Genomic DNA, 71,322 nt, shown 5'->3' with positions numbered 1-71,322 from the left:
AAAATGTAACCGTAGTATCGTAAATGACAAATGAAACATTACTCATACCTTCACAAATATTCGATAAGTTCATATATAATGCACGGACTCTTTCATTATCAAGAGCTTCTACAAAATGATTGATGGCGAAATCCTATACCTTTTTTGTTTCAATACTCTTATACAGTTAGGTAAAAGAAAATTAACCACCTGCAAAAGACAAACGTAAATAGTCCCTATTGGAGAAATGAAATGAAGTATGCTCATATGGGGTGCATTGGATTTTCAGATTTAACGAGACATACCCAAAAAAAAAAAGAGTAAAGACACCTAATTAACTTAGGTGGCCATCGGCACAGATGACCAGTTGCACCATCATCCGCAATTTCATGGCGCAATTGGGTTCGCCAAGCAACCAGTCAAGGTAATATTTCTTTTCTGTAGTTCTAATTTGCAAGGCTTAAATTTTGAATGATGTATATGTTATTTTTCACTTATTATATTATAATAACTTTTAGAAATCTATCTATATATACATAAACTTGACAATAATCTAATAAATAAGGTCAAATCGGTAAACTCGTAAATGTAAAGAACGGTTTAAGGTAATTAAGTAAACAATTAATTCATATAAACATCATTTTATTAAATAATATATAAGTTCCTCTATAATTACAATCTTTATATATAATTGAATATAATGTAATAAATAGTGGCATAATTATAAATTTATATACGATTATGACTAAATATGATTAAATTAGTAAATGCATATAAATTAAGAGTTTTGTAAATAAAATAAATTAATAATTTATATAAATATATTTGTACATGAAACATATTATTTATAATATATTCACAAAAATTATAAAATCTATATATATACCCATATAAACTTGACTACAACCAAATAAATAGGTTTGCAATTGGTAAATTTGTACATGTAAATAGGGATTTAGTGGTAATTAAATATCCAATTAATTCATATAAACATCATTTTCTATATTATTTAAAATAATAAATAAGTTCATCTATTAAGAGTTTATAAACAAAAATACTTAAATTTTAATGTATATGCATAAATATATTTAGACGTAAAATATATTATTTTTAATTATTATATAGTTATCTTTAAAACTTATGCATACTAATTTTTGACTGAATTGGAGAAACGATAATTTTGAAAAAGTTAGATCACTACTGCTTCTCTAATATAATAGTAATATATGATTAATGATAATGGTTTGAGATACTTAAATATAATTGTTAGATGTTATATATAGTATAAAAATAAATAATTCTTTGTGAAATTTTTAAAATTCAACTAAGAAAAATTAAAATTTGAATCAAATAATTACAATTATATTTGTAATAAAGTGTCGGGCAATGCACAGGGTCAAAAAACCTAATAAATATATATTTTTATATGTTTGGGTTTTTTTTGTTCTAAATATGTTTGGATTTTTTTTTTGTTCAAAAAAAAAAAAGGAGACCCTTGCCTTGGCATAACCACAATTGCACAGAGAGCAACTTGAACTAAGCACACGAAGGCAACTGACCATGCCTAACTAAATCTTCATGAAACTGGGGTGTTCGGTCTGGATGCCCTATTTTCTTTACGATATCCGGACCCTTCCTTGTAAAGAATAGGTTTTAAGATTAACCGGATCCTATCCTATTAAGTCCTGAACTGGAACATACGCAGAACTTGTATTATACCACAGGTCCGGATATTATATTGGAATGTATAAATTTTTTTGTCTCGCTAAATAAATAAAAAATGTCACATCCATAATCAATAATTAATCAAAACAGAATGTTGATATAGATTTAGATTAATGCACAATACATTTACAATAAAGAGTAATATGTCTCATCAATTAATAAATTAGTTTGCTCAGTCCACTCATTCCTAAAAAAAATCAAGGAAGAATTAATTGAATCAACTTCAGTTTATCGAGCACGTCTTCCCAGCTCACGGCAAGTCATTTCATTTTCTGATGCAAACTCATACTCGTTCACTTATTACGGGTTCGAGTACCGGTTCTGGGTACCCTATATGCAAGAATAAGAATCGAAATTGATTTTTACCGGGTCCTTATTTTAATACCTGAAACTTATCTTTTTTTCAGTATTAGCTACCCGGACATTACTTTAACGGATAGATTTGATTTTAGATATACCCGGTATCCATCCACACCCCTAAATGAGATAACACTCGGGAACGGCGATGTACATTCATCATGATTTCATTTTATTCCATTTGACCAGTTCATTTCATTTATTTCTTTTCCATCACTGTCCGTCAAATTTGACCTTAGCTTGTAATTTTATGCTGGTTTGAAGTGAAAATATCTAAGACTCATCTTAATCAGAAACTTTTTTTTTAATTATAATAAAATGGATCCATGTCATTCTCATTGCGACGTGCGGCTATTTTTTCTGATTAAAGAATTTTTATAATTTTGAGACTTTTCTATAAACTTCTATGATTGCTTCATTTGCATATTTTTTTTAAAAAAAATTCAAATTGAGTTATTTTTCAATTTTGTCCTAATTCACATTATGTCTTTCAATCTTGTTCGCAGCATTACATATTTTTCTCTTTTCAGTCTTATCTTTCATTTGCAGTAAAAAAATAATGCTAAGATTAAATCTTTTGAAGTAATTTCTTCTGTAAATTAAAATATTTAAAAAATAAAAAAAGAAGAAAAGGGGGCAGAATGGGAGAGGGAGCAATTGGGACCAAGGTTGTCAGAATCACGATTCTATCTAGAATCGGTCGAGGGTCGTAGAATCATTAATCATGATTCGAATTGTGAATTATAAAATTTTATCTATAATTAAAAAAAACAGCATATATATATATGTAGCATACTTTCCTAAGAAAAAAAATCAATCATTGCTCATTCAAAAAAAGACCACAAACCAATAAACTAACAATAAGTCATAAAAATACAAGACATCTTTACAAATTATCAAAATTCAAGGTTCAAATCATAAATCAAACTCTCAAAATAAACATGTAACAACATAAAATGTCAAATCTCATCCAAATCTTCATCTTTACCAACAACATCATCGTACAAAATATCAAACTCATTTGAAAAAGAAAAATAAGATCCACCTTCAACCTCTCCGCTAGAGCTGGAGAGAAAGAAAAATACAGAAAAAGTTCATTTAAGAAAAAGAAAAAATAAAAAGACTTATGGCCTCCGTCTCTCTCTATGTATAAAAAAACTTGTTGTACTTGGCCAGTGATTGCCACCACCCCGGAGAGGTTGAGGACAAACACTGGGAGGCCAATGAACCCGATGGGGGTGTGATTATTGATGAGGCTTACAGCCCTGTGATTGAGAACTGAAATATGTCGATTTTAGAATATTGATCTTGAAGCATGGGGGTATCATCGACAACTGCCATTACTCTTTGTTATATAGCTAATGGCCTCGGCAAGGCAACTGTCAACGACCTTAGGTAGGCTCCTCGTAGTCGTGTTTTCTTTTTTTCTTTTCTTTTTTCATTTAATTTTTGAAGATGACTTGCCATTTGTAGAAATGTAGCACATTATTAGATTTCATATAAAGTCAAATGGTAAGACCAAAGTAGACTAGTGAGGATAATTCCATCGAACATAAAAATAAGAATTACGAGGAAAAGTATTAAAAAAAATTCTAAAGATTGAGGACCACGGCCGGGCCGGACTGTTATTTTTGGTAAAAATGAGGCCAGCTGTCGTCTTTTGATATTTCTGGGGAGGATAGTGCAATTCATCAAAGAGGAATGATTAGCATTGACGGAAACGCAAGAATATTTATAGGATAGAAACAACCTAGTGGACGGAAATTTGTGAGACACAGTGACGCATACTTCTATTGATTTAGAAGTTACAAGTTTAATATTTAGTGGGATTATTCGTATATCTTTATTAGTCATTTAAGATTTTTCTTTCATTGTATTAAGTTTTCGGCTTCCTCTGTAATCGATTAAAAAAATAAATTAGTGGATCATATACATATATTTTTCCCTAAACTAAATAGTGAGCTAAGTTTCATTTAGAGAAAGGTTTATGACCCAGAACTGAAGACTATAAATTTTGATTTTTTTTTAATTCCACCAAGAATTTTTTCTTGATAAAGAAATTTAAGAAATAATTAATAAAAGATTTTTGATCGGGGAAGGAGGTGGGGGCGTTACCACCGCCTACCATCCCTGAAGGAGATCGCCAGGGGACTCAGACCCCTCGTCCAATGAAGATTGGTTTTTTTCCATCTTTTAAAAAAAAAATTGATAGCGTTTTTTCTTATTTGTCATTTTACATTATTTTGTTGATATGGCGTGTCATCACCTGCTGCGTAAGTGTCGTTAGTCTGCTACATCAACAATTCTGACGGACAAGGTGACATATGACAAGCATGAAAAGAAAATAAAAATTTATGATTTTTTTTATTAAAAAAAAATTCCCGACATAAACCTTAATATAAATTTGTGATTTTTTTACTTATTAAAAAAAGGCCAAAAAAACATGAATTTTTTAATGATTAATTATTTAAATAATATTGAGGGCATCCTTACATGATCATGTTACAATAAATAAAAGTGGGAACGTATATAAGAAAACTCAATTTTAAAACATATATGAATATCAAAATTCGAGGCAAACTCTAGATTCCACTTGATGGGAACAAAATCACGTTAGGTTACATATGAAAATCAACCCCGAAGTCAATGCCTTCGTACAAATCTTAATCCTAAATAATGTTCATCAACTTTAATTCAAATACACGTAACTCATGATTTGATTAGAAAAACGAAGCTGTTGGATCGCAATCACCACCCAGTCGACGAAAACCCAAATGTGCAGTTGAATGACAGAATTAGCCCTATGTTTCCAACTAATTTTCAAACTTCTCCATCCTCTGGTCTTGTCTCCACATAAAACCGCCTCCCATTGTCGCTTTTGTCATTGATAAAACAAAATATCACACTCAGCCGAATGAGTGTTTCCTTGCTATTAGAACCAGCGTAGCCCCAAACACGAAAAATATGGCTCACATTCAGTAAATTGAGTTTCCAATTTGGATGATCCTTGTGCGTGGCATAGAAAATCCTTGATTATTAAAACTTTATTCATTAATGAATCGATCCTGCTCGATTGGGGATTAGTCGGGATTTATTATGCACGGAAAAAAATTATAAAGTATCTCGTGAGTAGAATAAAATTAATAGTCAGACATGATTTTTTTTAATTAATAAATTAGAAAATATTGATAATTTCCTTTCAAAGAAGAAAAAGATCTCCATAACCCAACATATTATGGCTTCCAAGATCATTTTCTTTTCAACGTGAACTTTTGTATTCAGAAGTTTAATTGAATTCTAACTAATTCAGTCGAGTCGCGTCAGCCCATTAAGAGATAAAGTTCTCTCAGTGTGGATATTCTGCATTCACAATGACTCGAATCCGAAACTTTACTTAAATAAAATAAACACCTCACCGCTTGAACCAACTCACATTGGTTGACTTTCTATATCATCGACCATTCGAAGTGGGAATTCAATACGCTAGCAGCTCGTTCCTGAATTGAAATCAAGGATTTCGAATTTAGATTAACATGAGTGAAACTTTCTCGTATATAATTTTAATTTCTCTTATGTCGTCCGAGCACTTCCCCGTAACCGAAAAAAGGGGAATCATTAATCATTAGCACTGATCACAGACGTATTACAAAATATCATGCGTCATGAAGCAATATGAAAGCAGCCTGGATAGTCAATTAAATTTCCATGATATGGGACCATATATTTACAAACGTGTCTAACTAACATAGCGCAGTATTCTATGCCCATTCACTTCCATGTCGCAAAGAGCTAAAGTTGCGGACCCATCAACATCGCAATCTCATACCCGATTGGACCTGAAACTGACCCATCGACCGTTCTTACTGAAATTCGTGTGGATTGGCCAACACATTTGTACGAATAGATAAGATTTACTTGCACAATATAAATAGTTATGAATAATCACCGAATTCTTTTTAATTACAAAAAAAAATTCATAAAAATATTACGAGATAATAATAAAATATATAATAAAGATGCACGACCATAAAAATAGAATATAAAGTTTCTATATTACAAGGGAGAACATGTGAAATTAATACTATGAATTAAAAATTAGAATAATTAATAAAAAAATACATATAATCTCACTAAATATGAAACTTAAAATCTTTTTATTATCAAGCATGATGATATATGATGACGTGCTACACCTCATTGATTACATTTACATACCCTTTATACAGTCCTCCAATATTTTCGTGTAATCCTTGATGACACAAATTACGGATCGTGAATCAACATAAATTACTTCAAGTGATTTGATATTTATTCTGTTTAAATAAATTTTAGAGTTTCAATTCTTATAAATATAAAAAATTCACGCTTAGAGTTTTATTCCATAATAAACAGATTGAGCTCAACTAATCTAATTGAATCCAATAATATTACCGATACTAGAATTCACACTAAAAAATTACAGGCACTAGAAAGGAAACAAATCGAACCGGGAAAAATATGCAATGCATTTCTTTCTGTCTTTTTTTTTTTGCTAGAAAAGGTAATGACAAATATGCAATGCAGGGCGACTAATTCTGGCCAAAATTGATAATGTAAAATCTCCATTACTTATCTAATTCTATACATGCAATAGACCGAATTTACTCCCAGTAATTTTTTTTTCCCGACTGATTTCCCTTTGCCAAATCGCAAGCCCAAATACATGTAGAATTAGCCTAATTAATTAGCATTAGCAGAACCTCTGCTAAGCATCTCCTTATACCGCATGATGGAATCGAGTCTCTGAAGCTTCAGCTGCTGTTTGAACCTGTTGATGAAATCATCCGCCTTTGCGTCAATCTCCTCTGCCTCCTCGACCGCCGCCACAGCCGGGCCTTTCTTTGTTTCGGGCCGTTGGAACTCCGCAACGTCCTCCTCCTCCTCTTCCTCATCCTCTGATTTGAAGTGACTGAACGAGCTCTTGTCGCTGGCCGACTTCTTCATCTTCCTCGAGAGCCTCGTCGGGGCCTCGCCACCCGTAGGCTTCGTGTCGGAGTTCACCCTCTTCACGTGGTGGTCGACGAGACCTGCCAGGTCTGGCTCCTCCTGCCCGTAGAGGGAGAAGTTGATAGACTTGACCCGCTCGAGAAAGGAAGGGACTGGAGCCACTGGGGGCGGCTCGTTGCGGATCTGACGTGTTCGGGCCGGCTCCGAGTAAGCCTGAGCCGGAGCTGCATCTTGTTCTCGGATCGGGTCCGGGTGGTTGTACAGATACGGCGAGAAGTTGATGGATTTGAGCCGGTCGAGCAGGGACGGGGCGCGTGCAAGCGGGGCCGGGTCAGCCGGGGGAGCGTATTTGGGTTCCGGGATCATGGCCGGTGTCGGGTGGTCGAATATATAAGGGGTGAAGTTGATGGATTTCAGGCGTTCAAGGAGAGACGGGGCACGTGCAATCGGGGGCGGGGGCGGGTCGACGTGGGCGGCGAAGTGATCAGCCGGTTGTTCGGAGTAGTGGTAGTCGGGAACCGGATGGTGGTCGAACTTGTAGAGGGAGAAGTTGATGGAGCGGACGCGGTCGATGAGGGACGGGGTGCGGGCGAGCGGCGGGGCCGAGTCGGGGTGGCCGTATTGGTAGTGGTAGGTCGTCGGGGTCTTTTTGGAGGCCGGAGAGGAGTGGAACCGGGAGGAGATGAAGATGGTGCCGATCATGAGGTTGAGGAGGAGGAAGAGGGAGGTCGGGGTGAACCAGCTGGCCATGAAAGCCCACATGGTGGTCGAGGAAGCGGCCAAAGCCGACGGATCCGCCATTGTTGCTTCAGTTCTCGACAGTGGTTTCACTTTTTGGGGATTGAATGAATGGGAAATGGAGGAGAAGAGTAAGGTGAGATTGGGATTATATGGAGAGTTGGATGGATGGATGGATAGTATAATGGGGATATTATAATGTACTTAGGAATGAGGAAAGAGGGAGGCATTAGCGCATGAGTTGTCGTTTTGTGTGGAAATCTCTTTGCCAGTAATAGAAAAATATGGTGTGAAGTGAGATGTGATAATAAAGAAATATATCGCATGGGAATGGCACACGTGGGGCTATTAAACTCGATGTTCCTCTTTGACCCCTATTACAAGTATGACTATGTACGCGACATCTAAGAAGGGGAAAGGAGGGTGCAACAAATGTGAGATTGATACAAATAATTTGATGCCTTTTTGTAAGGTAAGATTTGAGGTATAAGTTTTATAGATGGAAAAAAAATTATGATTGGGAACTCTTTACGTTTTAATGAGCTAATTTGATTTTAAGTGTATGAATTAATCGAAATTTCATCCCATATTATATACCAAAAAGAAGAAGAAGAAGAAGAAGAAGAAGAAGAAGAAGAAGAAGAAGAAGGAGGAGGAGGGTGCAAAGCAGTCACAAAATTTCTTGCAAATACAAGTCCATTCTCGAGAATAGTGAAACACCAGAATTTCGAGTTCATCCACCAGCTACATTGGTGGCTCACGATGGCATGCTATCACCACCGAGGTCGGGTTAGATGGTTATGGAAGGGTAGTAGAGGAAGGGTGACCGGTTCCTGACCCTCGATCATTATTCTATTTTTACTTCAGTAAAAATAATTTTATATTATCGATGTTCTCACGTCTTACGAGTCACATGCACTATGCATACGTTTTCGTTATTTTGGCAGAGATATTAACGGGAGGATAGATGTGGTTTTCCCCACACCACAGTTGGGTAGTTGTCGTCATTAACAAAAGATTGTTAATGAAGTAAATGCGATCCTCCTTCATATGGGTGGCAATCGTCAGGATATAGATCCTCCTTTCTGCTGCAGCTCACTCACGCACATGCGATAGAATCTGTATATGAAAGTACGGATCCCAGCCACATCGATCCAAATTGCCATTGTCTTCCCCAGAGACGCTCGTTTTTGCAAAGTCTACGATGCACATGTAGTTTTTCATCTACAGTTAGCATTGGTCTTTCCCAAATATTAATGTTTGGACAAGGGGAGAGAAAAATATTATGAATCAACTTTTTTTATTTTCAAACCATCACATGGTCTCCACTCTCCTGAGTTTAGAAGTAGGTGAATACCTTTTCGGATCCTTTCAAGCAGGTCATCTACGTCGAATCTAAGTCCATTCATGAAAATTACTTTGTACTTTACCAATCAAAATTTAAAAATGAGACTTCGATAAGATAAGCAAATTCCTCTTATTATCTAAACCAATTCCTTACTAATTTTTTATAATCGACGCAATTTTGTGACGAGCTAAATAGAGCGCGAACCGATCGGAATTGATGACAGATACGGACTTTCCATATCAGTGTGCTACATTATTACCCTATGGGCTCCTTCCGAGCATCACAACTTTGTTGGAAAGGTCAATGACCTAAAAGTACGGGCAAGTCAAGGGTGAATTCAATTCTCCATGTGCAACGTGCGTAGACAATGGTATGTTCCAAAAGCTTTTGCCTTTTTGAATAAAAGTATATTTCGTGGATAATTTATTGCATCGAGTTCCTTCACTGACAGGGAACATGTTTGAATAACCGGTTAGATATGGAATTTGATTGGTTCAGAATACACTAATATATTGATTCTTGAGATTCCGATTTCCCAACTTATTAAGCTGGATTCAGCTAAATTGCAATATAGAAATGATTCACAAAATTTTGGAATCAAAATTTGGCCTATTTGATTTGTACCATTCAAATTTCGTGGTTCAATCATATTAGATACCGGAAAAAAAATCCCATTTAATAATAGTTATTTTTAGTATTTTACCTCGCTTCATTTTTTAGATTAAACTCTTTGGTAGTCCTGCAATACTATGTGCCATAACTCCAAAGGGTTTTGCCTAGTGGTTAAAGTACGCCTAAGTTTGCATTCGATCTCGGGTTCAAATCTCCTTGGGGCCACCGGAGCGCCTTTAGCGTGATTACCCGTTCCGTGCGCCGCCAAGGGTTCACAGAGCCCCGGGAATTAGTCGGGCGAAGCTTGAACACCCCGAATTAGCAAAAAAAAAATATTATGTGCCATGAAGAAGTATTAATTAGATGCGACAAACTGGTAATTGAGTACGAAATCATACGGATAATGTATCATAATGTTCACTAATCATAATAATTACTTAAAAATTTCACCTGCATTTGAATTTTCTCCTAGAAAAAAGTTCAATTTAAGGCTATCCGCAATTAAATATATGATAATTTCGAGAAATTTTTCAATAAACTTATCTCGCCATGTAGTAAAAGGAAAAACCAACTAGAACTCACTAAACTCACAAATGGGGTACTAGTCACATGAGCAATTGTCAAATGTCGAATCACTAGATAGAGGGAGATTGAGTGGGTGCACTCTACTCCACTCCATCAATTAGAGAAAAAATAATTGGGAATATTTATTATTAAAAAATTGATTGTAATAATAATTAAGAAAAAATACGTGAGAGAATTTATTATAAATCGGAAAAAAGTAATAATTAGTTAAGAGAATTTAATATTAAAATAGTTGTAATAATGATTAAGAAAAAGTATATGAGAAAAGTTACTATTAAATTGGAAAAAAAATTAATGATTGTGTTGGTGAATTAAAGGAAGAATATAGTAGAACGGAGTTGAGTAAAATTTGAGTAAATAGGCAATTTGATCCATGGCTTCCGAAAGTTACATCAATTGCGTCCCTGACTTTTTTTTACATCAATATGGTCTCTTACTTTTCCGGTTTGCATCAAATATGTTGGTGTACATCAACTACAACAGCCACTGAAGGAAATTACATCAATTACATCCTCCACTGAAAGAGATTACATCAATTAAATTACCACTCCATCAGTTGGATCCTTGATAGATGGAAAGGTCTTTCCATCTAACGTTTGTTAAGTTAAAGAAAGCTAAATTGATGTTCAGTAAGGACCTAATTGATTTTTTTTTTGCTCAAATGATATTTTCATATATATTAAAATAATATATTAAATAAAAAATTTAAAAAAGAAAAAACTATTCTTCTTCATTTGAAGAAGATGAACAGTATAGGCTCCCCTATGGCGCATGAGCAACCCAGGGCTCGCGAGACCTACGGCTAGGCGCATGCTGAGCTCGAGAACCCAGCCTGGGCGACCGCGAGCCCTTGAATCAACAAACCCAAGCTCGGGAGGCCTAGGTTCATAGAGAAAGTCCCAAGCTTGGGTGTACTCTTTCTCTTCCTCTCTACAAACCCAGGCCTCTCGAGTCTATGTTCGTCAATCGAGGAACCCATGACTCCCAGGCTGGGTTCTCGAGCCTGGTGCGAGATCACCTGTGGGTCTCTCGAGCCCAGTGCGAGACCACCTGTGGGTCTCGCAAGCCTTAAGTGGCTCAGTAAGTCTGTAGCCACCATATACAGTTCATCTTCTTTGTTCGAAGAAGATTAACAATGTCTTTTTCTTTTTTTTTTAGGGGTTCAGGTGTCCCGATCTGGGGCTCACGAGCCATGGGTTCATGAACTGTGGGTACGTCGCCGAACCAATTTTTCCCCGATCCTGGTCTCTGAGGTCGAATCTGGCTTTGTGGCATTGAGATCAGCCAGGAATGGCGAGGGGCCCCACCCGAGCTTCCTTTCATTCCCTGAAACCTATAGTGCAGGAGCTTGCCAACGAGGGAGGTCGCTGACTGAATTAGGGATGGGGTCTTCGCCTTGGGGTAGTTTGCCGATGGAAAGCCCCACCGAAACTCCCCAATTGTTTTTTTGTTTTGGTGTTGGGGTGGAGTGAAGAAAAAAAGATGTAAATTAGAAAAGTAAGGAATCAAATTGATATAAAAAAAGTTAGGGATCCAATTGATGGAACCTCCAAAGGTCATGGACCAAATTACCTATTTACTCGTAAAATTTTAATTTGAAAATCAAACAAAGCCCAAAGCCGAGACTTTAAATGGGTAGAAAGTAGATGATGAGCAATCATTCTATGAATTGCACCGCAGTTAATGGAATTAATTAAAATTTTCTGAATGAACAGAATTCTTTTGTTTGAAATGACTAGAGTATTTCGTTTAGTCAATTATGAGAGGTAGTGGAATTAAACTATTTAGTTGTGGAAATAGCCTGTCTCAAAATAATTTAATTATAAAAAGAGGAAGAGCAAATCTTAACTTAATCTACTGTACTTCTTTGTTGACCGTTCAATTTGGTTCATCCATCATTATAGTAAACTTATCCTAATCACTTCAAAAGTGGGAGAAATTTCCCCATGCTCGGGACCTTCGTTCAGGACAATTTCCATCATATATACAATTGGGTTGTGCACGAGCTCAGGAAGAAAGGGGACAATTAATCACAAATTCTATACCTGAACATTGGCATAGTCCATATAGGCAGGTAATCTGCTCTGGTATTCTATCTTAAAATCAACTAGATCCATAAAGACCAATAAAGAGTGGTCTGGTCAGTGTACAATTAAAAGTTTAAGTTGATAAATAAAAATGGTAGTCAATAATTATAATTTAAACAGAGATTGTTTTCCATATATTCAATGCGGTTTTGGAATACTTTTAACCACTCAACAACGTTGATGTTGGAATAGCAAATTACTGTTTTGGCATGCATTTCCACAAAATTATTTGACCATAGAAGTTGCATGATTTTCTTATGTAGACCAGTAATTTTCCACCCTTATTTATCTGGTGTAGGCAACCTTTTCCAACATTACGTAACTATGATTAATTATTTTGAACCGCAAGTATGGCATAATTGCCATGTTGAATCTAGCTATATCTGATAGAAAATGACGACGACCTTATGGAAGTTCCTGGATCGTGTGAAAAAAGAATAGTAGCAAAGACATCCTCCCCCTATGATTTCGTTTTCATTAGAATATAAAATCTCTTATACAATAAATAACTGAAAAATGGAAAAGAAATATTAGCATTGCAATTCCAATCTCTAAACCCTCAGTTCTCTATTGCGTGACTTTTTCTTTGCCCTATGAACATATAACTTAACCCACAAGGATTAAAAAATAAAAAAATAAATTCGCTCACAAAGAATTCAACCACAACTCCTCGTATCCTTCGAATAGGTCAAGATTCAAATTACAAATATTAACTCTGAACCTCAGTGACCAAATTTCACAATTTTCATAAAATGTAGCCTTAAATTCCAACATATATCTAATTTTACATACTTAATTGTGATGTAAGTAATGTAAAGTCACAATTTAAATATAGGCATAATAAATACGATTACAGTTCAAAATGAACATCCAAGGATCAAATCTAATTATTATTCAAAACAATTAAACAAATTTTAAAAGTTAATCCTAGAGACGTAAACTAATATATATTTTCAAAATTAAGTTAACAAATTTTAAAAGAAAAATGTGCACATATATACATATTTAAAAATTTAATAAATTTATGGAATATAATTACTATTCGAAGGTTGGATGTTGGATGTACTAAGTTATTCTATAAATAATAACCCCGCTCAAAGAGCGGGTAAAATGGCTAGATTAAATAATGAAAATTACTATGTACTTGTCGGCATCGCCTAGCCATCGAATAAGGACCATGAAATTCTTATCTTTTTTTTTTTGAATAATTGATGATATGACGAAAGAAAATAACTAGTGGGAAAGTCTAAAGCTTATGCGCAAATCGAGAAATCCAAGAAATTATTTTTCTCACATTTATCACTACAAGAAAAACCCTCATTAGAGACAAATAATGAGAGGCAATTATAATATTAGCCTCTTGAATTCTCATTTTGTGACAAATACAATATATATCTCTTATGTGCATTTTATTTATCTCTAAAAGTACCTAAAATTAATACTTTACTCAGTAACAAATCCATACCACAATTATTAGCAACAAATAAGTATTTTGCCTCAAAAGAATAACTTTTAGAAACATATTAGTTGAGACATATAGAAAATTTGTCACTAAATACTTTTTAGAATGCAAAAGACTTAATTGTTTCTAAATCCAATTTTATTTGCCCCTAATATATTATTTTGGAGGTAAAATACAATTTTCTCTAAATTTAATTCTCATTTGCATCAAACTACGAAAATTTACCTACAAAGTAAGTAGATAAAATGTTGAAAGTTTGATGGATTATTTTTACCTAAAATAAATAATTTATTCAACATGAATTAAAGTATATTCAAATTACTCTCAACATAAGTTGAAAATATATATTTATTTATAAATGTGAATTATATTATGCGGATTTTGAATTAAAAATATTTTGTTAGAGGTCAAGGGGGTTCATGTCGGGTTCAAGTAATAATATAAAGATACGAGACAAATAATAGTCAAATATAATTACCATCATTTACTTTGAAAAAATTTTATAGAGGCAATTACAATTGTCCTAAATAATAAATTTAATAACAAAATTTATTGTATATCTCCTTTTGGAGGCAATTTTAATTAACACTAAAAATACGAATTAGCAATTTTTATTAATTGTTACTAATTTACTTATATAGATCTAAAATGACACAGGTAAATGAGATAGTTTACTATTTTGTCTCTAATACTTTGGCAAATAAATAGCTTTTAGAAGCAAACATCATTGCTTCTAAAAGGAGTTTTTCTTGCAATGTATATTTTCTCCGTGGACAAACTTGAATTAGACAAAGCTGCAATAATTCTTTTGGTTAGTATTAGTATAATTTTAATATTCCCTGGGACTCATGTTATATATACATTAGAAATATATCTATATCTATATAAATTAATAAAAGTCAGGACGAAGTTTTAGGAGATGCCATGTAAAGACAAAGCTAATCTCCGGTTGAGTGACCTCTCGATTCCGGCCAATAAAAACACAATAAATGCCTAAAATATATGGTACCACATCATTAGAGAAGTTGAAAAGCGAGGTCTTCAATTGATTATATTGTGGAAATCCAAAGGTTTTTCATTAATTTTATAGTCATTAATAATTTGTTAGTATAATCATAAATAGGAATATGAAATGACATTTTATAAAATTATATAAGTGTACTGTATCCGTTTTCACATCGTTTATGTACAATTTCCTATTTTAGAATCAAGTTAGAGGAGATGTTAATAAGTGAAGATGTCATAGTGGGATTTGGCAATGGCCTTTTGTTGGTTTCTTGCAATGGATCATCACAGGTAACAACAATATGGCAAGGGCATTCGAAAACAGTAAAAGCATATTTCCAATTGCGTTATTACCTCCAATAGCACAGACCGTTGCAGTGATGCCGTTGCTTTTGATCTCTGCTCTTGCGAGAAATGGCATTTGAGGAAAAGGCGAGAAATCTTATTAGAACTGTCCACATACAGTTCATGCCTCTGAATTGAGGGGGTTGACAACTGCAGCTTCAAAAATAAGGTATTTTGTTATCTTAATTCTCTAGCATATTATACGAAGCCCATCATTTTAATTGTGTTTTATTCTTGAAGAGAATTCTTCACCTTTGTATAGTAATTTGTGAATATTGAGGGAATTGACAATTTTAGTTACGTATTGACTTAAAAAATAAGACATTTTGTTAATATAATTCACTAGCATTTTATTCGAAACCCACCATTTTAATTGTATTTCATTCTTTAAGTGAATTCTCCTCCTTTGTACAGTAATTTATGAGTATGTGTAGGAATGTTTCTCGTATAAGCCAACATGTATTCGTAATATGTGTAAGAATGTTTCTCAAATAATTTAACTCTTTTGATCATTAATCAAAATAGTATAATTTTAATATTCCCTGGGACTCAATTATATATACATTAGAAATATATATGTATATATAAGTTATATATTATATTATATTATATTAGGAAAAAGAAAATTTTCGATTACGAGGGAAGGAAACCCCAATTTAATTTACTTTTTAAATTTGATTCATTATGAAAAATTTTCATTGGACTTATAAATAATTGAATATATTTTCAACTCAAAAACTCGAGCTAACAGATTATGATACACAATCTCTTACAAACTCATGGATTTCTATCGAGTTAAACTAGACAAACGGGCCACAGAGTTTCACACTGGGGCTTGAACTAAAATGAGGCGTACTTTGGCTGCTTATGATACTGGACATGGCGTTAAACCCACACGTACATTTAAAAATGCAATCCGCTCTAATATGATGTAAAATTTTCACTGGACTTATAGCAATTCCATCTCCACCTAAAAGCTTAATTTGATAGGTATCCAATCTCTTATAAATTCTTGAACTCTTAATCAATATTTCGATATGGGACAACACTCTTAACACATTCATATATCTTTTTATTGACGAAAAATATTAGATGGCCTTCTTCTCAAAACGACGATTGCAAAATAAAACTGAGTAAATAAGATGTTATTGAGTTGAGAGAAAAAGGACATGACGAGATTTTTAGGAGATCCTATTTCAACATATAACATGAGAAAGTACCAATCAAATTGAATGAGTCAAGCACTCGAGTAATTGCGTATTGCTTTATTTATTTTCAATTGATACAATGTTATTGATTTTTCTTTACTACGTCATTGTGAAGTAGATCAATCTAAGATTTTTCGAACATGACATAATTAATTATTTTCCATGTTTTTGTCATCCACTCGTGTATATATATATATATATATATAGGTATTTAAAGTAGACTCCTAAACCACATGCCACGAGAGGCCTCCATTCGTTAAACGAGAGCTCTCCACCTAGGATTTTTAAACATTTATCTAGCTCCTCGTTGATTTTCCTTTTGAATTCCCAATATCAATGACTAACCCATGTTTATTTTTCAATGAACAACCCATATTTATTTCAGCTGAGTGTTATTACATTTCCTCATTTCAATTTCTCGTCTTCTTCTATTCTTCTTGCTCTATTTTTTGTGTGTGTACCCTGATATTCAAAAGCCCATCAGACCATGACTAATTTAGTTCAAGTTGGGTCGGTCCACTAAGGGGGTAAAGCTCTCATAGCATGAATTTTTTCAATTCACAAGACTCGAACACGATCTTCTTCTTGTTCTTTGACGTTTAGATTTTCTGACTTGATTCATGACTATCAGTTCAAGATCGAGGCTGAGCTCTCCAACATCTGCCCTTGAAATATATATACATATATATATATATATGGAAAAATGACACCGTGCATTATAGTTTGAAAACAAGTATCACAGTGCATCATATTTCGAAAAATTAACATGGTGCATCACGAAAATTTTGAAAATTTTCACCATGTATTATTTCCGTCAACTGATGGACGGAAAACTGACGTGGCACGTTATTTGGACAAATGGTGCCAATGTAACCATGCTTACTCAGCATCTGTCCCACCTGGCCATGAAAATATGATGCACTGTAAAAATTATTTTCTTACTGTGATGCACGGTGTCATTTTCTCATTTTAATATTTATTTGTTAACTTATTTCCTAAAACAGAAAGGCACTAATAACCATATACAAACTGCCATGTCCTGAACAACCTTATTCTTATCTCTCTTCCATTTTTTTGTAATATTTGGCACGAGTTTGCTGATCGATCGAGGGACATGGCCTCCATCATCGGCTGAGCCACAAAACCTCATGCGGTGTATTTCCTTGCCCGGGTCAGGACCACATTAACGTAACCACATCGCTTTCGTCAACACAGAGTTCAACCACAAACGAATGGTCAACTCTAGAGAAGGGCTTGGTTTCCTCGACGGCGAGTTTGAGAGTTGCGTTAATGTGGCCCTGACCCGAGCAAGGGAAACACACCGCATGAGGTTTTGTGGCTCAGCCGACGATGGAGGCCATGTCTACTGATCGATCAGCAAACTTGTGCCAAATATTAAAAAAATTAGAAGAGGATAGGAACAAGATTTTTCAGGATATGACAGTTTGTATATGGTTGTTAGTGCCTTTCCGCTTTAGGAAATAAGTTAACAAACAAATATTAAAATGGGAAAATGACACCGTGCATTACAGTCTGAAAATAATTTTCACAATGCATCATATTTTCATGGCCAGGTGGGACCCAGATGCTGAGTAAGCACGGCCACATTTGTATTGTTAGTCTAAATAACGTGCCACGTCAGTTTTCCGTCCATCAATTGACGGAAATGATGCACGATGAAAATTTTCAAAATTTTCGTGATGCACCATGTTAATTTTTCGAAATATGATGCACTGTAATATTTGTTTTCAAACTGTGATATGTCTAGAAATTTCCCTATATATATATGTATGTATGTATGTATGTATGTATGTATGTGAATTACTTCGAAATAATCTGAAATTCCGTGTTATTTCATCTCCTCTATCATTATCCACTATTTTACTAATGGAATTTGTAAATTTAATTTACAAAATACCAACAAAAAATAAAAGTATGGAAAGACCTGTCGGGAATTTGTGTATGCCCTAGAGGCAATCTATAATCAGTTCTGTAATATGATATCTCTTTCATTATAAAACGAAGCATTTCTGTTATTGTGTAGATTGCGCTAAATATGATTTTACACAATAATGTCCTTGGAATAGTATGTTCAATAGGCATCAAGTGTGACTTGATTGTGAGATCTTATAATTACCGAACATTATTCCTAAATGTCCATAGTCAAAGTATTATCATTAATTAGGACAACGATAATACGGTTAGACTAGTGTGGGTGTTGATTGATGACCAAGTCTCACAGGTCATGGATATGGAGATATCAAATCACACCACATGTATACATTAAGAGTAATGTGTATTGGACTGATCCGCCGTGAGATTGCTACATGGGTTGTTATGTAACTGTCATTAGCATATCTCAAAGTGACTATAGTGTAATGGTCCTTTAACTTGAGGTCACCATGGATTCCTACATGTAATGTCATATACTTTGATACTGTCAACGCCACCGTAACAGGCTGGTTAGAAAGACAGTTATTGGGTATATCATAGAGCATGGAGAGGAATGTAAGTGATCGAGATAGGATTTGTCCCTCCTACGAAACGGGAGCGATATCTCACGGCCACTTGGTGGTTAAGTCTAAAAGTGTATGCATACCCAAATGAGTCGATATAGCGATATCGAGTTCATTCGTTCTGATAGACTTACCCGGTAAACCAAGAAAAAGAGATATTGAGCCATACAAGGATGTCATCGACCATGCCTTGGGCTCAATAGAGATATAGAGGATAAATGGATTATATTACATGGTAATATAGGTCACGAGGTTCGTCGAGAAATTGACTTTTCGATTACTTGAGTAACAGTGATGCATTGCTAGATGTCGCTCACTGTTTGTAATATTGAAATAGAGATTTCGATATTACTATCAACGTAATTGGGAACCTGTAAGGTCACACACTACGACTAAATTGACGAGATATTTTGAAATAATAAAATCGTCTAATAGAAATTAGATGATTTATGGTGCGACTAATTAATCGGATATTTAATGAGATTAAATTTGTCGATTAATTAGATTCGATTTATTAGATTAAATGGACCAAATTGATGCACGATTAATACGGTGATACATGGCAATTTGGGATCCTTAAATCCCCTTGTCCCACATCGGTCAAGAGACTTGAAAGTCTCCCCCCCTGATGCTTATATATATGTGTGCATGTACATGTACATGGATATATACGTGTGCTATATATATACATATATATGTATGCATAAGCATATACATTACATATGGGTGTACGTGCATTAATGTGGGGAAATTCAAGTTGAATTGTTCAATTTGAATTAATCCCATTAGTCTTAAAATTTCAGGTGTTACATTGGTGTTTCTTTCGAGTATTGGCCGCTAGTACCGCCGATCTCAAAAACTCGTCGACAAAGTCGGTGTGGATACCAGTAGAGGCGTCACGCGTGGGACGCTCGGTCAACAATTTTAAATATTCAATGTACGCTTTTATTTACTCTTATTCTTCTAGTAAGTCTTAGGATTAGTTTCACGAGTAGGAAATTTTGAATTTCTGTTCCTTTTTCGCTTCCGTTGCGCCCCGTGAAACTAGCAATTGGTATCAGAGCCTAGCTAGTTAGAATCTGAGTAGATAATAGCATAAAATATGATTTTATGCTTGGTACTGGTGTGATTATGTTTGATATTTGCGGTGCATGACTGTTAGACATGCAATGTTCTAGTTGTATTAGTATAATAGTTATACGTGTGAACTATTATGTAATGGTTACATAATAGTGTATGGTGAGATCGATTAAATATTAATAAAATCCCTCAAAATATTAAGTCCATATCCTTCCACCGTGTAACGATCGTCAATACCAAGATCGATGAGTGTGTAGACATTGCCCTCGCAGAATGCCATCATCTATCCTAGTAAGACGTGGTATTTACCAGTGGGTCGGACTTAACTGAGCAAGTCTAATAGGATTAGGAGTTCAGAGGCATGTAGTTGGGCATCGATCTACAAGATAGATTTGAATAAAGAGTTATTCACCCAACTAATCAAGAGTTGCATGTGATGCAATTGGGAAAGTGAGTTCCCTACCTAAATAGCCAGTTCTGGGTGAATCAGCCCTCGCTGACTCAGAGCTTCGTGAGATATGAATCTTGAACTACTATGAGAATGATATTCTCTGAATCAATGTTGAGGGTCATTGATTTGATATAAATAGTTGGAGCAATATTTAATAAAGTCCTCATTAAATATTGTTGTGTTATAATACTTATTTTGCATATTTCTGTGGTAGTTACCATGGCAGGGAGCACTTCTAGTACTTTCTGTTTGCGATCCGTCCTTGATAAGGATAAACTGTCAGGGAATAATTTCCTTGGTTGGTATCGAAACTTGAGAATTGTTCTCACCCAAGAAAAAAAACTATATGTCTTAGAGCAACCTCTTCTTGCGCCACCACCTGACGATGCCCCCCAAGCTGAGAAAGATGCTTATAGTAAGCATCATGATGATGCCATGAACGTCGGATATCTCATGTTAGTCACCATGGACTCGAAGCTTCAGAAGCAACACGAGAACATGAGGGCATACGATATGATCGTGCATCTCAGGCAGCTCTATCAAGAGCAGGCCCGACATGAGAGATTCGAAATCTCTAAAGCACTTTTTCAAGCAAGGTTGACTGAGGGTAGCTCGATGGGTCTTCATGTACTCAAGATGATTGGGTACGTCGAGACTCTAGGACGAGTGGGATTTCCTCTGAGTCAAGAGTTGGCCACAGATTTAGTCCTACAGTCACTGCCCAGCAGTTATAGTCAGTTCATCGTGAGCTATAATATGAATGACTATAATAAACCATTGCCTGAACTGCTTAATATGTTGAGAACAGCTGAGCATGATATCAGCAAGGGGAAGTTCGTTCTAAAGGTCCAGGGGACCAAAAGAAAAAGCAAGGGCAAGAGTAAAGGCAAGAGGGCTAAAGGTGCATCCAAGTATGACTTGGGTGCGTTGAAGCCTAAAGCCAAGGTGGCGAAGGATGATTACTGCTTCCATTGTGGCAACACTGGACATTGGAAGCGGAATTGTAAAGTATACTTGGAGGAGTTGAAGAAGAAGAAAGGAAGTGAGACTTCCACTTCAGGTATCAATGTTATAGAGATCAATGTATCTACTACTTCTACATCTTGGGTATTAGATACCGGGTGTGGTGCTCATATTTGTGGAAATATGCAGGACCTAAGGGACAGTAGATCGTTGGCAAAGGGCGAGGTGGACCTACGAGTTGGAAATGGAGCAAGAGTTATTGCATTAACTGTAGGGACTTATCACCTGTCTTTGCCTAATGGGCTTGTATTAAATCTTGACGACTGTTATTATGTACCTGCTATAAGTAGAAACATAATATCTATTTCTTGTTTGGACAAGAAGGAATTTTGGTTCACCATCAAGAATAAGTGTTGTTCTATGTACATGAATGATGTATATTATGGCAATGCATATTTAAGTAATGGTCTGTATGTTCTTGATCTAGATACGCCTATTTATAATGTGGAAACCAAACGGCTCCAATCTAATGATTCGAGCCCGACTTACCTCTGGCATTGTCGTTTAGGCCATATTAGCGAGAATCGCATCTCTAGACTCCATAAGGATGGATTACTGGACTCGTTTGATTTAGAATCGATCGAGACATGCGAACCTTGCTTAATGGGGAAAATGACTAAGGCCCCTTTTACCGGAAAGGGTGAGCGAGCTAGTGATCATCTGGCTCTCATACATACCGATGTATGTGGACCAGTGAACAAGCTTGCTAGAGGTGGGTATCTCTACTTCATTACATTTACTGATGATTTCAGTAGATTTGGATATGTGTATTTGATGAAACACAAATCTGAATCCATTGAAAAGTTCAAGGAATTTAAGAATGAAGTGGAGAATCAGTTTGGTAAGAGCATTAAAGTTCTTCGATCAGATCGATGAGGTGAATATTTGAGCTATGAGTTTGCTGACTATTTTAAACAGTGTGGGATTTTATCTCAACTGACTCCACCTGGAATACCACAGTGGAATGGTGTAGCTGAGAGGAGGAATCGAACTTTATTAGATATGGTTCGATCTTTGATGAGTCATGCAAACTTACCTGACTCCTTCTGGGGATATGCTCTACAGACAGCTGCTCTCATATTAAACAATGCTCCATCGAAATCAGTTGAAAGGACACCATATGAGATGTGGTATGGGAAGTGTCCCAAGATGTCTTTTCTAAAGATATGGGGTTGCGAAGCTTATGTGAAGAGATTGTCTCCGGATAAGCTTGGCCATAAATCGGACAAATGTTACTTTGTGGGGTATCCTAAGGAAACTCGAGGATACTATTTCTATAATCCCATTGAGGGCAAACTGTTTGTTGCTCGAACTGCGGTATTCCTTGAGAAAGAGTTTCTCTCCAAAGAAACTAACGGGAGGAAATTAGAACTTGGGGAAGTTCTACTACAAAATGACATTGACCAATCGACGGGTGATGTTGCAAAACAAGTACCACAAGGTGTTGTGGCACAATCTTCTGCACAGGTGACACAGGAGCCTCGTAGGTCTAGTAGGATACGTCATGAGCCCGAGAGATATGGATTTCTCGTGAGTCAAAACAATGACGTATTGCTCATAGATAATGATGAGCCTACAACCTATGCGGAAGCCGTAATAGGCCCTGACTCTGAGAAATGGCTAGAGGCCATGAGATCTGAGATGGAGTCCATGTACACTAACCAAGTATGGACTTTGTTGTTTCCACCTGAAGGGGCAAAACCCATTGGGTGTAAGTGGGTCTTTAAGAAAAAGACTGACATGGACGGTAATGTGATTACCTTTAAGGGCCGACTTGTGGCAAAAGGTTTTAGACAAGTTCATGGTGTTGACTATGACGAAACCTTTTCCCCGGTGGCTATGCTTAAATCCATAAGGATCTTGCTTGCAATTGCAGCTTATTATGATTATGAGATCTGGCAAATGGATGTCAAAACTGCTTTCATGAACGGGAAGCTCCTCGAGGATGTGTATACGACACAACCTGAGGGTTTTGTCGATCCACATAGTGCCGGAAAGGTTTGTATGCTACAACGGTCTATTTATGGGCTGAAGCAAGCTTCTAGGAGTTGGAATCTTCGTTTTGATGATGCAATCAAAGAGTTTGGTTTCATTAAGAATGAAGATGAACCCTGTGTTTACAAGAAAGTTAGTAGGAGCATAGTGATCTTCCTGGTGTTGTATGTAGACGACATACTTCTGATCGGGAATGACATTCCTTCCCTACAGTCTGTAAAGACTTGATTGGGAAGGTGTTTCTCTATGAAGGACTTAGGCGAAGCTACCTACGTGCTAGGTATTAGGATCTATAGAGATAGATCCAGGAGATTGCTTGGCCTAAGTCAGAGTGCATACATAGATAAAGTGATTCGGCGTTTTAGCATGCAGGATTCTAAGAAAGGGTCGTTGCCTATGTTACATGGCATAAGCCTTTCGAAGGCTCAGAGTCCTTCTACTCGAGAGGAGAGGGACCGCATGAATAGGATTCCATATGCGTCGGCTATTGGATCCATCATGTATGCTATGTTATTTACTCGATCCGATGTCTCATATGCTTTGAGTATGACGAGTCAATACCAATCAGATCCAGGTGAGAGACACTGGATCGCAGTAAAGAACATCCTTAAGTACTTACGAAGGACTAAGGAGATGTTTTTGGTATATGGAGGCGAAGAAGAGCTCGTTGTAAGAGGTTACACCGATGCTAGCTTCCAGACCGATAAGGACGACAGTAGATCGCAGTCAGGGTATGTGTTCTCCCTGAATGGAGGTGCTGTGAGTTGGAAGAGTTCCAAGCAGGAGACAGTAGCCGACTCTACCACAGAGGCCGAGTATATTGCTGCCTCTAACGCCGCAAAAGATGTCGTTTGGATCAAGAAGTTCGTGACAGAACTTGTTGTGATTCCTAGCATCGCAGACCCAGTGGATCTCTATTGTGACAACAATGGAGCCATTGCCCAGGCTAAGGAACCCAGGTCTCACTAGCGATCCAAACATATACTCAGCTGCTTCCATCTCATTCGCGAGATCATCGACAGAGGAGATGTGAAGATATGCAGAATACCAACAGATGAGAATCTCGCAGATCCACTTACGAAGCCTCTTGTACAGCGCAAGCACGAGGCTCACACTAGATCTATTGGCATTAGACAGATGCCAGATTGGCTCTAGTGCAAGTGGGAGATTGTTGGGAATTGATGTATGCCCTAGAGGCAATCTATAATCAGTTCTGTAATATAATATCTATTTCATTATAAAACGAGGCATTTCTGTTATTGTGTAGATTGCACTAAATATGATTTTACACAATAATGTCCTTGGAATAGTATGTTCAATAGGCATCAAGTGTGACTTGATTGTGAGATCCTATAATTACCGAACATTATTCCTAAATGTCCATAGTCAAAGTATTATCGTTAATTAGGACAACGATAATACGGTTAGACTAGTGTGGGTGTTGATTGATGACCAAGTCTCACAGGTCATGGATATGGAGATATCAAATCACACCACATGTATACATTAAGAGTAATGTGTATTGGACTGACCCGCCGTGAGATTGCTACATGGGTTGTTATGTAACTGTCATTAGCATATTTCAAAGTGATTATAGTGTAATGGTCCTTTGACTTGAGGTCACCATGGATTCCTACATGTAATGTCATATACTTTGATACTGTCAACGCCACCGTAACAGGCTGGTTAGAAAGACAGTTATTTGGTATATCACAGAGCATGGAGATGAATGTGAGTGATCGAGATAGGATTTGTCCCTCCTACGAAACGGGAGCGATATCTCACGGCCACTTGGTGGTTAAGTCTAAAAGTGTATGCATACCCAAATGAGTCGATATATCGATATCGAGCTCATTTGTTCTAATATACTTACCCGGTAAACCAAGAAAAAGAGATATTGAGCCATACAAGGATGTCATCGACCATGCCTTGGGCTCAATAGAGATATAGAGAACAAAGGGATTATATTACATGGTAATATAGGTCACGAGGTTCGTCGAGAAATTGACTTTTCGATTACTTGAGTAATAGTGATGCATTGCTAGATGCCGCTCACTGTTTGTAATATTGAAATAGAGATTTCGATATTACTATCAACGTAATTGGGAACCTACAGGGTCACACACTACGACTAAATTGACGAGATATTTTGAAACAATAAAATCGTCTAATAGAGATTAGATGATTTATGGTGCGACTAATTAATTGGATATTTAATGAGATTAAATTTTTCGATTAATTAGACTCGATTTATTAGATTAAATGGACCAAATTGATGCACGATTAATACGGTGACACATGGCAATTTAGGATCCTTAAATCCCCTTGTCCCACATCGGTCAGGAGACTTGAAAGTCTCCCCCCCAATGCTTATATATATGTGTGCATGTACATGTACATGGATATATACGTGTGCTATATATATACATATATATGTGATAGATATGTATGCATAAGCATATACATACATATGTGTGTACGTGCATTAATGTGGGGAAATTCAAGTTGAATTGTTCAATTTGAATTAATCCCATTAGTCTTAAAATTTCGGGTGTTGCATCGGTGTTTCTTTCGAGTATTGGCCGCTAGCACTGCCGATCTCAAAAACTCGTCGACAAAGTCGATGTGGATACCAATAGAGGCGTCACGCGTGGGACGCTCGGTCAACAATTTTAAATATTCCAAGTATGCTTTTATTTACTCTTATTCTACTAGTAGGTCTTAGGATTAGTTTCACGGGTAGGAAATTTTGAATTTCTGTTCCTTTTTCGCTTCCGTTGCGCCCCGTGAAACTAGCAAGATCCTCGCAATGACTAATTATTATAGTATATAATAGTCGAAATGCGTCGTAGTTGCACCACATCATCCAGATTTATCAACCCTTATTTCAAGGTTGATCGACTTTTCAATTAGTTAGATAATTAATATCATTAACAAAAATTGAAATAAGATATTTGCAAATAATGAAAAGGACTTCCCGATTTGCGAATAAGCATAGGATATTTTCTTAAAAAATAAAGGGCAAATTACACAAAAAAACCTAAGTTTTGTAAAACGTCTCAGTTTTGTCCTAAATTTTGTTTTGTAACAAAAAAATCACATATTTTGATAATCGTCTCAGATTTGATCTTTCGTTACCATTCTGTTAAGTTTATCGTCTATTTGCCTACGTGAACATCACGGAACTCACAAAGTTTACAGATCATCTGATAAACCATATCGCTTTTTTCATTACATACCAAATTTATGATGAAATTGAGACTTTTTTGGAAATTTGAATTTTTTTATTTAACCTATCTTATTTGTTTATTAATTTATATCTGAAGTTAACAGTCCACGTATGTAAAATTGACGGAATTTATAACGGATGTCATTTTTGAGACAATTTAGAAAACTTATGATTTGTTTTGTTACAAAATAAAATTTAGGACAAAACTAAAACGTTTTACAAAACTTAAGTATTCTTGGTGTAATTTGCCCAAAAATAAAACATTTCACTAGTAATAAATAGATATTAAAAGTAATCTTAAAACAAATCAAGTTATTACATGTTATTAATGGTTTATACTTCACACCACGGGGGCCTACATTTAGTTTTATAATTCTACTTTCCCACTATTCTTCCTCGCTATCCCCTCCTATCTCTTTCTCTCTCCGTTCTCTCTCTCGTTCGTTTCCCTTGGCGGTGTTTGGTATGTACATAGTATGGATGGAATGAACTTTTTATTTTTGGGCTATCTTATTTCCTTATTGCACATAGTTTGAATGATCATTCCTTTAGGATGATACCTTTTTTTAACGTGACTGAATGAGCATTCGTCAGAGAAAGTTGAGGAATGTTTATTTCGGTTTTCAACAAATTTAGACAAAAAAAAAATCAAGATGATGCGATGCCAGTTTCAAAGTTAAGATTAACATGTTCGTAAATATAAGCCTAGTAGTTCAAAGTCTTATATTTTAATTATATCTACAAGTTGTTATATCAATGAAAAATTACATTTTCTCACGTATCACCATTTTCCTTTATACCAAACGTGACAATCTCTTTCTTTTTCCCCAATTCAATTCATCAATCAATTTAGTTAATTATTTTAATTTTTTTTAGAAAACTACTATTTTAATTACAAAAATTAGTAATATATTTATTAGAAATATCTATAATTTTTTTCAATGTGTACCCTGATATTTAGAAGTCCAATGTGGTCTGACTAATCTAGTCGGGAGATCGAGTATTAAATGTTATTCTCCCTCCCAACAAGCGCGCTTCCCGGGGTTCGAACTTGTGTTCTCCTCCTTACGGGGGTGAGCTGCTTACCACTCAGCCAACACTTTTGTTCTATATGACAATGAACCAAGTGTTGATTGAATAATAAGCAGTTTCAACCCCGCAAAAGGAGAACAAAAGTTCAAATTCCGGAAAGCGCAATTACTAGGAGGGAAAATAATAACCTTTAATGCTCAATTTTCCAAAATTATGAGAGCAATGTCTTTCACGATTTTGGATGCAATCATAGCAGCACTAATGTACCGGATTTCATCATAACTCCGAAGTTAAGCGTCCTCCTTGTAATGAAAAGAAATATCAATCTTACACTAATAAGGGTTGGTTCAAATAGTTCGACTCTTGCTCCCTTAAATAAAGTCTCGCATTCGAGTATTGTAAAGGGATCCACCTTTTGAGAGCTTTATCCCTTTCAGCTGGCCAGGTTCCAACTAGATTAGTCGAGGTTCAATGCTTGGGTGCACCCCAAAAAGAAGTATTAATATTGCATGATAAGTTAAAGGAGTGAAAAATGAAAATGGTAATCATGTAATACCGAGTGAAGCATCGGTTGACATCTAGTAATATGATAAATAGACTTTTAAACTCGTCCTTATTCACCTCAGAAAGGAGACGGAGAAAGTTCCTTATTCAAAGGACCTTCGTTCAGGGCAAATCAGCCAGCTATAAATAATCTGTATATATCCACCAAGTTGTGATTGGCCGAGGGATGGGATATGTATGTATAGGTATTTAAAGTAGACTCTTAAACCACATGCGACAGGAGGCCTCTGTTCGTTAAATGAGAGCCCTCCAAGTAGGATTTTGAATTATTTTCCTAGCTCCTTGATTGTCCTTTTGAATTCCCTACATCAATAAATAGTCCATGTTTATTTTTCGACGAGTGACTCGCATTTATTTCATTTGAGTGTTATTACATTCCTAATTTCAGCCCATCTGTCTCCTCTTCTATCTTCTTCTTGTTCTTTGATGTTTAGATTTTTCAACTTGATTCATGACTATCAGTCCAAGATCGAGGCCGAGCTCTTAAACGTCTACCCTTGAAATGTATAAATATATATATATATATATGTATGTATGTATGTGTATTACTTCGAAATATTATGAAAGTTCTTGATCTTCATCTCATCTATCATTATCTACTATTATTACTAATGGAATTTGTAAATTTAATTTACAAAGTACCAACAAAAGATAAAAGTACACAAAGACCCACGGAACGCGCTACATAACTGGTAGGTATTTAAAGTAGACTCTCCGAACTTATGCGATGAAGAGACACCGTTAACATGACGAGAGTTTGCAACATAAGCTTCTATGGAACTTTCACCGCACATGGTTGATCGACTCTTCAAATCCCTTGTACATAACTCATTCTACTAATAATATCTACATTAAATATTTAAAAAAAAAAACAGTCAACTCAAATATAGATGTACACAAAAAAAAAATAATAAATCAATGTTCACTTTTTTTCCCTCTTATTTTTCGACAAGCCCGCGCAACCACACAAAAAAAATTTCATTGGCTTTTCCAGTATTGTGACTAATTTCTGTTTATGGAGAAAAAATTCCAAGATTTTGGATTACGTGGAGAAAATAAAAAACGGAACAGATAATTTTCGGGCTTTTAAATTATCTGTTCATGGAATGATGTAGCATGGTATAGAAATGGTTCCTACAAGAGAACAGCTGGCTGGGATTCGATATACACACACACATATATATATATATATATATATTTATTTATTTATTTATTTATTATATAACAATTTAAACTCTTTCAACGGAACCTCCCATTTGAATGATGAGGAATTTACACATAGGTGTCTTGAGTAAATTCTTAGTTTATAGTTAATCGTGTCTTCATATTCCCTGCATTAATAAATTTAGTTTGTCTATTTTTTTCTCTTATTTTTTCTCACAGCAAAAGTTGTTTTCAAATACATCTAACAAATATGGAAAAAAAAATTCCTCAAGATGTTAGTCCGATGAATTTACCAAGGTCAAAAAAAATTATTAAATATAAGCTAAAATAAATTCTTCACAATCAGAATTCCTAAAGATGTTGTCTAATGAAAGGGCCAAAGAACTTTTAGCTTTTAAGTGTGAAATAAGATAAATTTATTGATTTAGAACTAGCTAATTTAATAATGTAATTTTTTTAATCTTCATTTAAATAATGATAAGACTCAAATTTTCTCATGTCATCATATTAAACTTTTGTATTTTACAATTACACAAGGATTGAACATGTTTCCACTGTTTTTATCAAATTTAATAAATTAATTTTCATAAATTCAATTTATAAAAGATTAACTAAAAAATAGAATCTGCGAACGCTCGTGCAAAGTGCAGATTAGTGACTAGTTGCATTGTAATTAGCGAAGATTGATGATGCAATCACCTTTTAGCATAATGGCTTTTTTTAAAAGAAATTATTGAATTGAAACCATTAATGAAAACAAAAACAAAATAAGTAATAAGATGTACAATAAATAATTATATCATACAATAATTGCATCATAAAATTTTTCTTACAACTTAAGTTCCGTCAGTGAGGCAGTGAAATAATGGAGAAAGGATAGGGGAAGTTTATATATAAATCATTATCATTATAATATATAAAAGCAGAGATACGTGAGATGGACGCTCGAAACTTTATCTTGAAACCCTTAGCTCCACAATGACTGTCTTTACAGTTCCGTTAAACGTATTTTGCTACATTTTTTAGTTGGATCAAATTCAATGAATCATTTCTAATTAGTGCATACTATTGGTACATATTAATTAATAATTAAGATTATTTTATTTGAAAATTAATTTCACTACTTGATAATTGTAAATGATATTTCAAGATACGAAAATCATTTTAGGGTTATTTATATATTCATTAAATTAATTTGATATTTTTAATAAATTAGTTTTAAAAATTAAATATATCAATTTTAATTATAAGGTAAAATGATATATTATCTTTGTATTTTTTATCCTATGAATTTATAATTTTTGAAAATAAAATTCGGTTTTATATTCCACCAAATTTCCTCTACAACGCACAGGTTATCGCCTAATCTTCTATATATTATGTAATTTAAACTCCTCACATGAGATCTTATGAGAGCTCTTTTTCAATTGATGAGGAACTTCTGTTCTAACCCTTAGCTCTTGGACCTTCGCATCCCCTGTACATTAATATATATTTAGATTTTTTCTCATTTTCATAATTAATTTCTTTTTCGAATTTCCACAATGTATGTATATTTTAGATATTTTCGAGAAGATTATTTATTTCAAATTTTTTGTTATTAGAGAATTCGTAGATAAAATAAAAATATATAAAATAAAAACTGCAAAAAAGTTTATGCAACCGGTGGATTAGATGACTAGTTTCTTTATAAAATCTTCCTCCTCTTTCCATATTTCTCTTCCTTGCAGGCACATTCTAATCAGTAACATCTGGATGACACTCAAGTTGATATTACTGGAATAACGCATATAGCGATATGATGTTCTGTTATGTAGTCAATAACTTTACAGCCCTTTTTAAGCTACGCGCAACAATGAATAAATTAATTGGAATTGCTAGAGACGCTTATGCCATCTTGAATTTAATTATATAATGATAGTTTAGTACTTACTGATGTCACTTTACCATCCAATATGGACCGTGAGAAAAAAAAAAGATATATTATTACCTTTAATTATTGGTGATATGAGAAAAGAAAATAGTAGGTGATCGATTCACGATCCTGCCGACCATCGTGTGAACTCTGCAATGTGAAATATAATAATCATCAGTTTGTCAGTACTTAGGTTTGCGCTTGACCCATATGGGGCCGCCATAATTTCTTTCTGTCTGCAAAAGTAGGGAACTGGCCGTTAGCATTTTTCAAAAATATATAATAATTAATACCCATAAAATATCCTCTACATCTTTAAATAAATAAAAAGAAATAAATGCGTACCTTATCCGTTATAAATACTCCATTCCTAGATCGGCATGGTGCACGAGAAAACTATTTAATTCCAAGTCTCAATTAGAGTCTCAGCGGAAAGCAACACATTCTACTGGCACAGCCTATGAAAATGATCTTATGGTACAATAAACTAACATTTTTTTTTGTTGAGTTACAATAAAGTAACATAATTAACAATTATTATCAAAATATTTTCAAATTCTTGTAATTTTCTAAAATTTAAGTAAAATTCTTTGAAGTTCGTGTTATTTACTATATTTTAAGGTGGTTTTTCACTGACAAACCAAAAAAGAACAACGTAATTTATTATGCAAGCAGCATGAGAATGATGTAATTTACCCGCAACTTGAAGTAATTTACCCGCAACTTGAAGTAATTTACTGTATATGTATGTTCTCATCACTTTAGACAATAGTTTTAAATACCAACCCTTAATCTTGGGGGGATTGGCGTAGTGGCAAGGAGGGTCACAAGTATCCACTTGATTATCTGTTTGAATTCCCCTGAGGTCACCTGTTATGGCTTGCCACCTAATAAGTATTATCGTTCAATAAAGAGGAGAAAGCCAATTTAATTTTCGAAAATGCACTTATTGGAATGAGGAGTAATCTTAAATTATCCATCCTAGAGCAATGTCCCTTAGAACCTTGATGAGTTTCAATTAACTTTGGCAGACATGATTGGAATGTTTTGAACGTCATATTAAGGAGATTAACATTTATAGGAATAAGGGAATAGACGCCACTTGCACCAAATTTAATATCGTCTTAGATCTGGATTGGTGTCGTAGAACCGACTGCAGTGAGAACTAATGTGTAGTGAAAAATTCACTAACCGAGTTGCCTCTCTCTCACTGTCAGACTATCTTCCTTGATAAATTTTGAGGAAGACGACTCTGTTTGGATGTGCTGCTTTGATATATGAAAAATCATAGTGTATACATATGGATGAATACATACGAGTACATGTGTTTTTTTTTTAGGTTATTACCCCATATATTCTATGATTTCACCGGATTCTCAAATCTATCATATAATTTAAAAATTACTCAAAATATCTCATGGTTCACATTTGGTTCCAAATTTATCCCGCCATTAATTTATCCGTTTCATTAACATAAGTAGGCTCCAAACCTATCCCATGATTTTAATTTTTTCTCAAATCTATCCTATAATTTTAACTTTTTTTTTCAAATTTATCTGGTTTTAATTTTTTTTCAAATCTATCTCGGGTGAAGGGCCACAATGGTAAGAATGGGTCCACATACGTTCTTCATCAGCAACATCGTTAAATGTTGACAGAAGATATAATTGCGGAATAGATTTGAAACCAAATGTAAACCATAAAATATTTTTATTAATTTTTAAAGTATATGATAAATTTGAGAATCCGATGAAATCATATGATATATGGCATAATTTCTTCTTTTTAATTACCCCTAAAGAAACTTATAAGTTCACCACATGAAATCTCCGAAACGAAGTAGTTTTTTTCTTTTTTCTTTTTAATTTGGAAAATCTAACGAGACACAGTATTATTACCATGGCACCGCACTCTCCACCGTTGGATGTCACAGTGCCCCCAAACGCCTCACTCGCATCCAACACGGAGAACCACGTGTCAGAGTGATAAAATATCACTGTAGCGGTTCCAAATTTAGGGACCATGAGAAAATAAAAATATTACTGGTGATGATATGATAAAAGAAAATAGTAGGTGATCGCACGAAGGTCTCGCCGACCATGGTGTGAACCCTGCAACATGCAATATAATAATCATTAGTTTGTCTGTGCTTTTCTACTTAGGTTTACGCTGGACCCATATGGGACCGCCGTAATTTTTTTGAGTAAATAGGAGATTTGGTTACTGACTTTTGCATGTTATGTTAATTGGATCCTTAATTTATTTTTTGCATCAATTTGATTTTTGAATTTATTAATTTACATCAATTTGGTCCTCCTAGATCACTTACATCCTCCAATGAAGGAAATTGCGTCAGTTACATCCTCCTTAAAAGAAATTACATCAATTAAATTATAGCTACATTAGTTGAATCCTTTTTATGCAAATTACATAAAGTGGTTCTTTTGGTACATCAATTAGGTCCTTCTATTATAACGGTATTATTATGCCGTTAGTTGAGGAACATGTTACACCAATTAGATCCTTTGTTTTTTTAATTTTTCTTTTTTACCTTTACAACAGAAAAAATTAAAAAGAAAAAATAAAATCAAAAGGGCAACTTCGGTGAGGGCTCCTCGGTAGGCGACCTCACCTTAGGGGAGCCCCCACCGGAGCCCTCCCTTGTTTGAAGGGACAGCTTCGGTGGGCCTCTCAGGTACCTCGCTTAGTGAGGGAGGTCGCCTGCGAGGCGGTTCTGGTGGGGGCTACCCCTCAATTTTTTTTTTAAAAGACATCAAAAATAGCGTTGTTTTAAGGGATGGATCCTAACAACGTTGTTTTATTGTTTAAAAAAAGACTGAAATGACAAAACGATATTGTTTTGAGCTCATCTCTCAAAACAACGTCTTTTCGTTATCGTATTTTGAAAAGGAAAAAAAAAATTTGAGGGGACCCCTCACCCCGCCTTAGAGCTCCCCCAATGTTCCCTTTGTTTTTGGAAATAAAGGGGGAGCTCTCCCGTTAGCGTCCTCTCCTAAGGGCGAGGTCGCTGGTGAATACTGGTTCCACCAACGACCTCGCTTCGGGGAGGAGGGTGGGTTTACCACCCCAAGCAAGGTTTCTGGTGATAAGCCCCCATTGGAGCTCCCCCATTTTTTTTTTAATTTCTATTAAAATAAAATAAAGGAAAATAAAAAAAAAAAGAAATGAAGGATCTCTTAATGTAACATGCTCATCAGTAAATACCGTCATACTAATTTCGACGGAAAGACCTAATTGATCTACCACAAAGGACCTACTTGATATATTTTTCGTCAAAAAGGACCCAACTTAACTTATAGCGGATGATGTAATTAACGTAATTTCTTCAGTTGAGGATATTTCCCACAATAGAGGATGTAATTGATGTAAGAAAGACCTATTTGATGGAAATTGAAAAGATAAGGGACCAAATTGATGTAAACTAGACAAGTAGGGGACCAAATTGATGAAAAAATTACGTTAGAAACCCAATTATCGTAACCTCCAAGAGTCAGGACCAAATTGCTTATTAACTCAATTTCTTACTATCTGCAAAAGTACGGAACCGGCCGTTAGCATTTTTCAAATATAACAATTAGATACACATAAAAAAAAATTCCTACCCATTTAACCCATAAAAGAAAAGAAATAAATGTGCACCTTATCCATTATAGATACTCCATTCCTTGATCGGCATGGTGCATGAGAAAACTACATAATTCCAAACTTCAATTAGAGTCTCAGGGGAAAGCAGCACATTCTACTGGCACAATCGATAAAAGAGACCTCACTGTTAATTAAGTAACTTACCAAAGTTATTAGAAAACATTTTGAAATTATCGTAATTTACTAAAATTTTAAGTAAAATTCGTTGAAATTCAGAATATTTTAGGTGATTTCAAACAAAAATAATAATATTCTCATCTAATTTGTTCAAAATCACGTAACTTGCACGAAATGCGAGTAATATGATATTGGTGTAATTTACCCCCAACTTGAAGTAGTTTATTAAATATGTGTGCAACTATGTTCTAATCACTTCATATCAATATTATTAGGTTTAATGATATAAAAAAACACGAACTTTACTCGAATTCCTATTTCTAGCACGACATTTTGGAAATTGCACAGAAAGACGCCATCTTCTGTTTCAATTGCATTTTTAGCACGACGTCAATTATTTTCGTTAATTTTAATAGTTGACGTGCACTTAATAGTGCCACGTGGCGTGATCTAATAGACGAGTAGGCCCCACATAAAATATAATTTTCAAAGTTAAAAAATTACAAAAAAGATTCGATCGGGAAAAAAGGGGAGGGGCCTGGTAGGGCTCCTTCGATTCCGGCGGTGAAGGCCCTGATTGCTGGCTCCCTCCCCTTTTTCTCTGATTGAATCTTTGCCTTCTTCTTCTTCTTTTTTTTAGTATTAAGAAGAATTTTTTATTAAATACATGAGGCCCGATCGTAATATCAGATTGTGCCACGTGGCACCATTAAGTCAAAATTGACGTCATGCTAAAAACGCAACTAAAACAAAAGGTTGTGTCTTTTTGTGTAATTTTCAAAAGGTAGCGCTAGAAATAAGAATTCGCGCAAATATCGTGTTTTTTTTATATCAATAACCCTTATTATTAGATGATATGAAATCATTTCTTATGACGTTGATCAAAAACTAAAACAAAAGGTTGTTTCTTTCTGTGTAATTTTCAAAAGGTAGTACTAGAAATAAGAATTCGCGCAAAGGTCGTGCTTTTTTTATATCAATAACCCTTATTATTATATGATATGAAAATCATTTCTTATGACATTTATCAAAAATTAAAATAAAATAAACAACCACGTGCATGGTACCTGATTTAATTGTGAAAACATATTTGATGCATATTGATAAACAAGAAATAAATAAGACCAGCTCCACGGGAATCTCTGGACGTGTCTCGATCGCCACGTGTCATGGCAAGAGATGCACCAGAGACGCATTTGCCAGTGGATCTATCCCTGCGCGTGGAGCAGAGATACTAATCTCTCTCCACAGAGACAAATTAGCGACTGTTGCGTGGCAGTTGTAGGCCCCGTGGCAGTTGCTTTTCCCCTTTTTTTTCTTTATAAATATTATCGTTGATGCTAAATTTGGCCGTTGGATGGCCAAAATTGATTTTATATTAAATTGCAAAGTAGTTCCTAGAATTCAAATTATATATATTCTTGGCATTTTAGTAGTATGTATTATAATATGATAAAAGAACTCTTCACGTGCAGCGCAAGTGTATATCTACTAGTTTTACTAAATGGACCTAATACATAATAGAAATTGTGAGTGCGAACAAATACGACATTGAGCCTTGTAGAAACGTGAATAACAGTAATCTTACAATATAACTTCAATAGGTTAGCCCAATGGTTAGAGGAAGTAATATGGCATATGGCACATTGAAGTTGAACGATTTCACTTATATTGAGTTGTTTCCAATTATTGGCGGAGATTCAAATTTCCGTTCTTGTATTTATAGGCATATGGCACATTGAAGTTGAACGATTTCACTTATATTGAGTTGTTTCCAATTATTGAAAAAAACTAGTAATTTTTTAAGAAATTTAATTATATATTATTACATACAAATGATAGGGAAACATAACTAAAAAACGTCGAATATGGACAAGCAAAACACAATGTAAGTTTATTGAACTGAAACCCAAAGATCAGTGCGAGGTGGAGTTACGGATTTGTGATTTTATATATGCGGCACATTATCGTCTGCGAGTCCGGACTTTTATATATTATAATCAATTATTTAAAACTCAAAGCTGTTTGTCAAGAGGCCATCATTAGCAAGTTATGGTTGCACAAATATAAAGGTCACCAAAGTGAGTGCAAATATCAACCCATAAAAAAAAGGTGAGTGCAAATATCACATGATGGCTCAACGAAGTAGCGCTTCTAAAATGCTTCCACTTATTCCGAGCACGCTCTACGAGTGAAATGGTATTTTGGGAAGAATAACTCATACACACAACGACACAAATGTCCAAAATATAATGAGTCAAAACCTTGTAAGAAACTTACTCCATTGAAAAGGGATTTAGTTGAGAAAAGGATTATAGTGTGGTTGTATACGCTTTCATCTAGTAATGTACATGTTTTAATTTTGAATCTCGTAGTCCGTATCCTTGTTAATTTTACTACTGCTTTATATTAAACTCACAAACGTCCCATGTAATCTGAAAAAAATAAAAAAAAGTCTAGTCAAAATTGAAGCGCTGCAGTCAAGTATATGTCGAACATGTGAGGGGGCAGAGAAGTCAGGGGTCCAATTGATAACCTCAATTTCGTGATTGCCATGAAAAGAATAGCAGAGCTACAAATAAACATAAGATCAAACAGGGAAAAAAAAAATAGAACAGTCTTCTGCCAATCCGAATCGCAGCTTAATCGAAAATCAATACCGACAAAGTGGAATCATACCATGTTGTTCTCTAGTACTATAGTTTTTTCATCGTTAATTAATTAATTAATCAATTACTGATGATATAACATATTTACTTTTTTGAGATCTGTAATTAATTATAAACTGGTCTTTAAAAGGGGCCCAGCTTAGGGCAACTTATCAACGGGCTGGGGTCTTTTCTGAAGACTTGTGCAGATGGCATAACCCATCAAAAATTCAAATCGACCATTCAGTTTGTTCAAAACATAGAGAGAATGATTTTGGTTCTCGGGTGAGTTCGGGTTGAACGTATTGAGCTCTGTTCTAAACCAGATATCAAGCTAAACACTGGCCCAGATCGAAGCAGCTTATGCGTTATATTATTACACCTAATTGGTAGGATTCCAGACCGGAAGAACGAAAGGCCCTATCGACAGAACTAATCCAAAGAATAAGCCGAACAACGTATTCCACTTTCCGATGGAGAATTGTTCCTTGTGCATATATTAGATTTCTCTTGGCAGCGAAGGTTAGAGAAAGAACAAAAGATCAGATATCACCGTCTCCAACATCTTCTTCTGTAATTTTCCTGTACACGTTCGGAATTCATGTTTGGCATGAGATAACACTAGCTCCTCCCTAAAACAATCGAAGATGAGCAAACAACTGCCACGCAGAACACGAAAATAGTAAGAGCTCATTGATGACCTAGAAGAATGCTTCTTCAGATCCCTCGGGCATGAAGAACCACTGATCAGATCTCTAGCAACGACCCAACAGTCCTAAATGCATGAGCCTTGCGGAGCTGGTCACGGCTTTCTTGTTGACCAATCATTATTACTTCCATGCCTGAAACGATTCATCGGTTTGCAGTTAAACCATTTTGGGATACAATGAATGGATTATGTAGCAAAACATGTGAGGAAGGCTTGAATTTAAAGAGCTCTAGGCAGATAGATTAGAGCCAATCCACTAGATAATTTACCGACTGCTTAAGTAACTGAAAGCATGTAAGAATGAGTATTATCGGAAGGGCGAATCACCTGCAGCCCGAGCGTCAGCAGCTTCTAGTAAGGAATTCGTCACGAATAGCATATCTGATGGCTTATCGACTCCCACAGTAAGTAGAATCTCCGAGTAACTACTGCTGATTATAATTTATTTTGACGAACTGATTACTGAGCAAAAGTGGAGCAATACATGCCTAAAGTCTTAACTTAAAGAAATCCAATGAACTAACCTAGCAGCAACATAATATCCGCAGAAGTATTTCGTCAGATCCCCATAGCTATTATATTTCCCCATAATGGCACGATGTGCTTCCCTGCGACAACTAGAATATGTGTACACCTTCGAAAAAAAAAAATTCGAAATACAGTTATTGATGATCACTTACGAGATAACTAAGCACCGGCAACCATTTATCAAAACAATAATTTCTCTAACAAGCGAAGATAGACCTTACCGGGGAATAATAATGCTCAAAAGGTCTGTTACTGGTCTGTTATTATTGAAGTTGTTTTTTCTTGTTTAACCTCAAATAGCACGTGTATAGAGAGATATGTGATATGTTCAATCTTTTCCCGTGATTATTCTCAAGATTAGGAGAATAGCCCGGAATGATTCCTCTCCTCTCCCCGATCCCAACCCCGACCCCGACCAAATGCGGGAACAGGAAATAGTGGAAAGAAGGATGAACTGAAACTGAAAGAAGTGCACCTTGCTCCCTGAGGCATGCCACTTCCTGAGAGCTTCAGGTAAATCATCAAATGTTATCCCTTCGAGGTGAAGCAGTAGGAAATGCTGCATATTGAAGACAACAATTGGAAAAAGAGCGGCTTTCGTATATGAGTAAACAATGAATGCAAGCATTTTCGGACACTTCTGATATAATAAAAGCTTACGCGAGAATATTCGAGCATATCATGATCCACGAAAAGAGCCTCCGTAAACCGAGAGTGTTTGGGAGTAGACCAGCCTAAACCCAATTGATGAAGCTTGAAGGTAGCATCGAAGAGGTAATGATAGCTTTCTGCCTGTTATAACCACTTATATTACCAATAATCAACGAGAATTCAAATTCGAAGATAAAAATACATTACATCATTTTAATAAATGATTGAGTGTTACAACTCAGTATATTACATCAGCAAAAAAAGCCAAATTTACATATTCATCGACTGTTTCGACAGTTTTCAATGACTTGTAGCGACTGACCTGAGTCTTAGCACTGACCCAAGATTTCCCCCATATATACACCCCGTGATTGCGAACAAGTACTGCAGTCGTTTTCTGGTGAGCCATGACCTGTAAGACAATCCGAACTGGGAATCTTCCGATATCAGCAGTGCATACAAGCTAGGGGAAAAAACATTGTCAATGGATTTTATTTTATTTTTGTTGAGGTGAAAATGAATAAATATTTAATCATGTTGTCATCTGACAAGTTTAGAGCAGACAGTTATGGTAATATCAAGTTTCTCAAAACTAATGCCCCGGCACTTGAAAATAGAACAATGGCTTACTGCTTGGCAAAAACCTTCCCCGAGTTCCCTCTCGTGAGCAGTGTTTTCGATTATTGGGATCACAAGTTCATCATGATAGCCATGTCCTTCAATTCCCTTGACCATCTCTATGTGTTTTATCTCCCATGGTTTTGAGAGGCCAAAATAAATATGAAATTCTGAAGGCTCTATACTGGTGTTATTATATGTTCATGCTTATTACCCGGAACTCCTTCAGTGAGGGGTTGATCATTGTTATAAGACAAGATTCTATTCCATGACTATGAATAACTGCCCCTGCATCGTGCATCTCAAATGCCTGATAAAAGAGAGAAGATGAATAATCGAATTGAATACTGTCAAACAAGACATTTATGCAACAGGTTCTAAAGTCGATCTTTCGGGAAAGATTATGACTATTCTTTCTCACGTGAGGGAATCAGCCAGAGTCTCAAACATATATAAATCATTTAGAGCAGAAGAATAGGAAAGCATATCATGTTGTAACTGCGCTATAATCAACCACAGTCTCAAACATACAAATCATTACGTAGTGTGCGATCAGACCACAAGGCGCACAAACAAGCCATCACTCACAGCACAATTTCTCGCAAAGAAGCATAGATATCCATACATTTTCATTGAGGGAAATGGTAATGCATACATCAACAGATTCGACACAGATGCACAAACAAATACATATGCCTTCCAATATATATCCAAACAGTCAAAAAATAATTGCACTCCAATGACGTCAGACCCTCAAGGTGAAATACCTTCATAAACAGTGGAGCACAGTCCGTACACTTGAGGGGCTTATCAAAGTACGGCCAGAGGGAGGAGGCGACGACAGCACGGTGCCGTCAGAAGACAAGACGTACATGTCCTCTGGAACCATCCTCTCCTTTTGAACTCCTTCATCGATGGATGAATCAATCAACCAGACAATTACTCCTCCTGGCCTTAACGTCAGAAACAAACTGCAGCGCCGAAATTAGAGCGAGAGAGAGTATGCCAGAAGGGGACATGACAATTAGCTGATGGCATCTCGGAACAGAGTCCTCATGGGCCTTAATGGCTACACTGCCACCAGTGCCGAACATCCAGCCAAGAGCGTAGAACTGGTGGCAGAGCTCTGCGGCTAAAGCTCTCATCTCTCTCACAGCTCTGCTCTCCACGTACACGGATGCAGACGAACACATTGCCCATCAACAAGTAATGGTTCGATCCCTCCTGCAGTCGGAGAGATATCAATAAGCAAAGTCCTTCACTCTCCCCCATGTTTGGAGATACCAGGAGGTGCGTGGCCCTTAGAGTCCTCCGCTGTACACGTTGAAGTTTTGCCCTCTTCCCGCTAAAACATGTGGAGATGTCTCTTGGATGTGGATTGGACTGATTGTATTGGGCCCTTTTAAATGCTTGTTGAATGAAGCCCTTGAATTACTTGTATTTTTTCAAATAAGTTACCTGATGTCAATTAATCCACTTGTTTTTACATGATTTACTTGAGTTATATGTAAACTAGTCTTCTTGTCCACGAGTGTTATGTGGGCGACTTGTAATATATCACATTCATGAATTTATACTAGACTTTTGCATTTTTATGATTTTAGTCAATACTATGCAAATAGAATTTAGAAATTATAGTCAATTGTAGACGACGAGGAAATATATAATAGTAATGGAGAATAATTTCAACAATTTTCATATACTAAATAGTTGATTGTCAGCGGAATGTATAATGAAATATTCACAAACAAATGAAAAATATGCAAGTGATGGGAAACCAGAACCTCAAAAATAGTTTGAAAAAGAAAATGTTGAAATGCAACATTTTATTAAAATTTATCTTCTTATTTTCATATATATTTTTCAATGCAATTGTAAACGTTATATTCTATTTTTCAATTTATCAATTTGACTTATGTCCTCCTTTTTCTTTTTCTTCCCCATGAAATTTCTGCGCAAGGAATCTCAGATTAATATAAATGTAGATTTTGATCAGATAATAAGATTAAAATACATCAAATATAACTTGGTAATAATATTGGTTTAAAATTCATGTTGAATAAAAGGTGCGAAGACTCATGTTGATTAAAAAGTGTTGTATCAATATGTAAAAAATAAAATAAAAGTAATTAATCCACAAAAAAAAATGTGCAGGTGTTATAGTCAATTAAAAAATAAAAAATTGTTAAATTAAATAATATAGAAAATACTATCTCATTGATTCTTGTGACTATCAAGATTCTTTGTCTATTTCGAGAATAATTAATACATATAATATTATATGTAATTAAATAATAATCTACATTTAATAAGGAGAGTCAAATAGACGGTCAATCGTGATTTAAGTGTTTGTTCAAAACGTATATGTGAAAGCTCCTCCTCACATGAAGTGAGACTCTCATGTGAGAGTTTTTTGAATTAGAGTCTTAAAAAAGGTGACCATGGGTCGTCCATCTATTATTATACATGTATGATACATGCATTTTGACTCAGCAAATTTGACTCATGCCACCCATGTTCCATATGTTAATTAGTGTTGACACTCAATTTCTCTGAGCCTAAGATCGGCCATCCAATTGAATGGAGTAAGGAATTCGACTCGTTATCGTGAAATTATGGGTTATCATTGTGAGTCTGAAATTTGGATTGGGCCGAATTAATTATAAGGTCGAAGATGTTATGGTTATGATTAATTGACTTAGATCTGGAGCGAAAATGTGAAGTCCAAATTTGTGGGCAATTTGGGAATTGTTGGATGAAGTTACTGAAGACTTTAATTGAGAATTATCCGCATTGGTAATGCGCGTAGGAATTTGAGAAAATCAAATAATGAGAAGATTTCAGGGCAGGGAAATTGGTTGGTTATAGTTGATAATTTTGTTATAATTATTACATGCGATGATTAACGTAGACAAAGTGGGGTAAATTGGCTTGAGAGAGAAGCAATGAGACAAATATGTGAGGATATATATTTTTTGGATTAACAAATTCGAGGACATGTGTCACATGTTTATTTGCAGAACAATCACCTGCAGTCTAGATATAGCACAGGAGATTTCATTAGGAGGGACAGACACGCATCTGGCCAAACATATGACTCAGGTAAGAATCTCTCAGTTAGTCTTCAATTTACTTCGCCTTGCAATTGTACCCGACTCGGGTCGATGTTTACTCTCCATTCAATAAAATATCCATTTCAGCACCCAATTGTGATTAAGAATTTCAACCTCGAGTTTGGCAAGTCCTTTTATATTATTTCTTTCAAGGCACCAAAGTTTAGAATTCCCGGATTCTATCAATTGTCTAATTAGAAGTTAGTAGTCCCACATTACAGTATCTCTATGTTTGTGGTGTTGTGTAACCTTTCCTTAGCATCCTTGGCACGCTTGCGATCTATTACACATGTATGAAGATTAAAGCGCAACATTTTTTTTCACGTCCAGTTGGACAAGCCAATCGAGAATGGAAAATGCCTATAAGACGTCAAATAGCCAAGCAAGGTGATGCACTTGACGCCAAATCCACAGATGATTAGCTGGCGCGAGTCGGCTATCAAGCTCAAGTGGCTAACAAGCAACCTGTCGATGGAAACGTCGATGCTCCTGCCGGAACATATGACCAAATTGTTACTATCCTACTACTGCTCAAAACCCAGAGAGCTTATAGCCTATGTCACAGCAACTACAACAAATCTCTAGAAATCTAATTTTGTATGTTGTCATAATCATCCTATCCTTCTTCTCAAACCAACTTTCACGTTGTAATTCTCACCTGTTCTATTACATTCAACCAAACACCTTCATATGTTATTATATCTATCTATTACTTATTAATTATACTCCTCATGGAAGAACGTCAGTGTACTAGACACACGATTAGATGGCATGATGGAGGGAGAAGCAAGAAACTGTCAGAGGCAGATAGAAGAAGCCATCACGTTCCCCAAAACCAGGATTAAGCAGATAATGAGTAGACCAAAGTTCTTTCAGGGGAAGTAGAGTAAAGGGAAAAATCTAACATGACCATGTGTCAGCTGACACGGGATCATCATAGCCGTCCACCCGTGAGATTCATGTGTTAACAGATAACAGTGATCCCCAGTGTAAGTTGACACTGGGTCATGTTAGATCCCTTTAATAGTGCAAAATATAAATGAGGTCAACATCTTTTTTTATAAATAAAAGGCATCGGAAGCTCAACACTCAACGCACCTAGAAACTTGCCACAGTTTTGCCAAGATGTTGCCTTTATGTTCTTTCTAGCTTTTAGTTTGATCCGTTAATGTGCAATATTTCCCTGTAAGCGTTGTGTTTGGTTCGCCAACCATTTCCCTTTCAATTTGTACAGCCTTTCCCTTTCAATTTGTACACTCTTATGTTACGTTTAGTTGCGTATAATAGGCATTCCATCAATTACGTATGAAATGCTTGTTATGTTGTTTCTTTCTGCTCGTGATTGTAATAGTAATCACATATTGGGCTTACAATAAGTAATAGATAAGGAAAAGTCATGCGCAACCATGACCTAAGTAATAGGAATTCTCATGTGTCATAAGCACCGAAAGTTACCGCTGTGCTCTCACTCATTCATCAAATTTTCAAATTGTGCTACTCCTCCTTGCTGCCTCCTCTATCGGGTGAATTCCTCGACAACATTGACTATCATTCTTGTTTGGAATCGAGGTCGTAAAGCTAGGTTCAATCTCAAGTTGGTCATATTTGGCCTCGACGACAAAGATCCTAACCGAAGGTTGCTTAAGACCCACAAAAATTTTGGGTCCCAAGACACCTAGGGCTTATAGATCCCAACGTCGAGCTCGCCCTTGGCTTGTGAACCCAACCTTGGGTTCCATGAGCCCTGGCTGCGCAGACTATAACTCCAGGATCGGAGAAAGAGAAACTTTCTCTCTCTTTGATCAATTTCAGGACTCCTAAACCCTAAGTTCACAATGTCAGGGTTTATGAGCCTTAATGGCTTGAGAGAGTTATTTGGTGAACTTAACATTTATGGGCCCTAATGTCTTGAGAGAGATAAAGGGTGAACTTAGGATTTATGAGTCATTAGGGCTCAAGCCAAGGTCTGGAGAATTTGCCTGACCCCAGGATTTATGAGCCCGAATGGCTTGAGAGCCACCAGTTCGCCGAACAAAAAGACAAATCCTGTTCTTTTTCTTTTTAGGTTGTTCTTTTACAAAAAGTTATATTTTTAAAAAAATTATTGACTTATTATATATATATATATATATATTAATTTTGGCAAAAGATAAATATATATATATATATGTTAACTAACAGATTTATGTTTTGACAAATAAATTCTAATATTTGTTGGATTGGGCATTTGGCTCTAGTGTATAGCAGATATCTTTGTATTTTTATCATAAACATCTCCTATCTATTCTTTCAAATCAAATTTGAAAATTCCCATTTCCCCTATTACCAAAGAAGTAACTTTAAATATTCTCTTCATTCTATTTCTTACTAATTCATATTTCTCTCCTCATTCCATTCATCACTAATTCCGCTACGCAAAACAAAGCGTAACATTAGTCCCATTGTATTCCTTTCTGTTGCTGCACTTAATACATTATGTATCACTCAAATCTTTTCATTCTAAGTCCTTCTGCATCGCAAGGATCCGGACCAATCACCTTTGTTCGTTTAGAAGTAAGTTGTCAAGTTAGTTAGCCCGAATTCGAGCCAACAGAAAAAAACCCCGAAAAATCAAATCGAACCCAAAACTTCTTAAGCTTAACCATTTTATCTTGGTTCGGCCAGAAATCCTTTTTCCATTCTTGTCCTCTCTAACTTACGCGCCACCCGCCACCGAAATCAACTATTCTCCTCGCCTCCCCACATTCTCAAGAGTCTTTTCGCCTTTGCCTCTGCTCTCTCTGGCCTCCTCCGGCAATGGCATCCCCGCGAATCCTCCTCTGCGGCGACGTCCTCGGCCGCCTCGGCCAGCTCTTCAAGCGCGTCTCCTCGGTACTCACTTCACCCTCAGCTTGTATCCACTAGGGTTTTCGCTGTGAAATCTCTGCTCATTTGAGTCATCTTAATCGGTTTAGGTGAACAAATCTGCTGGGCCCTTCGACGCGCTGCTGTGCGTGGGTCAGTTCTTTCCCGACTCGCCGGAGCGGCTGGAGGAGTTCGTGGACTACGTTGAAGGTCGGTCCCAAATCCCTCTGCCTACTTACTTCATCGGAGACTACGGTGTTGGAGCCGCGAAGGTGCTGTTGGCAGCCTCGAAGAATCACGCTAATGCTGGGTTTAAGATGGACGGCTTGAAGATATGCGAGAACCTGTACTGGTTGAAAGGCAGCGGCAAGTTTAAGCTCCAAGGTCACTCGTCTGAACTCAAATCAACGTTCACTGTGAATTGCTAGCTACAGCTTAATTGATGTTGCCGTCGTATTTGATAATCCTGTTCTAATTAGTCTGGTCAAATTTCAGATATTTCAACTTTCGAATGGTTGTTGTTCGATTTTTAACTGACTAATGCTGGTCAGGTTTTACTTCTATGGTTCTTGATAGCTGTTGCTTGATAACACGTTGTGGTTGATATATGCGCTGAAGTATGTGATCTTGCAGTGGATGCAAGGAGAAAGTTTCCATCTTTCTAGGCTTTATCTGATTTTTAAATGTGGTCTTTAGGGTTATCGGTGGCATACATGTCTGGCAGGCAATCTGTGGATGGCCAACTCGGAGCATATAGTCAAGACGATGTAGATGCTTTGCGGGCATTGGCCGAGGAACCTGGAATTGTTGATATATTGTTAACATATCCTTACTGTGCCCCGAATTTAGGCTTACTTCCAAGATGCATTATACTAGTTTCGGCTTTTGGCATGTTATACATGCTGCTTGGATTCCTTAAGTGCTTCATACTAATGAGTGGCCAAGCGGTATAACGAACAGAGCCACCATAGATGATATGCCTTCAGGAATATCTGACTCTTCCGGCAGTGATCCTACTGTTGCAGAATTGGTAGCTGAGATCAAACCACGGTGGGTCTTATCCCTACTATATTAACAATCATATTTAAATATCTGGTTGATAACGAAAAGACATCACTTTGAGTAGCAAATGTATGCCAAGTTTTTAAAGTAAGCTTCAATCGTTGATGATTGAAGTCTGTTCTCTTTGGTAGTTACCATATTGCTGGTACAAAGGGCATCTTCTACGCTCGTGAGCCTTACGTCAATGTTGATGCTGTCCATGTTACTCGCTTTCTGGGTCTTGCATCCGTTGGAAATAAAGATAAGCAGGTATACATTATCAGCTCAACTTTCTACTTAAGAGGTCTTTGCATCTGCCCGATCAATTTTGTCCAGCGAAGCGAGGCTGCACTTTTTCCTGCCACTTAGTATAAGCTTTGTGATTTCATAGAATTGCTGCTTCAGTTTTTACCAGCAAGTTATATATTAATATTTGGAGTAGTTGTGTTTCGTGATCAGTGGCTCATGTCCACTATAAAATTTAGTCAGTTGAGCTCTTTCGGGTTTTTTTCAGTATTTCAATTGGCAAATAAGTGAGTCAAATTGAATTTGCTTCATGAGTATATTGTCCTTGTGGTAAGTTGTTTTCTCTTTACACTCATGTGAAATTGGCCATCTTTCACTTTGAAATTCTGTTAATTACTCTTGAATTAACACTGCGTTTTGAATCTGTATAGTGGTTAAGATATTTCAGGAAAGGTTTTCGTTCACTAACACTTTGCCTCTGCATTGAGATATCAGAATTCTGTTTGCATTTGCATCATATCTTAGGTGCATTATATTAGGTAACTTGCATCCTCATGTTTCTAATCTTTCAATAATTTTTCTTTCATGTGTATGTTTCTTCAGAAATTTCTTCATGCAATTTCTCCCACTCCGGCATCTTCAATGTCTTCTTCCGAGATTAGCGTGAAGCCTTCAAATACCACCTTATCTCCATACACATATGTTGGGCAAACAACTGATGCTAAGGAGCCAGGAAAGAGGGATAGTGATAGCATTTCAGATTCCCAATATTGGAGGTATGATGTATCCCAGAAACGGCACAAATCTGGGGCCGGTGAAGGCGATAAGCTATGCTTTAAGTTTTTGTCTTCTGGCTCCTGTCTGCGAGGTGAAAAATGCAATTTCCGGCATGACATGGAAGCAAGAGAACAATACAGGAGAGGTGTGTGTTTTGATTTTCTTAACAAAGGAAAATGTGAGAGGGGTCCAGATTGTAGCTTTAAGCACAGTTTGCAGGGAGAAGGGGAAAGCCATACACAGAGGAGCTCCAGGTATGAAATACGCTAAAATTAATAGATCATAATCGTGGTCTTCAATGTCCTGTCTCTAGAATCATGCTTAGTCTCTTTTGCAGTCCATGAATTCTTTCAATTGATTCTTACTCCGTGACCTACTCACAGATCAAAGGAGTGCTGGTTTTGCTTATCGAGCCCCAATTTGGAGTCTCATCTGATTGTTAGTATAGGAGGAAATTATTATTGTGCATTGGCCAAGGGCCCACTAGTCCCTGACCATGTACTTATAATTCCTATCGAGCATTCGCCGAATACCCTTTCTCCCCCTCAAGAATATGACATAGAGTTGAAGAGATTTCAGAATAGTATCAGGATGTATCATAAGAAGCAGAAGAAGGAAGTTGTTTTCTTTGAATGGATTTCCAAACGGGGAACCCATGCTAATCTCCAGGTAAATAATCTCTTTCATTGGCTTGAGGCACTGATTTAATATGCCACTAATAGCTACTTTGCACATCTTCTCTCTTGCAACTGTTTCTTCTGGCTCGCACTCTCTTTTTTTCTCTCATTTTAAGAAGTCATTTAAAATTTAAAATTGACATGGGAAATCTATATGTAATGTCAATATAAACTTCAGACTTATTTATTAATAAATCTATAGCAACTGATATTTTTATTCAGCATGAAGCTATCATATTTCAGTTCAGATTCATGTCTCACTGCTATATAATGCGCTGGTTAGTTTGGTTACAAGCAAATTTGAAATACGCTGATCATGACTACAGTTGGGTACACTGATTCAATTAGCACTTTCTTGCAGGCAATTCCCGTTCCATCATCGAGGGCTAATGCTCTTCAAAGTATTTTTAGCTTAGCTGCTGAAAAGCTTGGGTTTAAATTTAAAACACTAACAAGTAAGTTACTTCCTCTTTTCCTTTACATTTACTTGCAAACGTATAGGCATTAACCTGAATCCTGGAATTTTGTGAAATGCCTGGGTCCAGCAACAATCACATTTCACAGGATTATATCAGTGGTATCAGTATTTTGATATTGATCTTCCGTAGAGTAAGATGAAATTGTTGGAAGACCTAAAAGTTTGATTGCGTTGCTCAACGTACAGCAAATGTTTCAAAACTGAATTTAACATCAAGCAGTTTTACTTTCCTCTTGTCTAAGTTCTCGCATCAGTGTCCTCTAAAAATAAATGTTTTTCAGTTTAATTGTTAAAAATAGCTATTGACATGAAGGGTGCTCTTGACAGATTTTCTATTATGTTCTAAAATATTTTATCTAATCCTTCACTGGGTAGGCCATAACAGTGCTGATGGTAGAGAAACCTTGAGGGCAGAGTTTGATAGCAAACAGAGTCTCTTCTACGTAGAGTTACCTGATGGTGCAGTATTATCACATAAAGTGGAGGAGAATGAGGCATTCCCAGCTCAATTTGGACGAGAGGTAATTCTAGGAGTTTAATAAGGGCTGTTCTTCTCTGACCTTTTCATGACTAAAGCAATTTTTGTGCTCTAAATTGGGGTTGTTGGCAACCAGAGGTTGAAATATTGCAGCCTTGCAAATATGGCAGGTAGTGGCGGGTTTACTGAACATGGCAGATCGTGCTGATTGGAGAAACTGTGCTCTGAGCAAAGAAGAAGAGAGGAAGATGGCTGAAGATTTTAATAGTCGTTTCCAAGAGTTTGACCCCAATAAGTGACTACAGCAACAAATTGGGAGCTAACTTCTCTGCAGATCTGATAAGCCGACTCCAGCAACAAATTGGGAGCTGAATCTCTGCGCTTGCCATCATCTGTTCCATCTTCCGCATAATGCAGGAGCATCTGACCTTGTCGAGTACATGATTGAGCCTAGGCACTTTTTGGTCTTTCCATTGGGAAATCATCGGAGGGCTAACTTTACATGGAGGGTGTTGCGGGTTGGTGGGTAGAGAGTCTGTTGAAGGCATTATGATGTTAAGGTAAGATATGTAGAAATGCTAAAAAGTGAGGACAGTAGTTGGTTTTAGAGATGCTAAATTTGGGAGAATAGGTTGTGATTTTAAAGTTCATGTACTTCCATTAAATAAGACTCCAACTCTCTTTAGTGAAGGATTGAAATAATTGATCACGTATGTCTAGTTAAAAACTCCAAATCAAGTTTCACCGTCGAAACTGTTAGGCTACAATTGATCGCTAGGATGGGATTGGGCTTTCTTGTTGGGATCGGATGGAATTTTACATGCATCGAGTATTTGGACCTTGCTTTGGAAAAATAAAAATATATTTATAGGAAAAAAAAAAGAGAGAGAAGAAAAACAGAAGGGGAATGGAGATGAAGAGGGGGTGGTGGTGGCGGCACAATACCAGCCACTACCACGGCGAGGTCACCGGGCAGCCCTAGAGGTTGTTAGCTTCTTCGCCTTGGTAGGTCACCACGGTATCTCTCCCCCTCAGCCCTTCCCCTTCAAGTTGTTGGAAATATTCGAGTGGTGGTGGCCCAAAGCTACCCATGACCCAACAGTGCCCCAACAAGGTCGTCGGCACCTTGGAGCAGCATCACCCAACAAGGTCACCGGCAAATTTGGGGCCGCTAGAGACCTCACTAGGGGTCGGTGGTGGCCGACCTCAAACCTAGCATCTCTCTTACTAGCACCTGTTAGTATATGTCCAAGTGTAGCATTTCATTTGGTTAATCAACAATCCTATCCGACTTCTTATCCTGACCTGACTTTTACAACGGAGATCGAAATTTGAGTCATTGTGTTCTGCAGCACTGTTATAATGATTTTGATATTGCAGTTGCAGAGGGGAACATATGTCCGAGTAAAACTTATCAGTTGATAAGCTCATGAGGAAATGTCAGAAACTACAGCTACAAGATCAGCGTAAATTTAAACAGTAAATGTAAATCTCTAATTTATGGGAGAAAAAAGTAAAACTTCAAATTTTTGAAAAATAACACCATATATTCTCACATTTACAATGTTTCTCAGAATAATCTCATACTTCATAAATCGCAAGGCACACACCAACCTTTAGGATCGGGATTCTAATGTATCCTGCCGTTAATAATCTACCATTTTTTACGGCAAATCCGACCTGGCAAGTCACTGTTGTTGACAGTGCCGACGTTGACTATGTTGTGGGGCCCACCTAAGACAACATGGACCTGTGTCGGGTCGGACTTCATATTCTCTATCCGACTCTGAAAATTCAAGCAACTCAAGGCCAGAAACAGAGCATTTGCCCCCTCCTCCATGCCATTACAGGTAAGTGGGTCTTCCTCTTGCCCTCCTCGCAGACAGTATGAAGCTTCAGCTTCCTGAGCTTCCTCTTGATCGGGACGTATTCCTCGCCTCCGGGAATCGACTCCTTCATCCACTTGGGCTTGGGGAGGGGCTTCTTCTTGGTACCGACCTCAACGGAGTAGGAGTTGGTCGACTGCAGGCTGATGAAGTCGGAGAGGGTCTGGCCTTCCTCAGCTAGCCGTGCCCGGAGGCCCTCCAGGGTCTGGGGATACTGCGAACCCAGGGCTTGAGGCGACGGCGGCGGCTGAGGGGTGAAGGTCGAGGAGAAGAGGCGGTGCGTGTAGATCGGAGGAAGCGGGGGAGGGATTTGAAGCTGGACTGCATCTTGTAAGTCCAACGTCAGAAAGTAGATATTCTTGTAACCAAAACAACGAAGGGAAAAAAAAAAAAAGTATAGTGATGGTCTGTTTCAATCCTTGTATGTTTCAATCCCTATAACGAGGATAATACAAGCAAAACGCACTTATTGAAAAAGAAAATTAGTCTTTAATACTTGATCTTCCAAAATTGCAAGAATAATGTCTTCCACTCGAATTTTTTATCTTGAATCATCATCAGTTTGCTCTTCATACCATTTATGGATATTGCAATTAGCATGACCTTGACTTATATTCTTTGCATGCCTCTCACATTCCACCGCTGCAGCAGAATTTTTGGTACCGGACGGTAATCAAAGAATGAAGAAGCCACCACTGTAATAGAAGCCGGATGTCGACGAACATGTACTGAAGCTGCATTTTCTTCTTGGAATTCAATTTGCAAATATGTAGAATCTGAGAAAATATTGAGTGAGTATTACTCAGTCATGTGGCTATGTAAAACTTAATCAATAACCGACACATGTGAAGGTAGGGTGAGAAAATTTATACATTATAATTGCATCTTTTTTTCGATAGAAAATAACTGCATCTTTTACATATATCAATTGTTGGTTGAGTTTGACATAGTCATGTGACTGTGTAATGCTCACTGAATATTTTCTCGATGATATTAGCCATTGGCTATCATATTTGTTTATTTATTTATTTTAAAAAAATTGAAGCACATTTGTTCGTCTTCTTGTTGGTTGAGTTTTAAGCCAATGCAATAATGATGAAAATAACCTAAAACTAAATGACACATGTTCAAAAACAAAAATATCGAAACATTATTTTGATCTCCCTCCACAGATATAACCCATCAAATTCTTCCCATTTTCTCCATATACCCCTCGTCTCTTCTCAGCAGATGCTCGAAGTTCTGCTGAAGCGACGCCAGCAAAAGCAAACATCTCCGCCACCGGCAGCCGCTCGATCAGGTCCGTATCTTATGTTCTTTTCACATTCTTCTTCTTTCTAGTCGTGAAACTAGCTACCAAATGCTTGTTCATGTCGAAGTTTAGTTGACCATTCTTATGCACCACCTAGATGATGATGAGGAAGTATCAGTAATGTAACTACGGGACTCAAATAGATTATTCATTCTTTCTTAACAGGTTCCATACTACCGCATTCCACCCATGGGGAGTGGTAATTTATACGCAATCGTGATGGTTTTCGTGCGCCATAACATCATATTATAAACCCGCCGAAGTACTTGAAGGGTAATAAGCTCATGGTCTATATTACCGCCAATATCGTGGTTCTTGATGTATGCAGCGACTCTCGGTGTTTGCTACTTCACATGTGTCCGAACAGCGGCGATACATCTCTTCCGCCAAGTAGCAATAGGCTATGCAGGAAATATGGTCTTTCAGTGTAGGCTACATTTCTCTTATGCATGCCAGAGATAGTATCTAGTGGGAAATGGAATACTATCGAATGAGATTGTATCTAAATGCTCAACGTTCCGAGTATCGATCATCAGACCAGATCCAATTAATAGAGTAGACAATGTTATGCTTCTCTCGAGTTATTCAACTTTTAAGATTAAAATTCTGTCAATCTATTTGTACATTTATAAACATTATTATTATTGTTGTTGTGGGGTCGTTTATATTAGCTTGGTTTGGAAGTTTTGTTTGCCGATGAGTAACTACTGACATAAGATTGTAAAAACATAATAATGATAATACATATATTTCAAAATAAATCAATTCATAGTGTTCAGGAGCAACTAATTTGAAATTATTAAAATTAAAATGGAGGATTATTTCGTAAAATATAGAATGATAATGGACGAAAAAGTAATATAGAATTAGAAAAAGCATATTTTATAATCACGTCAATTTATCGGACAAAATTACATTTGTAGCCACCAAACTAATCCAAATTATAATTCCTAATTTTTCACCAAACACGGATTTTGCTATTTTTAAAATTTGGCAAAAGGCAATTCCACCCAAAGACTTTGCAAAGGCAAAACATTCTTCCTTATTAACCCATTTAATTAAATTATTTATTTATTTATTTTTGGCTGGATACCCTCATCTAACATGTTACAAGACGAAACAAAATCACGAAAAATCACTTAAAGATATATGGCCCAATTAGTACGTGTATGTGTACATCTTGTCCAATGTATATAATCCCGAAGTTAGAGCATGTATATAATCCAAAATTGGAGCATCAAGATCTTGAATGCGAACCAGCCAAATGGACTATGGGTCAAATGTGGCCCCAAGGCCTTGTCTAAAATGTCAGCTCGATCGATCTTCAACAAAAGATGCCAAATAATAATATCACGAGACTCCAAGATATAAGCTCAAATGACAACCTATTTTCATATGCATCTCATAAAAATCGAATTATCATCTATCTATGTCAGAAGCTGCGTAACGCTCAAAGTAGAGGAGTACTGGTTTCAGCTTAAAAAATGATTATATGTGTACAGATCACTAATGATTGCAGAAGTTGTATGATTGTTGGCTTCATTGGAGGAGGGGAAATTAGTACATACTATTTCTTCCACTTCTACGATAAGTCGGCTCACCAAAAGTTGTGAATAATTCGTGACTTAATGGTGGATCACACGAGCAAGTTTCCCAGTTGGAACCACAATGAGGTCCTCTTCTAGGATAAGTCAGCTCACCAAGAGTTGTAAAAAATTTTATGACTGAAGTTGCATATACATACGAGCATCTTTGAACAAGATTTTCTGCTTTTCACTTGTTCAGAGATAGAACTGTAATTTATTTCACAAGCTTCAGTCAGTTCAATCGGTAATCGAGATAATATTTGAGCTTCCTAATCTGTAGCCGAAGTGTTATATACAAATACAGTCCTCATTTATCATATGGAAAGAGCACCTTAGATTAATCATGACAATACCCATTTGTACTTACTACCTAGACCTAATAATATCCTAAGCACATGTACTTGTTCATGTGCCCTGCTAATTACCACCAAGGAGTACAGGTTTTTGAAAGTCACGCTTCAACTGCAATTCCTCCACCGAAATTTTTCGGACTCTGCCACTTTGGGCAAGTAATATGTGCCACTGCACACGTGGCCAATTTTATATTATTCTTTGTCCCAACTGAACCTCTTAACCCGAACCCTCTCACCCTTAAAATGAGCATACTTGTATTTAGATAAGTACCTCTTCAAGACTATCTTTTGCTTTTCCTCCTCTCCAAGCTTTCGGAAAGCACGGGCCACTCTCCTCACAGTGTCTTCGTCAGGCCTCACGCTCAACTCCTCCATGTCCGCAAAGACCTACAGGAGATATTCTAAAAAAATTCAACGCCTAATACAACAGTAGAGTTGATCATCAAAGATTTATAAGCACAGTTTGCATAAGCAGACCGAGTATAATGATGGCTGAGCAATAGAATCACATCTTAACCAAATTTACAAAAACTTGCATGAGAAATCTATTAAAACTGAACTACACAAATTTAATGAAACAGATAGCGAACAAAGCATGAACCAGGCAGTGCACTGAGAGAATCACTCTAGCTAAGCAATTATAAGGCAATAACCAATCAGCTCAACAAGTTCATTTTCCATACTCTCTTTCTTCGAGAACTGCCTAGCAAAGACCCGACCAGCTCTGAAACTTTGATAAGAACAAGGCAATGCATGAGTTCAAGATGATAAACTGTAAGCACCTCTATGATCTTATCAGGCATGTCATGATGGTCGTATAGAGAGATCATCCTAGAGAATAACCGCTTCGAGATGGAACGAGTATGTGCGTGCACGATCATGTTCCAAAGGGACTCGGCCTCATCTACTCTCTGGTCCATATCAAACGCCAATAGGAGAGTGTCATATGTCCCCATTGTAGCTCCCTGGCCTTTGCTCAACATCCATTTTGCTACCTGGTACCAATAAAATTTGACGGAGATCAAGGTATATGATGGTCCACATTTGTACTCAAATGTATATAACAACTCAACAAGATTGCTCTCAGCCATCTGCTTCAAAAGCAACACGTATGGCTGGTCAAACTGGGTTTGTTGGAAACTGTACGAACCCAGCTATCCATGAAACTAAACCTGCTGATCAGATCAACTCTTGCTTTTAGCAAAACCCCTTCCATAATTAATAAAGCAACACTCTTAAAATGTATTTTGCATAATAATTTTTATTAATGAGGACTGTATATTAAGCTCTACTGGATTGATGATCAGTCAGGTTCTAAATCAACGCCATATCAGCTCTGATTATTTTTTATAAACAAATCAGATGATAACATGCCAAAACAATTTGAACTGAGAATCTGGAGTAAGTTCTAATGATCATAACAGTCCATAGCCAATCCCCCTTTTAGCTAGTTCGGAGTTTTCCTCGCAAAATTGTTCATGAAGATAGCATGATATGCTATGACATGCTGGAACGAGCTTGAGATGTACAAAAGAGCATATGTATCATACTTGAATTACACATCTCCATTGACTTCTCTTCCTTAAGATCTTCAGTGCCTTGGCAGCAGCAATCAGTGGAAACTCTGTTTCCCAAGCTATCCATTTGTCAAGTGCTCCATAAACGGCCTCTTTCTCATTAGGAAGATCAGAAATCTGCCATCAATACATTTACTGCTGATCATACCATACAAGTGTTCACAAACAGAAATTTAGGTAGCAAACTATAAGCTTACTATCCTACAAGGAATCCTAAAAGACGAAAAGAGATTCTTACTATTCTTAGGAGATTTAGTGCCTTTTGACCAGATCCAGCTGAATCTCTTTTCTTCCAAACATGATGTTCCCGTTTCCCAATCTTCTTCACCATTGTCCTGCATCTCTAACAAGAGCTTAGTCCAAGAAGCTCCAAGTAAACAGTAAACTAATCACCAGGATCTGTTTCCATTGAGAAAAGTTCAATCAGATCCTTTGACGCAAGTGAATTACTAAATTATTCCTGAGCAATAATCCTAGAGATGATAAAAGAACATCAGAGCAAAAGGCTTACTCTTTAACTGCACCAGGAACAAGCGATGATTTCATACTTTCATTCTTGTGGAAGCACTTTGAGGATGAGGTTCCACACTTTGAGCTTGAGGCATGGATTTCCTATAAATTATTAAAGGAACTTAAAATTATTCAAACGTAATAGGAAAAAGGACTTCACTCTCAGTCACAACTTTTTCTCGATACCTTTGCTCTAAATAAAGGAAAAACAAAAGGTTTCTGCAGTGTGAAGGCTCCGCATTTTGAGAACCCAAATACCCGTGTATTCATAACTTCATTGCTAAATACCTGAAAAGCAAGCAAGAAATATAACGTAAAAGAGACCAACATCATCAGATGGCTTTGCGATTCTACTAGTACCTGAGAATTGATGCCTTACCAGATTCATTACCAAAGCAGGCAAGTGGTAACAGGCAAAGTGGTCCCTAACAATGACCAGTATGGACTTCTCTATTCAGCTTTCTGTTAACAACCCTGTTTTCAACTGCTTACAAGTTCATCATCTTGCCACTTCCTTCCTGGTCCATTTCTTCGACTGTTCATCCCAAATGTTGGATGAGAAGGAGAAACCAAGGGGAGTCCAAAACAAAAACTCCTATTACTCGTATATCAAAAAAGAACAACTTTAGTGCCAAAATATGCATCTCCCATATTAAACTGTAATCTCACTCTAGTATATCTTAAAGTTGTGACAACTGCCCATCGATATGCTCAGTTCCCTCAGCTTATGGCATGTGGATATTGAGTTTAAGATAAAGTAACTAATCAGATATATAGTACATAGAACAAGCATCAAATTTCTTGAACAAAAGTACCAAAAGATGAGCTTTTCAAGGATGGGTGCACCGAGTTAATGGCAGTAGTGTTTATGGGCCTGGAGGTGATGGACCTCGTGAAAATCGAAGTTTTCAACATGGGCATTTTCACAAACACCATGCTGACATTTAAAAGAGTGTCAGCAGAATTTTTCTCAAACGGAGGGCTTAGCTGAAGAGAACATCAACAGAGTTTGCCCAGAACATCAGCTGAAATAAAAAAAAAAAAAAAAAAAAAAAAAAAGCGGGCTCAGTTTTGGAAATATGGAACTGTGCCCAGCAGTGCACTGTTGATATCAAACTGAAAATTGATCAAGTCCTCGACTTTTACATCTATCGTTTACTGTCTTTCTCCTCCGATTAAGCAATTCAAGAGGGGAACCAATTAGATAATGCAACAAATAAGATAAGAACACATTCAAGCCAGAAGAATGTGAGTGTATTAAAAAACTTTAAATTGAACAGAACAGATAGTCGTGCCTTTCATGGCCAGTGATACCTGAGGATACTTCAGCAATTCAACCTGATATCATCATCATCATATATACGTGCATGAGACCAACGACAATGCAAAAGAGTGAAATGGGCAGCACTAGATCCAATCGGTACCGGAGGTCTGTGATTGGGACAGGAGGCGTGGAGGGGCAGCAGTCGGCGATGGTCAGGAGGCAGCGACGGGTAGGAGGCGGCGAAGGGCAGAGATGGGCAGGAAGGGGAGTAGGACAGAGCCGGCCGGCGAAGGTTAGAGATGGCAACAGGCAGGAGCCGGCGACGGTAAGGAACGGCCGACGGGGAGGAGCTCGTGAGGGCGAAGAGTGAGAAGCAGCCGAGCAGGTGGGGAGACGATAGCGGTGATTCCGATATGAGATTAGTGTAACGGGGCATTTTTGTCAAAAACCTATTATTTCTCTATATAAAAAATAAGGGGTTAATTTCACCATACATTAGGATAATTTGAAAATTTTAATCACATAGCTCATATTGTCATAATTTCATCAAATCACACAATATTTTAGAATTTTTTATGGCATAATACGAAACGCAATAATTTCACCATATAGCATGAAATTTCACAAAAAATTTATGTCATAACACGGTGTTAGTTTTCCGTCAATGACATAAGGTATATGGATATATGTATGTTTGTGTGTGGCGCAAAGAGAAAGAAGTGGAGAGAAATCCCTTAGGTCATATGATGGATGGTGAAGACCAATCATATGTAAATCATAACTACAGTAAATTTAGGACAATACTTAGGTTTTGCGACTGAATTTTCAATCGCAGTTTAAATACGAAACACTTATTCTTATAAAGTACAAAATAATTTTGTACCAAATCCATAACATAAAAGTGTTTCGGTTTCGTACTTGGCCCGTGACTGAAAATATAGCCACGGGAGCCAAGAACTTCCATGGAATTGAACATGTCATCAATTCGACCATTATGCAGGAATTTTATCTTAGTCATGCTAACTAATCACTAATTGTGGCAAAAAATTTCTCCTTACGACATTCTTTATTTATTTACTTATTTATTTATTTTTCATATTAGGGCAAGATAAATCTCCCCTGTGAATTGATAGTGTTTGTTCTTTAAGAAAATACGACACTGTAGAAATAGATAAGAGAAATCATAATTTCTTTTTTTTTCATCTGAAATGAATTCTCTCACCATGAACTCTTTTTATATATTTATAAATAAATTATAATAGTTGATATCTAGAACTCTTCTTCGCTCTATGAATTTTTAAATTGTTTTTGGCAGAAATAGAATCATGATTTTCAAAAAGAAACAACAACCTTAGGTCCACAAAAGCTAACACCCGATCTTGTGTGGTGTTGTAAGCTCTTCAAAACATAAAATGCTAATTCTGTAATAGGGTGGGAAAAATAAACAATACAAAAATGACAAAAGTGTATGTATGATAAAAATGTAGAATGTGCCGTTTGTTTCCTCTTTTACTAACTTCCACATTCTACTAGAAAAATAATAAATAAAAAAAAAACTTCCCTGCTTCAATCTGTTTTTCCCCCCTCTCCCCCCACCCACAAATGCTTATACGTTGTGACCTTCTTGCATTTAATACAGAGGCCTAGCCGTGCCTGAATAAATCAATAAACTAATAGTTAACATGGTAAATTCGTTGAAAACAGTAAATCCTTAATGAATGTTTTGCTTCATTTCAATTTCATACTGAAGCTCATGTTTATCAAATTGACCTCAATTACATGTCAGTGCAATAGAATGGATGCCGCGTTGAGGATGATGCGGATGGAAGGTTGTAAATACGCCGTTTAGGTAGTCAGCAAATGAAAGTCAATCCTTTGAGATCACTTATTACAGTTACATGACACTGACTGTCCTAATCCTTCAAAAATAATGCGTTTCCAAATGGATCGCTTTGAGATTCTCTAATGCGAAGTGATATGATTTGCCTTAGCTAGACCCTTTTATTGGTTCTCATTCTATGTTCATGATGTCTTTATTACAATCGGTGGACGCAATAATTAAAGGTATTGCGTTAATTATAAAGGAAATGATAACACCATTCAAATCTTTTCCCCTGTTAAGAGTTTATCCCATGGAGTTTTATTATTTTAAATAGCTAGCAGATTCTTGAGTCTGATTTCCCTTTACTCATCTTATACATAGGGATTATATATTGGTATAAGTATATGAAGATGTTATTACTGTTCCAGTAATAGTATATTCTGTAAAACTGACATAGTTACTGAGTGGGTTTGTGACATTTTACATATGGTTTTGCTCTCAATGAACTACCTATTCAAAATAATAATAATAATAATAATAATAATAATAATAGCTGAGCTTTTATTGTATCGGAAAATTCACTTTATGATGTCCAGTGATATTGTAACTTTACCATAGAAAACCATTCACAGCCTTTGAGTGTTTTTTTTTTTTAAGTTCTGAGAGATAACTCTATGGCTGATGAAATTGTTAAAAAGTCCAACTTACTTTTTTTTTTCCGCCTCCCCTTTACGTTGGACAGAAAGGGTGAGTTTTCTGTATATTTTCTACTTGGGGTTGTTGTCTTTTACTCTAAAAATTGAGAATGATCTTGTAATTTATGGGTAAAACTTTAGGTGTGTTGGAAGATTAAGGAATTTAGGAGTGGAACAATAGTTCTTAGGGTTGGTGGGAGATGCTTAAACTTAAAAGCTAGTTCCTCCTGATTTGGACTAGCAGAATGGGAATGGAATGAATATTTCATGTTATTATGATGCTTTGCTGCATTGCCGTATTCTTATTAATTTCTGCTCTACAGGTTTTCAATGCTTTCCCTCCATCAAACCTCGTGGAAACGTGCGTTCTGTTCTGAAGTACAATGGATTGGGCCTCGCAGCACTGATGCACAGGCCGTGCAAATTATCACCTGAGCTCTTTCTCTGAATCTTTGTGCTTCTTGTGATATTATCCAGTGGAATGCCAACTTAAAAATTTTTGTACATCAAGCTCTTGCAAGAGTTTCGACCCAGGAAGCCTGAAGTGCAGCATATGTTACTTTCGTTTAAAGCTTATTCTCCTAGAGCCTCATTTATAGCTTGACTGGCTATCCTGGACTGGATTCCAACGAAAGAAAGACTCAATATGAAGCTTCCTAAACAGTTCTGCGCTTTGTGTTTTCTGTGAGAAGGAGAATAATAATCATATCTTTTTCTCCTACAATATCACGGAGTAGATTTGGAATGTAGTGCTTCAAAAGCTGCCAGTCAGCGAGTCTGTAGGGATTGGGGCCTGAGTTGAAACTTTCTCCTTCACGAAAGTTTGATAGACTTCTTATGTACATACAGTTTCTGTTATCCCTAATTTGCACTTGGAAACTTCCTTCTTGTCCATGCAAATATGCTTTGCGGCTTGACTTTGTATTTTTCTTTATTTTGTTAATCTTTCCTTTGGATAAATGTATGTGAATATTTTTTGGGCAATAAAGGTTCATCATTTATCCAAAAAAAAAAAACTTTAGTTATGTTTGTAATTTACACTACATGTAAGATCATTTGTCAAATCTTCCCTTTTGTTACCTCTATTTTATATGTTTCATAATGCTTTCATAGATTTCCCACCCAAAACCGTTGAAGGAGAAGAAGTGCCAGCCATCACTGCCGAGAAGAAGATAGGAGAGTTAGAAGGATAAGCGGAAGCAGGCCGATCAATTGGGAGTTACCCGGTTGATAGGTCTGATACTATAAAGAGTTGGATGAATCCTTACATATAGTGTGATGTGAAATTCCTTAGAATAAATAGTGGTATACAAAATTCTAAGTATAGAAGCTAGTTCTAAGTATGGAAACTATATATACACGACTAAAATACATTATATGTACATGGTAAGTATTAATGATAATTATTCGTGCTAATCTTCCCTATTAATTTTGATATCATGAAACCTAACGAACCCAAACTATTCTAATTCTACCAGAGTCGGTCCACTAAGGGAGTAATCCTTTCCGGAAATGGATTCCCTCAATGTAAAAGAATCGAATCCAAGACATTGTTTAAAAAGGGGAGTAAGCGCCAAATTAATTGAACCGACTCACATTGATTTCATCATTACTGTTTTTAATACCACAACTATCACCATTATCAATAGTAAGATGGTGAAAAAGATCTGAAAAAAAAAAAGTGGCAGCCTAAATGGAAAAGTTGGACACCTTCGTAACTAATATTAGACAAGGCCCGTGAAAAGAGATGGACCATGGTGGATTTATAACTTTTGAAGATTATGAGGCGGCCTAGCAGGAAGAAATAAACAAATTTTTCCCGCTATAAACGTCCTTCTTTCATTAACACTATAAACTTCTTTATTTTATTATCAATATTTTATTCCGTTTATTATTGTTGTTTTCGTTGTTGTCCTTATAGTAAAATAATAAATATATATGCATACGTGTGCAACGCAGGCCTCCTAACTTAAAAAAAAAAATGATCGGATTTGCTTTTTAAAAAGCAAATATATAATATACGATTTAATTTTTCTTTTTTGAAATGCAACTATGATTTTACTTGATTTGTTTTATCTAGATTTTCTCATAAAATATTTATAATTTTTTAAAAAATTATAAAATAAAAAATAATGACCAATACCATATATATATATATATTTATATGTTTAACAAAATAAAAAATTCATCTTCTAAAAAAAACTCAGAACTTGAAGAAAATAACGACCGACCCACAAATCTATATATATATATTTAAAAAAAATTCAAATTTTAAAAAATTTTAAAATATTTTTAAAGAAAAACTAAAAGAATAAAAAATAATGAATAGTCCCACAAATCTATATCTATATAATTTTTTTTATTGTTTTTAAAAAAGAAACTCAAAAGATGGAAGAAAATTCTATGAACAACCGAGCATTCTGAGATATCAGGCCGATTTCACCATGTTCTTGCTTTCATGTTCTATTCCATTAGTATTTCGTTAAAAAATGGAAGGAATGTTGAAGTGGTGGCTTTTTTCCAGAGAATTTTGGACAAATGAAAATTTGAGAGAGATAAAACAAATAAAATAAAATAAAAATATTATAGAGTTAGAAAGGAAATATTAAAGTTGGGATAAGAGAAAGAGGTGGGAGCACCGCTAGCCTTGATAAGGGGGTGGGTGGCTTGGCAGGGGCACCCCAACCCCCAATTTGATGGAATACCTATGACGTGTTACTTGGTGAAAAAAAAAATTTCTTCGGTGCTATGCGGTGACATTATTTCAATTTGTATTGCATTCTACTATGTTATTTTCCCTATTGAAAATGTAAAAGGGCAAAAATAACCTTTTCAAATTTAATAATATTTTTGGCCAAAAAAATTAATTATTTCTAATTGGTAATTTCTCTAATTCGGGGAATTGAAAATTTAAGGCCCATGGGTTTTGGGCCGATCAGTGTATTTTCTCAGCCCAATACTCGCCCATTTATTTGGGCTGTCTTCTATTACAGACTTCTCAGCCATTGAACAGAGCCCCTCCCTATATATATATCCATATCAAATTCCGTCGTTTTCCCTTCTGAACCCTAGAGGAGCAGCCTGCCTGCCAGTGCGAGGAGGTGTCGGCGCGTCTCTCCAAGGACCAAGGTACACCACAACTATCGACGATTCTCGAGCTAATTGACTTGTCATTCTGCGATTGTTGGTCGTTCTAGGTTGTTTTTCTAATCTGCAGATTCAGAATTAAGGTTGAAAAATTCAGTTTTTTCGTTTGTTCCTCATGGTGACACTGCAAGCATGCTCATCGACTTGCTTCGTTTGGGTGCTTCTGTTGAATGCTTCTTCATCTTCTGATGTGGTAAGCTACCATTTCGACATTTTCAGGATGTACACTTCAAGGAAGAAGATCCACAAGGACAAGGATGTCGAGCCCTCCGAGTTTGAGGAGTCCGTGGCCCAGGTTTAACTTAATTTAATTTTTATTTTATTTATTCCATTATGGGCAAGTTTAAAGTTTGTATCCGGGGGTCAAATCAATTGCATTTTTGGTGGTAATCTTTGGCTATAATTAATTGGGTATGTAGGCACTGTTTGATTTGGAGAACACAAACCAGGAGCTGAAAAGTGACTTGAAGGATCTGTACATTAACTCAGCCACGTAAGTGTCCTGTTCGTTGACGATTCGTGTTGGTGATGATGCCGCCTTAAATATTGTTGTATTTCGTTCTGATTGATAGAATTCGGTCTCACCCCTATGCAGCCAAATTGATGTGTCTGGAAACCGCAAGGCTGTTGTGATCCATGTCCCTTACAGACTGAGAAAGGCGTTCCGCAAGATTCATGTTAGGCTTGTTAGAGAGCTCGAGAAGAAGTTTAGCGGAAAGGTTAGAACAGCACTCGCACTAGCTTGTTGTGCAAACATTACTCTGGTTTTGGTGGAATTAACTTTTGCATTTCTACGTGTACAATGCTGCTCTTGAAGTTGCTGCCTTTTGATTCTATCGGAGCTTCAAGAGATTGTAGTTTGGTGATGCTTTTATGTTATTTTACCTTAGCAACGATTATGGAGTTGTCTACCACGTGTTCTTTAGATGATGCACACTGAGTTGGGGTACTTCAGCGAAGGGAGATTGTGCATTTCACTTGTTTTATATTGCCTGGCTAGGTTTTACATCTTGTTAGTTTCTCTCTGGAGTAGAGCAGTTTCTCTCTGATGTAGAGCACATACTAGTTTTCCCTGCAATGAAGTCGAATGCTCACCCAAAAGGAATCTCTTGACAGGATGTAATTCTTATTGCCACCCGAAGGATATTGAGACCTCCAAAGAAGGGTTCCGCCGTCCAGCGTCCCAGGACCCGCACCCTCACTGCTGTGCATGAAGCGATGCTCGAGGACATTGTTCTGCCAGCTGAGATTACTGGCAAGCGCGTCAGATACAGGCTTGATGGATCCAAGATCATGAAGGTCTGCTTATAATCTTAGTTTCAGTATACATGACCGCTATTTGCTTGCAGTCAAATTGAATTCCTCTTAGTTATGTCATAGTCTGATGGTGCTGTTTCGTTCTTCCCTGTTAAGGTTTTCTTGGACCCGAAGGAGCGGAACAACACTGAGTACAAGCTAGAGTCTTTCTCTGCAGTCTACAGGAAGCTTGCTGGAAAGGACATTGTGTTCGAGTACCCGATCACAGAGGCATAGATCATGCGTTCTCGCAGACTTTAGAAGTTTTGTTATGTCCAATCAAATTTCCGAATTTTGGCATGGAATTTTGTGATTTCGCCCATTGGGTTGTGGATGAACCATTAGTATGTTGTTTCTTATGGTATTAGTTATCGACGATGAAAATTTCAGTGATAATGCATTGGTTCAACTGAGGCTTGATTATTCCACTCATGGGATCATTATACTTCATCAGTAGCTTTGAGTCTTGGAGACCTAGACGATAATCACTTCTTCCGTATGAAATCTACAGTGCTTTTTAAGTCCTTTCTATGAGCTCGAGTTTGATGTTTCCTGCAATACCAAATGATAGATGTGTCTTTTTCGATTACGATGCTTATCTCAGGGAGGATTGTCATTCCATACTAATATCTACCATGAGATGAGGCCAATTCGCATGCAATGATGCAATGGCCATTCCTTTTCCATATATCTATATATATATGTATATACTCACTTATTCAAGCCCATTCCTTCAATTACATTGGTTTCTCTCCGACTCTTTCTTTTTCAATTCTTCACCAGTTCACCCTAAAGTGAAGAATATGTCTATTATTTTTTCGGTTATAAACTGGGCTAATTAGCCTAGACTGTGAAATAGAAATCTATGGGCAAGGATAATTCCATTAACGGTTGAGAGTATATGTTATCGCGCTATATGTTTTTTTTTTTTGCTGAATAAAAGGCCGGGAGAAGGAGACTAGCTTGGCAACCCCCTTTGGAGACTAGAGGGGCTCCACAGTTGCTATGGAATATTCCATTCGTCCGAATGGGTAAAGGACTCGGTGAGACATAGCCCACCTAGGTCACCATGATCCTACCAAAGCGCATAATGGACCAGAACAGCTCTCATAGGTTAGAGGACAAGAGTCTACTAACGCAAGCGTTTTAGCGTTTAAGTCGAGTTTCGACCCCTTGACCTTCCTTTTGGAATACGAAGTCCGTTACCAGCTGAGCTACCACCTTGGTAGTTTTATTGCGCTACATACTCCTTTATAAATATACCAATATTCTTCGGTTTGGGAGACGCCAAAGAAGTGGCTTTCGTTGATTACTAATAGATATAAGTGGGGATAAAGAGGGAGAGCAAGTTACCTAATTGTTAATTTTTTTTTCACAAATGTAACATTTTGATACAAATTTTAAAAAATTATAAACATGAGAACAAATTGTTTTTTCTATTTGTAACGATGTTACGCATTCCATCAATTTCCGAGTTACGACTTCAATTTTTGATGATGTGGTTGTTGCTGTGTACTGTTTTGAGTACATGGAATTACGTGGCATATTGATATGAGATTTGCAAATTAAAAAATATTTACATATTTATCAAAGAGAATGTAATGTAGAGGCGCACGTCCTCGACTGTTGATCAAGGAAGTGGAGAGAATATTCTCACTTGCCGGCTGGTCCTAGAATGGAACAACTTTCAAAATTAAATTCACTCAAATATAAATGTAAAACGAGTAATAATTGCCAGAGTGAAATTCTTCCCGCACTCTCCACTAGATGGAGGAAACTACATATTTATTAGTAGGTATAGATAGATAGATAGATAGATAGATAGATATAGATAAATAGATATAGATGTATAGATGTATAGATGTATAGATGTATTGATAGATTAGTATGGATAGATAGATAGATAGATAGATAGATAGATAGATAGATTTATTAGTATGCATAGTTATAGATGTATATGTTGATACGGATAGATGCACAGATATACAGATGTATATATATTTTTAGATTTTTTGAAGGTGGCAGGTTATTAAATATTAAGTCAAATTGAATTTAATATATTCATGAGATATCTCTTGGTATAAATTTCTTGTCATATCGATTTTTATGATGAACATTTATCATCATCATTATCATCATCGTCAAATGAAGGGGACATCTCATTTTTCATCAATTTGTTTTAATGAAAAAATCTTCAACAATTTATGTCGAGGCAAAAGGGTGATTCAAATTTTAACAATTAATTTGGAAATTATAAGCCAGGTAATATATGAGATAGCATGATCTGATAATTTAACCGTCACTCTCCAAATAAAAGATAATAGCCTCATTATTTGTTTCAAATTATTCTGAGGGGCCTAGTTTCTTTCAAATTAATTGGAACTCTTCTTTATCCACATATCATCAAATAGGGATTCTTACAATAAAATATTCTAAAAGTCCATTCTCTTCTTCCTTAAAAAAATGATGGGATATATATACAATAAAATATTATATATATTAAGTTGTAAGCCTTTTACGAGGAACATGTCATTATTTCTGACATATCGATTCTATTCTTAATAATACAAGCAATTGAAATATATTTTATAACAAACTTTTTATATAGAATTCTCTTTTGTATTTATCATATATATTTATTAATTATTAAATATGATGTAGTAAAATGCATTAATTACATTTTTTATATACACATTGATTACTTAAAAATTATTTAAAATAACTATATCTGCAAATTTAACACGTATTTTATAGTTATAAGTTAGGGTAACTTTTACGGCTAACAATAGCAAAAACAAATAAAATCTAAATATTATTGTTTTAAAACTTTAAAGCCGTGCATGGCACGGGTAAAATAATCTAGTATTAATAAAGATGAAAATACGTTTTCAATCCTAAAAAAATATTTTAAAATTCTTCTGTCATCAATTTTGTCTATTGAAGAGTTGCTTCTTAATCAATTATATATAGCCTTAAAAACTAGTCAACAATATTTTCATTGCATAACTTAAGTCCTTTACAGTTCATTTGGTCAAATGGTTTTAAAAGAATTTGAGAAGAAAATTTCGGGCGGTCCTTTATTAATGTGATATTTATGTATAAGGAAGTTTTTATGAATATGAAATTTATTTTTCAAAAAAGTATTTCATTATGGTTCATTTTGCAATAGTTGATTCTTAGTCTTGGATCAAGCCATTTTTTTGGTATGGATTACGAGGATGATATGTATGAATAGTCGAATAGTATGACTTTATTGTTGGGATGCCGTCAATCACATTGCGTGCACATCCAGATTGAGTTTTTTTTTTTTTTCCCCAACTCCTACATCATTTTATGCAATTCTATACTAATATAATTATTTTCAATGCAGCTCCTTCAATGGGTTGTCATTCGTATGTGAAGGTAGGCAGTTGTTGGATGGTCTAGCATGCATTTCGCCGAAAGAGATACTAAACGTGATCTTCGGAGGACCAACGTTTTTCCTAGGTGCGGCCGACAAACCAACATATCAAGCTAGTAGATTTCGGAATTTGTATACTCTGTTTGGATTCTCAAACAAAAAATTTTAACTTTAACTTTAACTTTAACTCAACACATTATACAACAAAAATACACATTTCCCAAGTCAAAAATTTTAACTTTAACTTTAACTCAACACACTACACAACAAAAATACACGTTTTACAAGTCAAATTTATAATCACATCTCATTTGTTATTTTTCACGATCAAAATCAAAATCAAATCAAAATTACTTTAACTCTGAATCCAAACGCACCAGTAATATTCTATTTCATGATTTTCTATATGCTATGTTACAAAATATTTTCCTACAAGCTAAAAAAATCTCAATTTAAATGCAGTAGGACTTGAGATCATCAAATCAGTTTTTAATGCAGCAAAATATCTCAAATTATTTTCTTACGTTTACCTTAAGATATTCAAATCACCTGCTTTTTTAGGCAATATATCCTGAAATATATAAAATTATCACCACGAGGAGGATATTTCATCAATTTGCGGTCTAGCTTTACATTTTGGTTCAGTTTGCACCGGATCCTTAGTAAATCCCAAGATGAAAACGTGATTACATACATCATATTACTACGCCATCTCAAGTAGAGCGATTTGATAGGATGGTCGAACCATTCTTGCTGAATTAATTATGCGACACATTTACAGATTGAATCATCCATGACAACCTAATTGTATCATTTTTTTAATAATATTAAAACCTAGTATAATGATTTTGTTTACACCTATTTTCCGTAATGCGTGAAAATAGCCGAGTCGTGACGTGTATTTGGTAGTCTCGGTATTTTTCTCGAGTTTTTGGGAATGTGCTGGTTTGGAATTGAAGAGGTGGTCCGTGAGCATCGTAGAGGACCGGGTTAGATTTGAGCCCAAATAAGAAGCCAAGCCGGGAGAAAGCCCAGTGAATTTGAGCCCAATATAAGAGGGTTATTAATGAAGACGACCCATTATTATTGCCATGTACATTCGACAGAGAGGGGACGGTGTAAGATTTTACCCCCTTTCGCAGCCGATATCTTGGAGCAGCAGCGTCGCCGAGAGAAACAGCAGCTCGGGGGGAAGGAGGGAGAGAGAGGTGGCGACGGCGAGGACGGCGAAGGACGTTTCCCCTCACGAGTTCGTCAAGGCTTACGCCGCCCACCTGAAGCGCTTGGCAAGGTCTCTCTCTCTCACACTCTTTAATATTTCTTCGTAGTTTGCTGATTCTGTATTCCGCTTATTGGATCATGTGCAGTTTTTCCTCCGAGATAGCTCTATTATGAGCTTATGTTGCTGGTTCAAGCGATCTATTGAATGCTCGAATTGCGTTAGGTTTTGGGTTTAATAGTGAATCGTAGCTTTGGTCGTCTACTGCCGATGAAAGGGATGAATGATCGGACATTGTCCGAAATTGTTGATTATAGGCACTTGGCAGCTCATAAGTTAGATACCTCCATGGTTGTGGCACAGTTTTGTACTTTTGAGACTGTAGTGTTTTTGTAATGTCGAGTAGCTTGCTATGGTTTTGTCCAAGGTGCTCTCTTTGTTGTTCCCATTAAATTCATCCTGTTCTGCGAAAAGCCACTAGCTTTGAGTTCAATAATGACAACATGATTACACAGTGAAATCTCTAAAGAATTGATGATTAACTATCATTTTTGTATTTCTCCTCTACTGGGTGATAAGTGAACTTTGCTGATTGTCGGGCCAAATGTTGCTCTAAGTTTAGCGGAAAAGGTTTGATTGGATGTGTTTGTGAACTTGAACTAGTACATATAAAGAGCTAATCTGTCAAGTATAATAATAAACTAAAATGTCTCGGTTATATTGTTCCTCTTGGTCACCTCGTGTCTTCTTGCAGCAGGTGACACCATTTTTCATTGCATTTGGCAATTCTGTTGAATGTGGATGCTCTGTTTATGTAAAGCGTATGTTCACTCTATGATTTTGGTTTTCAATGAAAATTAGATTGAGCTTCCTTGGTGGAAGTCAGGGATCTCACTCTTGATGTATTTTGTAGTTTCTGGAAGAGAGGCTGAATTAATCCATCCTTGCGCCCAATTGCGGTTTCTGTTTTTAACCTGTCAAAGGCTGAGAGATGGCCCAACAAGATGAAGTGAAGACATTTGAGGAATTAGGGATATGTGAGCAATTGGTGAATGCTTGTAAAAGTCAGGGATGGTTGAACCCGACAAAGATCCAAGTTGAAGCCATTCCTCATGCACTTGAAGGTCCAAAACATAATTACCCTTTCTTGTATGGCTTTGCCTTTCCTTTATTCCCTAGCCTTGTCGACTGATTAGTGGTAATAATCAGTGAAAAGGGTCACTTGATGGTTACTGAACTGAGCTGACTCCACTTGTAC

The 71,322-nt window shown here is 36.3% G+C and overlaps 6 protein-coding genes and 1 long non-coding RNA gene across 17 annotated transcripts in view; 4 read left to right on the top strand and 3 right to left on the bottom strand.

Annotated features, from left to right (window-relative positions):
- Positions 1-6,470: 6,470 nt before the first annotated feature.
- Positions 6,471-7,995, bottom strand: LOC116196928 (pathogen-associated molecular patterns-induced protein A70). Its single transcript, XM_031526886.1, has one exon. The coding sequence runs from the start codon at positions 7,846-7,848 to the stop codon at positions 6,781-6,783; it is 1,068 nt and encodes a 355-aa protein (XP_031382746.1). The 5' UTR covers positions 7,849-7,995; the 3' UTR covers positions 6,471-6,780.
- A 30,204-nt stretch (positions 7,996-38,199) lies between these two features.
- On the bottom strand, positions 38,200-41,670 carry LOC116195058 (probable bifunctional methylthioribulose-1-phosphate dehydratase/enolase-phosphatase E1 2). 2 transcript variants are annotated; one of them, XM_031524027.1, is made up of 7 exons: positions 41,111-41,670; positions 40,048-40,154; positions 39,735-39,866; positions 39,550-39,633; positions 39,071-39,180; positions 38,874-38,974; positions 38,200-38,679 (listed from the first exon to the last, which is right to left on the bottom strand). In XM_031524027.1, exons 2-7 carry the CDS (start codon positions 40,132-40,134, stop codon positions 38,585-38,587), a joined length of 609 nt encoding a protein of 202 aa, XP_031379887.1. In that variant the 5' UTR covers positions 40,135-40,154; positions 41,111-41,670; the 3' UTR covers positions 38,200-38,584. The 2 variants fall into 2 exon arrangements, with proteins under 2 accessions (XP_031379887.1, XP_031379886.1); XM_031524026.1 differs by having other exon boundaries at positions 40,048-41,670.
- A 4,457-nt stretch (positions 41,671-46,127) lies between these two features.
- LOC116197463 (zinc finger CCCH domain-containing protein 64) lies at positions 46,128-50,731 on the top strand. 2 transcript variants are annotated; one of them, XM_031527615.1, is made up of 10 exons: positions 46,128-46,327; positions 46,411-46,684; positions 46,997-47,123; positions 47,231-47,350; positions 47,494-47,611; positions 48,191-48,618; positions 48,748-49,033; positions 49,403-49,496; positions 49,895-50,040; positions 50,134-50,347. In XM_031527615.1, exons 1-10 carry the CDS (start codon positions 46,253-46,255, stop codon positions 50,203-50,205), a joined length of 1,740 nt encoding a protein of 579 aa, XP_031383475.1. In that variant the 5' UTR covers positions 46,128-46,252; the 3' UTR covers positions 50,206-50,347. The 2 variants fall into 2 exon arrangements, with proteins under 2 accessions (XP_031383475.1, XP_031383474.1); XM_031527614.1 differs by having other exon boundaries at positions 46,131-46,327; positions 50,168-50,731.
- Positions 50,732-51,734: 1,003 nt separating this feature from the next.
- Positions 51,735-53,855, top strand: LOC116194238. 2 transcript variants are annotated; one of them, XR_004154387.1, is made up of 4 exons: positions 51,735-52,213; positions 52,532-52,674; positions 53,114-53,183; positions 53,361-53,855. It is a non-coding gene; the product is annotated as an uncharacterized LOC116194238 (long non-coding RNA). The 2 variants fall into 2 exon arrangements; XR_004154386.1 differs by lacking the exons at positions 53,114-53,183; positions 53,361-53,855 and having other exon boundaries at positions 51,740-52,213; positions 52,532-52,942.
- Positions 53,856-54,965: 1,110 nt separating this feature from the next.
- LOC116197439 (pentatricopeptide repeat-containing protein At4g18975, chloroplastic) lies at positions 54,966-58,912 on the bottom strand. Of its 6 annotated transcripts, none has more exons than XM_031527587.1 (9): positions 58,646-58,912; positions 58,536-58,559; positions 57,601-57,816; positions 57,408-57,509; positions 57,223-57,323; positions 56,950-57,046; positions 56,685-56,828; positions 55,917-56,129; positions 55,239-55,521 (listed from the first exon to the last, which is right to left on the bottom strand). In XM_031527587.1, exons 3-9 carry the CDS (start codon positions 57,607-57,609, stop codon positions 55,327-55,329), a joined length of 861 nt encoding a protein of 286 aa, XP_031383447.1. In that variant the 5' UTR covers positions 57,610-57,816; positions 58,536-58,559; positions 58,646-58,912; the 3' UTR covers positions 55,239-55,326. The 6 variants fall into 6 exon arrangements, with proteins under 6 accessions (XP_031383443.1, XP_031383447.1, XP_031383449.1 ...); XM_031527589.1 differs by having other exon boundaries at positions 57,601-57,756; XM_031527583.1 differs by having other exon boundaries at positions 54,966-55,521; positions 58,536-58,912.
- Positions 58,913-64,014: 5,102 nt separating this feature from the next.
- LOC116193836 (40S ribosomal protein S7-like) lies at positions 64,015-65,873 on the top strand. Its single transcript, XM_031522587.1, has 6 exons — positions 64,015-64,131; positions 64,369-64,444; positions 64,569-64,642; positions 64,745-64,868; positions 65,266-65,448; positions 65,563-65,873. Exons 2-6 carry the CDS (start codon positions 64,370-64,372, stop codon positions 65,680-65,682), a joined length of 576 nt encoding a protein of 191 aa, XP_031378447.1. The 5' UTR covers positions 64,015-64,131; position 64,369; the 3' UTR covers positions 65,683-65,873.
- A 4,070-nt stretch (positions 65,874-69,943) lies between these two features.
- Positions 69,944-71,322, top strand: part of LOC116197542 (DEAD-box ATP-dependent RNA helicase 10) — a 5,830-nt gene continuing 4,451 nt past the window's right edge. The window contains exons 1-3 of one of the 3 annotated variants that reach the window (XM_031527712.1): positions 69,944-70,136; positions 70,822-70,885; positions 70,978-71,188. In XM_031527712.1, coding sequence (XP_031383572.1) covers positions 71,056-71,188 — 133 coding nt within the window. In that variant the 5' untranslated portion in view covers positions 69,944-70,136; positions 70,822-70,885; positions 70,978-71,055. Of the gene's footprint in view, positions 70,137-70,818; positions 70,886-70,977; positions 71,189-71,322 lie in introns of all 3 variants that reach the window. The other 2 variants (XM_031527713.1, XM_031527711.1) reach the window with 2 other exon arrangements.

This window comes from Punica granatum, chromosome 2 (assembly GCF_007655135.1).
Source record: "Punica granatum isolate Tunisia-2019 chromosome 2, ASM765513v2, whole genome shotgun sequence".
In the NCBI taxonomy this organism is placed as follows: Eukaryota; Viridiplantae; Streptophyta; class Magnoliopsida; order Myrtales; family Lythraceae; genus Punica; species Punica granatum.
This window is presented reverse-complemented; position numbering and strand designations above follow the sequence as displayed.

Excerpts from the sequence above, each read along its gene's own strand:
- LOC116197463 (XM_031527614.1), top strand. The coding sequence starts at position 46,253 with ATGGCATCCCCGCGAATCCTCCTCTGCGGCGACGTCCTCGGCCGCCTC. Across the intron at positions 47,612-48,190 it reads TTGGAAATAAAGATAAGCAG|AAATTTCTTCATGCAATTTC; the intron begins GTATACATTATC and ends ATGTTTCTTCAG. Across the intron at positions 49,034-49,402 it reads GAACCCATGCTAATCTCCAG|GCAATTCCCGTTCCATCATC; the intron begins GTAAATAATCTC and ends ACTTTCTTGCAG.
- LOC116193836 (XM_031522587.1), top strand. The coding sequence starts at position 64,370 with ATGTACACTTCAAGGAAGAAGATCCACAAGGACAAGGATGTCGAGCCC. Across the intron at positions 64,869-65,265 it reads AGAAGAAGTTTAGCGGAAAG|GATGTAATTCTTATTGCCAC; the intron begins GTTAGAACAGCA and ends ATCTCTTGACAG. Across the intron at positions 65,449-65,562 it reads ATGGATCCAAGATCATGAAG|GTTTTCTTGGACCCGAAGGA; the intron begins GTCTGCTTATAA and ends TTCCCTGTTAAG.
- LOC116197439 (XM_031527583.1), bottom strand. Across the intron at positions 56,829-56,949 it reads CACTAAATCTCCTAAGAATA|ATTTCTGATCTTCCTAATGA; the intron begins GTAAGAATCTCT and ends TATTGATGGCAG. Across the intron at positions 55,522-55,916 it reads TGCCTGATAAGATCATAGAG|GTCTTTGCGGACATGGAGGA; the intron begins GTGCTTACAGTT and ends TATCTCCTGTAG.
- LOC116196928 (XM_031526886.1), bottom strand. The coding sequence starts at position 7,848 with ATGGCGGATCCGTCGGCTTTGGCCGCTTCCTCGACCACCATGTGGGCT.
- LOC116195058 (XM_031524026.1), bottom strand. The coding sequence starts at position 40,134 with ATGGCTCACCAGAAAACGACTGCAGTACTTGTTCGCAATCACGGGGTG. Across the intron at positions 39,181-39,549 it reads GGCATGCCTCAGGGAGCAAG|GTGTACACATATTCTAGTTG; the intron begins GTGCACTTCTTT and ends TTTTTTTCGAAG. Across the intron at positions 38,680-38,873 it reads TGCTGACGCTCGGGCTGCAG|GCATGGAAGTAATAATGATT; the intron begins GTGATTCGCCCT and ends GAATCGTTTCAG.